We start from the raw sequence: 72,089 nt of genomic DNA, 5'->3' as shown, positions 1-72,089 counted from the left end.
AGATAGTATCAGTTTACATAATTCAATGGAGTCCCACAAAATACTCCCTAATCTTTACCAATGGTCTATTTTATTTTGTGGGGAGGAGACAAAGCCTATATCCTGCCCTAATTTTACAAGCCTCTGTAATGTTTCTTTGCTGTAATTTAATCCTCTGTCAGAGAGGATAAGCTGCAGGACGTCCATGGGAGACATTTCTTGTCTGCTTAAAGTCATTCCCATTTTTTCTCATCTCAGTCACCCACTTGCTTTTTCAGATGTTTCTGTCACAGTGATTCGAGCGTTTCTTCTGAAAGGTTTGATCTGACAGATTTGGCGTATCACATCAGGGTCACAACTTGTGATTAATGCAAGCAATGCTCATTCAAAGATGTAGAGAAGCTAGGAAATGTACATACAAAGACACACACATGTAACATAACACAATCAGCAAGGTCAACTCAAGACCACCCTTCATTTGCTAGCTACTTCCTTATATGCTGCTTCCACCCATGTAATCACCCAGGGCTCAATTGATTAACCTGTAGCACCTGTTTCTGATAATTGGAAGCAGCTTGCCAGCTGCATTAACTTGTCCTTACCATCTTTATTCAAACTGAGGAAGTATCTGGCTGGTCCAAGTCATATTTGTATCCACATCAAACCCATGTGCACACTGTGTTCACACACCGGTCCACTTCTTTCTCACATTGTATTGAGTCCTGCATCTTGGTTTCCACACTGGGGCATCCTTTTTTACTGTTGTATTTACTGACAGGACAAGGGGTAATGGAAAGAAGTTGGAACACAAAAGTTCCATTTAAACATAAGGAAAAACTATTTCATTGTTGAGGTGAGGGAGCACTGGCATAGGCGGTCCAGGGTGAGTATGGAGTCTCCTTCTGTGGAGGTTTTCAGAACCCACCTGGATGCCTTCCTGTTTGACCATTTTTTACCTTGACTCAGGAAATTCTCATTATATTTCTCACTCTTCTGTCCAGTTTAGGAGTGGGAGTAATAGAACGACTGGAGAACTGGTCAATCTTCAAGCACCACTTCTTCCAAGCCCAGAATCAGTGTGTCCAAAAATGCAAGAAAGGAGGAAAAGGAGGTAGGACGCCTCCATGGATGAGCAAGGATCTGCTGGGACAACTCAGGCAGAAAGCAGACATCTATGAGAGGTGGAAACAGGGCCGGACTTGGGAAGAGTATAGGAACATTGCCAGAGCATGCAGAGGTGCAACTAGGAAGGCTAGAGCCCTTCTAGAATTAAATTTAGCCAGGAAAGTTAAGGACAGTAATAAAGTGTTTTTCAAGTACATCAGCAGTAGAAGGAAGATGAGGGGGAATGTGGGTCTGCTGCTAAACACAGAGGGTGCCCTGGTGACTGAGGATGCAGAGAAGGCCGAAGTACTGAATGCCTTCTTTGCTTCAGTCTTTATGGCCAAGGCCAGCCCTTGGGAAGCCCAGTCCAGCAAGGATAACAGGATGGCCTGGACAGCAAAGGACTTGCCCTGGGTGGAAGAGGAAGAGGTTAAAGACTTGTTGGCCAAGCTTAAGGCTCATCCCGATGGGATGCATCCTAGAGTGCTGAGGGAGCTGGCTGATGTGATTGCTAAGCTTCTCTCCATCATTTTCGAACAATCATGGAGGATAGGCGAGATGCGTAAGGACTGCAGAAAGGCCAATGTTACTCCAGTCTTCAAAACAGGCAGGAAGGATGACCCAGGAAACTACAGGCCAGTCAGCCTCACCTCCATCCCTGAAAAGGTGATTGAACAAATCATCCTGAATGTCATCACTAAACATATGAAGGAAAAGATGGTTATCAGGGGAAGTCAACATGGATTCACCAAGGGGAAATACTGTTTGACCAACCTTATAGCCTTCTATGAGGGCATAACTAGCTGGCTAGATGAGGGAAGAGAAGCACATGTCATCTACCTTGACTTCAGCAAAGCTTTTGAAACTGTCTCCCATAATATCCTCCTCAGAAAGCTCAGGCAGTGTGGATTGGACCTGGCTGAATGACAGAGCCCAGAGGGTGGTGATCAATGGCACAGAATCGAGTTGGAGGTCTGTGGCCAGTGGAGTTTCACAAGGATCGGTACGGGGGCCAGTCTTGTTCAACATCTTCATCAGTAGTAGAAAATATGGACTTACAGCAGGGAGATCCACAGCGAGTCGTCACAGCGGATATGTTAGGAAAAGGACCATTCACTGACCCTCAGGTACAAGCCCGACTCCTTTTACTATTTTACAACAAACAGACACTGGCTCGTCAAGCGTTTAAGATCGTCCGTGACATGGGGGTGCCAGTTCCCTCATACACAACCATTATACAGAAACCCAATGAGCCTTTTACGACCTTTTTAGACTGTCTAAGAGCAGCTCTGGATCACATACCTAATATGTTGGCTGAAGTAAAAGCAGAAATAGGATTAAACTTAGCAGTTGCTAATGCTAACCATGATTGCAAAAAGATCCTGCAGGCTCTCCCGCAGACGGCAACTTTGGTTGACATGATAGAAAGCCTGCTCTCGGGTAGGATCATCGGCACATTTAGCTGAAGCAATGGCAACAGCACTGAAACCATTAGTTCAACAGCACAAAGGAAATCGCAGGTCAAAATGTTTTAACTGCGGAAAAATGGGATATGTGAAAAATCAGTGTCAGTCCAGACCATTGGTATGGATAAACAGCTTCGTCAGATCATCAGGGTCCAATGGCAGATTTAATGGCAATTGTTACAAATGTGGCAAGTTTGGACACAGAGCCACTGAGTGCCGTTCTTGAGTGGCCAGACACGTAATGTCTAAAGGAAACGGATTAACGAGCGCAAAAAGGGCGAGCGCAATGAAACACAAACGCCCTACAACACCAGTGGCTGCCTGGATGGCCTCAGATCAGCCACTGCACAAAGCACAGGAGTGGATGTGGAAACAGCAATAGATGTAGCCATCCACAATATGGATATAACAGTTATCTCATCCAATGCTCATGGACCCCTTGGCTATGGTTTAAGTGCTCTGCTTTTAAGACGATCATCGGCCTCTTGACAGGATATTTTTGTGCTCCCTGGTGTTATTGATGCAGATTATGACGGAAACATTGGAATAATGGTTAAAGTTTGGCAGCCACCAGTTTATATATCTAAAGGAACTAAAATTTGCAGGTAGTTATGAGTGTCAAGATGGTGATTTTGGATCCACTGGAGTACCTGAGGTAAGACTTGCACTTTCACAGGCAAAGCCCACTCAGATGGTTGTATTCCAACATTCAAATGGTGAAAGCATGGAACCATTGTTCCGTTATCCTTTTGGCCAAAAAGCTGGCCTTTAGAGAATTTAGAGACCCCTGTTGTCGGAGTAGGAGGCACTCAGATGACAAAAATTAGCAGAGACCTGATTTCGGTATGGATACAGGACGAAGAAAATAGATGTGTACAAATTAGACCCTATGTGATGAATACTTCAGTTTGGCTTTTAGGTAGAGATGTCTTAAATCAAATGGGCTTTTGTTTGTCAAATAAAAATTTTTAGTGGCGACCAATCCTGAAGTTAACCTGGATTACAGATAAAACAGTTTGGATTGATCAGTGGCTGTTGAATAAAGAAAAGCTCGCCCAGATTAATGAATTAGTAAATGAACAATTAGAAAAAGGTCATATTAAGCCATCCACTAGTTCATGGAACACACCAATTTTTACAATCCCTAAAAAATCAGGGAAATGTCAGCTATTACATGATTTAAGAGCTCTTAATGCAGTGATGCAGGATATGGGTACTTTACAGCCAGGATTACCCTCTCCTGCTATGATTCCGAAAGAATGGCCTCTATTGGTGATTGACAAAGGATTGTTTTTTCACAGTTCCTCTACATGAGGACGACAGTGAGAAGTTTGCTTTTACAGTATGTTTCCTTGGTGCTAGCACCTCTGTGCAAAAAATATCCTCGTGTTTTATTTTACCATTGTATGAAAACGTCTGCTGGAAATAGCAGGGATTGAGGCACACATCATGTTTGTTCTTTCACAGATGAATTCTTGAACTGGGCACTGCAACAATCTGATGAATTAAAGTGGGCCTTATTGTCATATCCAGGGACTATAAATAATCATTATCCCGCCAACAAATTGTTTTCCATTGAATTTCAAATGGAAGACCGGCCATTGATATCAACAGTACCCGTTAAAGGCCTGACTGTATTCACTGATGCAAGTAAGATCCAAGCCAAAGCAGGAGTGGTTTGGTGGGAGAGTGGACAGTGGCAAAACCTAACTGTTCACTCCCCAAGTAACTCCATCCAACTGCTGGAGTTAACAGCTGTAGTTACAACTTTCGAGAAATGGTCAGACCTCCCATTAAACATCATCTCTGATTCCCTATATGTGGTCGATGCTGTCACCCGATTAGAGAGAGTGTTGTTGAAAGAAATCTCTAATCAAAATCCGTATAACTTATTTCTACGGCTCTGGCATCAGATAAATGAATGTTAAACTGCCTATTATATTGGATATATTCGAAGCCATTCGGCCTTAAAAGACGGCCTATTAGTTGGCAATGAAATTGTTGACAAGATAGTGGCAGCTCCTTTATTGATACCTATGGGGCCAATAATTGACAAATTTTGTCAAGCCCGAAGATCGAACGACTCTTTTCACCAAGATGTGAAAATGCTGGCAAAGCATTTTGACCTGACCATATTGGACGCTCAGGGTATTGTTTCCATGTCCCCTGCATGCCAGAATCAAATCGGCCTAGATGTAGGAGTTAATCCCAGGGGTCTGGCACCATTAGGAATATGGCAATTGGATGTCACAGTCTATGCCTCCTTTGGATGCTTTAAACGAATACATGTCACTATTTATATCTATTCAGCCACGGTTTGAGCCACAGCCTTAACGAGCGACAGTGCTCGAGACGTTACAAGACATTGGAGGAGTTGCTTTGCAGTCCTTGGTGTTCCACAAGAGATAAAAACTGATAATGGCTCAGGATACATAGCGAGTAGAACATGTAAGTTTCTGAACTTATAGGGTGTCAAACATACTACTGGAATCCCAGGCAATTCTACCGGTCAAGCCATTATCAAACGTACTCATGAAACTTTAAAAGGACTGCTAGAAAAACAAAAAAATGGGGGAAGAGGGGGTGAGCCCTCAAGATAGACTTATGAAAGCCCTTTATACAATGAATCATCTCAGAAATGTGGCAAATCGGAATGAACCAGTGGCATTGACACACTTTGCCCAAATGAGTCGGGATTTGGATTTTACTGATAAACCTAAAGTTTGGTATAAGAATCCCACTACTGGAGAGTGGCAAGGACCTGCAGATCTGTTAACGTAGGGAAGAGGCTATGCTTGTGTCATTACAGATTAAGGTCCCCGGTGGATTCCAGCAAAATGGATCAAGCCACATCAACCAAAAGGACTTAATGACTGTAAGACCAATGGAAAAAACAATCTTGAGGAAAGAACCAAGTGATCCACCCTCAATCCATCACCTTATTAAAAGATAAACCCTGTCAAATGTGGCACCACATATGCTGCTGTAAATTCCTCCAGCAATCTATATCTCATTAAAGGATTTGAAGAACTTAACAAGATGGCCAAAGGAAACTTGAAAGCAAAAATGGTATGTTTTTTACAGATGCGGAGATATTTCCAACAGCTTAATAATGCTCACAGATAAGCATGCTAAATAAGTTGAAGAAAAGTCCAAAACTACATTCAGGAAACAGAAACGTCAGTTGAAGTACATACAGAGAGCTCATCCCTTCTCACCAGAATGCGTCCCTCCTAGCAACATATATCAGGTTATGTTTATTTTGAAGGTATGGATTTTTGTGTTATATTGTACAGCAATGTAGCTGTTATTGACCTTTTGTTGTAAACTCACGGCCATGGGTAAAAATACTTATGTTTTCTTGATATACCTTTAATTTTGAAATGTGTTGCTGAAGGCTGGCTGGTCCGAAAAGAAAAAGGATGGAATTGTAGGCACAAATGTGGCTTGGACCAGCCTGCTTGAATAAAGATGTTAGGGACAAGTTAATGTAGCTGGCAAGCTACTTCCAATTATCAGAAACAGGTGCTGTGAGTTAATCAATTGGGCCCTGGATGATCACATGGGCAGCAACAGCATATAAGGAAGTAGCTAGCAAACTAAAGGGTAGCTTTGTGTCAACTATGTTGGTTGCACTATATTGCCTGTGTATGTCTCTGTATGTGCATTACTTAGCTTCTCTACATCTTTGGATGAATATTACTTGCACCATTACAGCAGTAGAGAGTAACAGCTTTATTTGCTTTGCTTTGCTTCTCAAGTGCATGGCTTTTGTTATTTCTTTATTAAACTGCTTTTATCTCTGTAGTGGGTCTGGGACGGTAGTGATTTTCCACAGCAGCTCCTGCAGTGCTGTGCTTACTGTTGATATCAATATTATGACTACCGCTTGCACAACATCGGGGCTGTCCCTCCAGCATTCCTTCCCCCACCTTCACCAATAGCTGTGAGTGGGCATGATCTTGGGAGGGACTATGGCCAGGACAGCTGACCCAGGCTGACCAAGGAGATATTCCATACCATATGACGTCAGCTCAGTAATATAAACTGGGGGAAAGGAGCAGGAAGGGGAGGGGAGATTCATTTCTGGCCTTCCCAAAGCAACCGCTACGCGTCCTGAAGCTCTGCTTCTCGGGAGGTGGCCGGACATCGCTGCTGATGGGAAGTAGAGAGTAACAGCTTATCTGCTTCTGCTTTGCTTCCCGCACGCGCGGCTTTGCTGCTTATTTATTAAACTGCTTTTATCTCAACCCACGAGATTCCCATCTTATTTTCTCCCCTTCCCTGGCTTGCTGAGGAGGTGGGGGGTAAAGCGGTGTGGTGGGCACCTGGCATCCAGCCAGGCTCAAACTACCACAGCCCTTTTGGCGCCCAACGTGGGGCGAGATAATAGCAGATTTACATTAACTGCATTGCAATTACAGTAAACCAATGAGAGCAAAGTTCCTGTGCTGGTCACGGAGCCTTGCTGTTATGCAGCTTATCTTACACTTTCTAATGTTTGGGAACACGATGCTCCTAACATTGACTCTCGGCTGTGCTTTAACCTTAATAGCTTTGCTAAGCTGGCTATATAATTTTGTGAAGAGGATGAAAGGGCCTGGGAACATGATGGCCCAAATAATAATAGCAAGTCTCATTCTGTTACTGATGAATTTAGTGTGCTGTGGGAGCTATCTTGTGGAGGCCATGGGGCAAAGCACCTCTTTCTCCTCAGCTTGGACTGATCTAGACAATTCTGTTACACAGACTTCCCAGGTCCTTAGTCACCCTTATACGAGAGTTTTAATATTACTAATTAACATGGTTGGTATATTATATATCTTGTGGAATCTGGAGTCATCTGGGTATCAGAGAGTACAAATTTGTGATGGAAACATGTTAAAATGCCCCCTGAAGCGGCCAGTCCCTGGGTGGCAGGGTATGTGGATGAATTTAGGCAAATTCCTAGGACGGTTATCACCTCCTGTAACCTGGGATTTTACATCTGAACAGATAAAAAACCCTGCTTTACTGACACGCTACCTGATAGAAGGGTGTCTTACCTACCCTAATGAGGCCCATCAGGTTCAGGCACTATACTGGGGCCTAGCCTCTGCCTACCGAGCTGCATTCCAGTCCTCTCAGAGAACTGTGATTGAAATGGAAACTCAAACGGTACCTGAGACCAACATAGTTGAGTCAGTCGCAGTCCAGCCCTCTCAGAGAACTGTGATTGAAATGGAAACTCAAACGGTACCTGAGACCAACATAGTTGAGTCAGTCGCAGTCCAGCCCTCTCAGAGAACTATGGCCGAGGTGGAAATTCAAACTATACCTGAGACTACCATGGTTGAGTCAGGGAACCAAACAACAACCACAGTGGTTGCCCCAGTAGTGAAAAAGAAGCAGTGGATAAGGAGGTCAAGTCCATATCATCGATTAGTAAGGGCAGACGAGGAGGAAGAGGAAAGGCTAGAAGAAGAAACTGGTCCTTCGGTAAGGAGATCAGGAGAAGTGAAAGAAATCGAAAAGGAAATGGAAACTACTCGGTCCCTCACCTCAACAGAACTTAGAGATATGCGAAAAGATTACAGTCGCCAGCCAGGTGAGCGGATTGGTGCCTGGCTGCTCCGATGCTGGGATAACGGGGCTGACAGTCAACAATCGGAAGGCAGAGAAGCCCAACAGCTAGGATCTCTTGCTAGGGACCGGGGAATTGATAAAGGCATTGGAAAGAAAACCTCAGTTTGTAGTCTCTGGAAACGACTCCTCTCAAGTGTACGGGCAAGATACCCATTCAAGGAAGACCTTGTAAATGCCCGAGGAAAGTGGACTAGAGCTGATGAAGGGATCCAATATCTAAGGGAATTAGCTGTGTTGGAAGTCATCTATGGTGATCTGGATAATGTCGAGGCCTCCACAGATCCAGACGATGTCCAGTGTACACGGGCCATGTTGAGAAAAGTGATCCAGAGTGCCCCAGCTACATATTCTAATATCCTGGCAATGGTGTATCATCCAGACATGGACATACCAACAGTGGAGAGGGTATCTTCTTGGTTACAGAACTATGAAGAGAGCCTCTGCACCTCCTCATCAGTGTGGGATGATGGCCTGATTGTTAGATCTGCCTCAAGAACTCAGTCATCCACTGTCCCGACCAGGGGAAAGGGAAGTCCCAGACGCAGGAGTACACCGCGAAATGAACTCTGGCTCTTTTTGCGTGGCCAAGGAGAGGATATGAGGAAGTGGGATGGTGAACCCACTTTTAAGCTAGAAGCACGTGTACGTGAACTAAGGGGGAAGACAGCTGTTAGAAAAGGACCGCCCAGGAGAGCTGTCAGCAGAGTGGCTGCCAAAACAAAAGAGGACAATCAACAATCTCCAAGACATAGAAGAACTGCAACTACTTCCTTCGAAGCCAATGAGGAGACTTCAGATCTGCAATTTCAAGGGTCAGATAATGAATACTCTGATGAAGAACAGAAATAGAGGGTCCCTGCCTTCAGCCAGGAGGAGGAAAGGGATGACCGAATCTACTGGACTGTGTGGGTTTGATGGCCTGGTGCATCAGACCCACAAAAGTATAAGGCCTTAGTAGACATAGGAGCACAGTGTACATTGATGCCATCAAGGTATAGAGGCACAGAACCCGTCTGGATCTCTGGAGTGACGGGGGATGTCAAGAATTATCTGTATTAGAGGCTGAAGTGAGCTTAACGGGACAAATGGGAAAAACACCCCATTGTGACTGGTCCAGAGGCCCCTTGTATTCTTGGCATAGATTACCTCAGGAGAGGGTACTTCAAAGACCCCAAGGGGTATCGATGGGCTTTTGGTATAGCCACTGTAGATACAGAGAAAATCAAACAACTCTCCAGCTTACCTGGCCTCTCAGAAGACCCTTTTGTTGTGGGATTGCTGTGAACAACAGGTACCAATTGCTAACCAAGACGGTGCATCGGAGGCAATATTGCACAAATCGAGACTCCCTGGCTCCCATCCGTTAGTTGATTCATCAACTGGAGGCTCAAGTTCCCCATTTAATAGTCCCATATGACCTGTGAAAAAATCTGATGAAAGGTGGAGGTTAACAATAAACTATCATGGCCTGAACGAAGTGACACCACTGCTGTACCAGACATGTTAGAGCTCCAGTACTGGAGCATTAAGCTCTCCAGCAATGTGGCTAACCAGCCCTGCATTGACCATCCGCCTATACTTTGAAGAATTCAATTTAACCAATTATTTCTAACTGTATCCCTGATTTCTTTGCTCTCTTCTGCTACCCTTTTCATTTCATCAATTGTTTTTGTAAGTTTTCAGTTACGTTTGGGATGTGAATGCAACAGTGTTCCTGATCCAAGTTTAGGAAGCCACACACTCCCTGTTCTTTGACCAAGAGTAAATCTAAAGCTAGTCTATTCTGCAAAGTCATTTTTGTATTTGCTTGAACTTGTCTATTAATAATTTGGAAACCCTTTTCAGTAGCTTTTGAGAGAGACTCTACTTGCCAAGTCAGATTTTCTATTAATATTCTATTTTCCAAGGCCATTAGGCCTGGTAATAGGAAACTTTGAATTCCCGTCTGAATTCTACTGCTGGTGATGGTTCGGTCCAAAGATCTTCATTTGTATCTCTTTTAATCCTGTCCCAATATTTTGGTTTGATAGGACTCTTTCCATGTAGGACAAAGAGTCAAAAATCCTAAAGTTACCTGTTTGGTCTCTTAATTTAAATGCAGATGAGTAGTCCAATTCCCATCTGAGGTTACCCATACTGAATACTCTGGTGATGAAATCACTTGGTTGCAATTCAAGGCAGAATTAGGTTGTTTGCAACTATTTAAGAGGGACAATGTGGAATTCAAGGCTGATATAATACTGGTCTTAATTATAGCTGGACATTTTCAATTTGCTTTGCTGATATTGTGGAATGGTTTCATACCACAATTTATATACCACCCACTTTTCCCAATTGTGGTTTCGGCCCATCAGGGAACAAAAGACCATGATTAGCCTCAAGTACCAAAGACCTGAGAATTGCCAAAGGGCAGGAAGGGCTTAATTGCCACTTATGGTCCAGGAGAAAACAGACAAGGCTACTCAGCTTGGGGAAGAAAACAGAAAATAATTTAATCCAACACCAACTAAAGCATAACCATAAAACCCCAAAACATAATCAACACAAAACAACACAAAGTGGTACAACGATGAAGAGTACAACCAGCCCTTTAAGACCACCTTTCCCCTATCCCGCCCCTCTTCCTGGGCTAAGAGCCCTGATCCTGGTGTCTTTATCTCCTCCCCTCCCCCCCCCCCCCCGAATGGCTGAGGGGGGCAGGGAATGGGGGCAGTCAGTCTATTCCCAATAGCTTCTGCCATTTTTCTCTCTTCAGGGCAGGCGGGCTGTGGTAGTTTGAGCCTGGCTGGATGCCAGGTGCCCACCACACCGCTTTAGCCCCCACCTCCTCAGCAAGTCAGGGAAGGGGAGAAAATAAGATGGGAGTCTCGTGGGTTGAGATAAAAGCAGTTTAATAAATAAGCAGCAAAGCCGCGCGCGCGGGAAGCAAAGCAAAAGCAGATAAGCTGTTACTCTCTACTTCCCATCAGCAGCGATGTCCGGCCACCTCCCGAGAAGCAGGGCTTCAGGACGCGTAGCGGTTGCTTTGGGAAGGCCAGAAATGAATGCTGTGGAAAATCACTACCATCCCAGACCCACTACAGTCTCCACCCCTTATTCCATACCATTTATGTCATGCTCAGACAAACCATCTTAACAACCCATATACATTCTTATATACTCTCATTAACCAGTACCCCCACTCTTCAACAGACAAACATCATTCTTGTATTCCCTCTTGCATCTTGCATCAAACAAACAAACAACATTCTTATATCTTTCATCCTCTGTAGATGTTCACTGGAGCAGGCCATAACTTCTGTCTCATCCATCAAGATGGATATCCAGGCCAGGGGAAACAGTATGTTCAGTGTTGGGCACCAGCACCGGCTTGGTTTGTCCACTTGTCCGGTTTTTCTTGCAAAGTTCATCTACAACAGATAACTCACATAACAGGTTATTTTTCCCCCAAGGTTAAGTCTCCTTGAGGTACACATCGAGTTTCCCCATCCTTTCTCATCACCCACCAAGTACACCCAGGCCCTTGAGCAAAGACAATCCCACGAATGGGTTTGCCTTTTCCCATGGGAGGTGCAACCCATACTGCCTTCCCCAGCCATTTCCCTGGGTGCACTACAGGGACCTTATCTCCTCCCACAGTATGTAGTGGTTTTGTTTGGGCAGGACCAGGACGGTTAGTTGAACCTCTGCTATTGACCAGCCAAGTGGCTTCTGCTAAATTTTTATCCCACTGCTTCCATGCCCCATTGCCCAGTGCTCTCAACATGGTCTTTAGTAATCCATTATATCTCTCAATCTTTCCAGAGGCTTGTGGGTGATAGGGGATGTGGTATATCCACTCAATGCCATGTTTCTTTGCCCAGGAGTTTATGAGATTATTTCGAAAATGAGTTCCATTATCTGATTCAATTCTTTCTGGAGTGCCGTGTCGCCACAAAACTTGCCTTTCAAGGCCCAAGACGGTATTTCGGGCAGTGGCGTGGTTTACAGGGTATGTTTCCAACCAACCGGTAGTTGCTTCCACCATGGTGAGTATATACCGCTTGCCTTGATGTGTTCGTGGTAGTGGTCCAACATAGTCAATTTGCCAGGCCTCACCATATTGAAAACCCAGCCATCGGCCTCTGTTCCAGGGAGACTTGATTCGTGTGGCTCGCTTGATTGCGGCACACGTTTCACATTCATGGGTGACCTGTGTAATGGCTTCCATGGTCAAGTCCACCCCTCGATCACGAGCCCATCTATATGTTGCATCTCTTCCCAGATGTCCTGATGTTTCATGGGCCCATCGAGCTATAAATAGCTCACCTTTACGCTCCCAGTCTAGATCTACCTGAGCTAGTTCAATTTTGGCAGCTTTATCTACCTGTTGGTTGTTCCATTGTTCTTCATTGGCACGGCTTTTTGGCACGTGAGCATCTACATGGCGTACTTTCAGAGTCATATTTTCCACCTGAGCAGCAATGTCTTGCCATAATGCAGCAGCCCAGATGGGTTTACCCTTGCGCTGCCAGTTGGTCTTCTTCCATTGCTGTAGCCATCCCCATAGAGCATTAGCCACCATCCAGGAGTCAGTATAAAGATAGAGTACTGGCCACTTCTCTCGTTCTGCAATCTTTAGAGCTAGTTGGATAGCCTTCACTTCAGCAAACTGACTTGACTCACCTTCTCCTTCAGTGGCCTCAACAACTCGTCGTGTGGGACTCCACACAGCAGCTTTCCACTTACGATGATTTCCTACCACGCGGCAGGATCCATCAGTAAACAAAGCATAATGCCTCTCATCTTCTGAGAGTTCATTATATGGTGGTGCCTCTTGGGCGCGAGCTACTTCCTCAGGAAATGCTCCAAAATCTCTGCCTTCTGGCCAGTCCATGATTTCTTCCAGGATTCCTGGGCGATTAGATTTCCCCAGTCGAGATTGTTGTGTAATCAACGCCATCCGCTTACTCCATGTAGCGCTGGTTGCATGATGTATAGAAGGGGTTTTCCCTTTGAACATCCAGTGTAACACAGGCAGACGTGGTGCCAAGAGGAGATGAGCTTCTGTGCCAATGACTTCTGAAGCAGCTCGAAGTCCCTCATATGCTGCTAGTATTTCTTTTTCAGTTGGGGTGTAGTGGGCTTCCGATCCTCGATATCCTCGGCTCCAAAACCCTAATGGTCGACCTCGGGTTTCTCCAGATGTTTTCTGCCAGAGGCTCCAGGTGAGACCATGCTCTCCAGCAGCAGTGTAGAGGATATTCTGCACATCTGATCCTGTACGGATGGGCCCAAGGGCGACTGCACGAGCTATTTCCTGTTTAATTTGTTGAAAAGCTTGTTGTTGCTCAAGGCCCCACTCAAAACAGTTCTTCTTTCTGGTTACTCTAAAGAGAGGGCTCACAAGCTGACTATAACCTGGGATATGCATCCTCCAGAATCCCACAAGGCCCAGGAAAGCTTGTGTTTCTTTCTTATTAGTCGGTTGAGACATAGTCGCTATTTTATTCACAACATCCATAGGCACATGCTGACGCCCATCTTGCCATTTTATGCCCAAAAACTGTCTCTCTTGTGCAGGTCCCTTTACTTTGTTTCTTTTTATAGCAAAACCAGCTTTTAGGAGAATCTGTATTATTCTTTTCCCTTTCTCAAACACTTCTTCTGCCTTGTTGCCCCATACAATTATGTCATCAATGTACTGTAAATGTTCAGGGGCATCACCCATTTCCAGCACAGTTTGGATTAGACCATGTCAAATAGTAGGACTATGTTTCCACCCCTGGGGCAATCGATTCCAGGTATATTGGACACCTCTCCATGTGAAGGCAAATTGTGGCCTGCACTCTGCTGCCAATGGAATTGAGAAAAATGCATTAGCGATGTCAATCGTAGCATACCACTTGGCTGCTTTTGACTCCAGTTCATACTGGAGCTCCAACATGTCTGGTACAGCAGCACTCAGTGGTGGTGTCACTTCGTTCAGGCCACGATAGTCTACTGTTAACCTCCACCCTCCATCAGATTTTTTCACAGGCCATATGGGACTATTAAATGGGGAATGAGTTTTGCTAATTACTCCTTGAGCCTCCAGTTGATGAATCAACTCACGGATGGGAGTCAGGGAATCTTGGTTTGTGCGATATTGCCTCCGGTGCACCGTCCTGGTAGCAATTGGTACCTGTTGCTCTTGAACTTGCAGCAATCCCACAACAAAAGGGTCTTCTGAGAGGCCAGGTAAATTAGAGAGTTGTTTGATTTTCTCTGTATCTACAGTGGCTATACCAAAAGCCCATCGATACCCCTTGGGGTCTTTGAAGTACCCTCTCCTGAGGTAATCTATGCCAAGAATACAAGGGGCCTCTGGACCAGTCACAATGGGGTGTTTTTCCCATTTGTCCCCTGTTAAGCTCACTTCAGCCTCTAATACAGATAATTCTTCACATCCCCCTGTCACTCCAGAGATCCAGACAGAATCTGTGCCTCTACACCTTGATGGCATCAATGTACACTGTGCCCCTGTGTCTACTAAGGCTTTATACCTTTGTGGGTTTGATGTGCCAGGCCATCGAACCCACACAGTCCAGTAGATTCGGTCATCCCTTTCCTCCTCCTGGCTGGAGGCAGGGACCCTCTATTTCTGTTCTTCATCAGAGTATTCGCTATCTGATCCTTGCAATTTTAGACCTGAAGTCTCCTCATTGGCATCGAAGAAAGTAGTTGCAGTTCTTCTATGTCTTGGAGATTGCTGATTGTCCTCTTTTGTTTTGGCAGCCACTATGCTGACAGCCCTCTTGGGTGGTCCTTTTCTAACAGCTGTCTTCCCCCTTAGTTCACGTACACACGCTTCCAGCTTAAAAGTGGGTTCACCATCCCACTTCCTCATATCCTCTCCTTGGCCACGCAAAAAGAGCCAGAGTTCATTTCACGGTGTACTCCTGCGTCTGGGACTTCCTTTTCCCCTGGTCGGGACAGTGGATGACTGACTCAACTATGTTGGTCTCAGGTACCGTTTGAGTTTCCATTTCAATCATAGTTCTCTGAGAGGACTGGAATGCAGCTCGGTAGGCAGAGGCTAGGCCCCAGTATAGTGCCTGAACCTGATGGGCCTCATTAGGGTAGGTAAGACACCAGATGGGATCCTGCCACCTGCCCTCCTGAGGCTGCTGAGGAAAAACGTAAGAAATCTTCATTTAATGCTTTTGATCCAGGTGGGCAGTTTGGTCTTGACCCTTTACCAAACATTATTCTATTATCTCCTGGTCTCCACAGTGTAGCATCCTGCAAAACATAATTACCCTGCTGTTTACACTTATCCTGAGGGTCAAGATAGTATGAAATGTTTGCTCTTTTAAATGTTTCCATGATTTCATCCCACTTGCTAAGTATGGATATGCTGACCCATATGATGCCCCAGGGAATAGGCTGAACTGCAGAATTAGGAACTGGAATGCAAGCAGTTATACTAATCAAGTTACGCATTTTTCCAAACCCTTGTACCAGATTCAAGATCAAATTTTCATCATTTTCATTGCTCACTTCTATTTGGTCCTGTCCTACCAATACCAATGACACCAGAATCCAGATCATTAACATTCCTGCATTAGTTTTAGATGCAGTGGCCCGCTCGGTTGTATCTCCTAATCTGTTTCCCACATCTATAGCAGCATGTGCCAAATGATGAGCCCTACAGTGCATTACGGCCACTTCTTTAGGTCTCTGCACTGCTTCTAGTAGTTGCAGAATTTCTTTTTTATATTTGATAGAAGATCCTTGTGCTGATAGTAATTCTCTTTCTTTCCCCATGTTCATGTACCACCCTAAAAGCATATTTAGAGTTAGTCCATATATTTACCTTCTTTCCTTGAGCTATCTCCATTGCCCATCAAAGAGCAATCAATTCTGCCTTTTCGGTCGATGTACATACAGGTTTCAGCTTCAATCACTTCAGCAATGGTGGTAAATGACATAACCTACCATCCTTTTTCCAACCCAGACAAAACTGCTGCAATCTGTAAATAACTCTATATGTGGTTCAGTTACTGGCTCATCTTTAAAATCAGCAAACTGACTGGGTGCCAGATGACCACCAAGTCATAGAAGCACAGCTTGGTAGGGTTGGAATAGACCTTTAGAGATCATCTACTCCAACCCTTCTGCAGAAGTAGGTCCACCTATATCAGGTTGCATAGGAAAATGTCCAGGTGGGTCTTGAAGACCTCCAAGGAAGGAGACTCCACAACCCCTCTGGGCAGCCTGTTCCACTGCTTTGTCACCCTCACAGTGAAAGAGTTTTTCTTATGTTTAAATGGAACTTCCTATGTTCTAGCTTCATCTCATTACCCCTTATCCTGTTGCTAGATACAATAGAAAAAAGGGATGCCCCTACCTCCTGACACCTGCCATTTAGATATTTGTAAATATTATTAAGATCCCTGGTGTAGTGGTGCAAGCTATATTCATTCAAAGAAGTAAAGAAGCTAACTAATGCATGTGCAAAGATGTACATGTGCAACATAGTACAACCAACAGAGTCATTAAGTCCTTTCGGTTGATATGGCTTGATACACTTTGCCAAAATCCACCGGGGACCTTGATCTGTAATGACACAAGCATAGCCTCTTTCCCATGTTACCAGATCTGCAGGTCTGTTGTACACGTCTGGAAGATCTCGGGTTGTAATGCGAGAGGTGGAGGGTACAGAAGAGTCAGACACGGGGTGGAGAGAAATTAGGTGCTTGTGTTAGCAGATAAAAGCACATGGTGTAAACAATTAATTGGAATAAAGCATCATCCATTCTGTGTATGTAGTGATCTTGTCCCCTCAGCGGGCGTGGGCTGAGTGTTCCACGCAGATCCGACACAGGTCCTTGCCACTCTCCAGTAGTGGGATTCTTATACCAAACTTTAGGTTTATCAGTAAAATCCAAATCCCGACTCATTTGGGCAAAGTGTGTCAATGCCACTGGTTCATTCCGGTTTGCCACATTTCTGAGATGATTCATTGTATAAAGGGCTTTCATAAGTCTATCTTGAGGGCTCACCCCCTCTTCCCCCATTTTTTTGTTTTTCTAGCAGTCCTTTTAAAGTTTCATGAGTACGTTTGATAATGGCTTGACCGGTAGAATTGCCTGGGATTCCAGTAGTATGTTTGACACCCTATAAGTTCAGAAACTTACATGTTCTACTCGCTATGTATCCTGAGCCATTATCAGTTTTTATCTCTTGTGGAACACCAAGGACTGCAAAGCAACTCCTCCAATGTCTTGTAACGTCTCGAGCACTGTCGCTCGTTAAGGCTGTGGCTCAAACCGTGGCTGAATAGATATAAATAGTGACATGTATTCGTTTAAAGCATCCAAAGGAGGCATAGACTGTGACATCCAATTGCCATATTCCTAATGGTGCCAGACCCCTGGGATTAACTCCTACATCTAGGCCGATTTGATTCTGGCATGCAGGGGACATGGAAACAATACCCTGAGCGTCCAATATGGTCAGGTCAAAATGCTTTGCCAGCATTTTCACATCTTGGTGAAAAGAGTCGTTCGATCTTCGGGCTTGACAAAATTTGTCAATTATTGGCCCCATAGGTATCAATAAAGGAGCTGCCACTATCTTGTCAACAATTTCATTGCCAACTAATAGGCCGTCTTTTAAGGCCGAATGGCTTCGAATATATCCAATATAATAGGCAGTTTAACATTCATTTATCTGATGCCAGAGCCGTAGAAATAAGTTATACGGATTTTGATTAGAGATTTCTTTCAACAACACTCTCTCTAATCGGGTGACAGCATCGACCACATATAGGGAATCAGAGATGATGTTTAATGGGAGGTCTGACCATTTCTCGAAAGTTGTAACTACAGCTGTTAACTCCAGCAGTTGGATGGAGTTACTTGGGGAGTGAACAGTTAGGTTTTGCCACTGTCCACTCTCCCACCAAACCACTCCTGCTTTGGCTTGGATCTTACTTGTGTCAGTAAAAACAGTCAGGCCTTTAACAGGTACTGCTGATCTCAATGGCCGGTCTTCCATTTGAAATTCAATGGAAAACAATTTGTTGGCTGGATAATGTTTATTTATAGTCCCTGGATATGACAATAAGGCCCACTGTAATTCATCAGATTGTTGCAGTGCCCAGTTCAAGAACTCATCTGTGAGAGGAACGAAAATGATATCTGCCTCAATCCCTGCTATTTCCAGCAGATGTTTCCTGGCCTTAACTATTATTTTTGTAATTGCCTCTAGTCTTGTGTTAATTGTTTTTTGCAAATGATATAGCAAAAATATCCACTCCAGGATCCTTAATGGGTCTTTTGCTACTGAATCCCATTGCATCAAGACTGCCATTACATGATGGTTTTTGCTTATCACAGCAATGTTAATGGACAAGTCAGGATCATATGGGTGACTGTAGTTATTGACTCTCTTATTTCCTATCTTTTCTATTGCTTGTATTTGCTGCTGGGACAGTTTTCGTGCACTGTCAGCCTCTACTGAGCCTTTTAACAAAGGCATTAGTGGCACAAGATCCTCATTCGTGATACCACATATGGTTCGTACCCATTGGATATCACCTATTAGCTTTTGAACGTCTGTTAAAATAGCAATTTCTGTTTTAATTGCCACCTTCTGAGAATAAATGCACGCATCAGTGATAATATTACCTAAATATTTCCAAGAGGCATGCATTTGTACCTTCTCTGGTGCAATCACCAACCCGGAGATGCTCAACTGTTGCTTCACTTCTTCCAGTATTTGATGCTGATCCAGATCTTTTCCTGCAATCAAGATATCGTCCATATAATGGTAAAATAAAACATGAGGGTATTTTTTGCACAGAGGTACTAGCGCCCAGGCAACATGAGTTTGACAAATAGTTGGCGAGTTCTTCATTCCCTGAGGTAAAACAGTCCATTGATATCATTTTGCTGGCTCTTGTTTGTTAATAGATGGTACTGTAAAAGCAAACTTCTCACTGTCATCCTCATGTAGGGGAATTGCGAAAAAACAGTCCTTTAGGTCATTCACCAACAGGGGCCATTCTTTTGGAAGCATTGCAGGAGAGGGTAATCTTGGCTGTAAAGCACCCATATCCTGCATCACTGCATTAACAGCTGTTAGATCTTGTAACAGCCTCCATTTCCCTGATTTTTTAGGGATAGTAAAAATTGGTGTATTCCATGGACTAGTGGATGACCTTTCTCTAATTGTTCATTTACTAATTCATGAATCTTTGCTTAGTGGCTGTTGCAGATACATAATTATTTTAGTTAACAACTTATCATCACAATAAGTAGTCAAGCACTTGTTAAGCACTTGTTAATCACCTAGTAATAGTTGAATCAATTAGCTAAGCACTTGCAAATAACTCAAACACATAAGGATCAAACTGCAAGAGTTACATACCACACCTGATGGGGAACTGTTACCTTAGCTACAAGATCCTGGTGAATGTATTTGTTAGGTTACCTTAGCTGTTACCTTAACTACAAGACCCTGGTATATATATTCGTTAGGTTACCTTGGCTATTACCTTAGTTGTTACTAAAACAAAGGGACTGATATCATTTTTTGACCAATCACTGTGATTTTTGGAAATGTTGTGTTTGTTGGGAACCAATCAAGGTGAAGGGCTAAATTGATAGATGGACATTTTATGCATGCTTGTGTTGGCAAATGTGATTCTTTTGTTTGAGCTGTATAAAAACCCTGAAAATGGTAACTAACAAAGAAACAAATATGGAGGAGCTATCCCCCCCCCCCCCCCCCCCCCCCCCCCCCGTGTTTTTCCAGCGCTGCATAACAAAGAAGTGCCTGGCTTATCTGCATTAATGTGTAGATAAGTTTTTCTGGATTGCTCAATCCAAACTGGTTTATCTGTGAGCCAGGTGTTCTGGTTTAGCAAGGAGCAGCTTTTGGCTTAGTAACAGGGGGAGCGGGTTGCAGTGAAGACCCGGTAAAGAGTTTGCGGACTCTCCCCCGGCTCCTGGGTTCACACCCACCTCCGGCCCGGCTGGGCCAATCTGGCGCCTCTGCGATCACTATTTAGGGGACGGGAATTCGGAATGCGAGTCAGGAGGTGTAAGAGTGATACAAGATGGAGGCGACCACGCGGACCCTTCAGCCAGAGAAGGAGGAAGGAAGGAGAAGCAATAGACCAGAGATCCCTCTGCAAGTCGTGGCGAGAATACAAGCCGTGCCCCTGCAACCTATGGAGATCCATGGCAGGACCGAGAGTTACCAGCAGCTCCATGTGAGTGAGCCCGGATGGGCGAGGGACTGTGTGGGCCATGGCCCAGGCCGTGTTGGAGAGCCTGCACGTCGCAGAGCAGCCCCACACGAGAGGCAAAGAGGAGCTGCAGCCTTTGGAATAAGTGCACGTCGGAGCAGTCCGTGCAGGGCTGCCATGCGTGTGAGTTACCCCACGGACTTGCAGGGAGGATGGGTGCAGAGTCCACCCGTCCTGAGGAGGGACAAACGGCAGAAGCTATCGGGAACAGACTAACTGAAACCCCCCACTGCCTGCCCCCCGAACCGTTCAGGGAGGGGCAAGGTAAAAACTCTGGGATCAGGGCTCTGAGCCCGGGAAGAGGGGAGGTGTGGCAAGAAGGTGTTCTTAAAAAGGCTGGTTCGACTCTTCATTGATGAATTACTCTGTATTGTTTCATTTTGGTTATGTTTTGGGTTTTTGGGGGTATGTTTTAGTTGATGTTGCATTAAATTATTTTTCTGTTTTCTTCCCCAAACCGAGTGGCCTGGTCTGTTTTGTCCTGAACCTTAAGCGGCAATTAAGCTCTCCCTGCCCTTGAGCAATTCTCAACCTCTTCGGTACTCGGGGCTAATCGTGGTCTTTGTTCCCTGATGGGCCTAAACCACGACACCAGGTTAACTTCAGGATTGGTCGCCCATCAATGGCCGCCATTAAAAATTTTCATTTGACAAACGAAAGCCCATTTGGCTTAAGGCGTCTCTACCTAAAAGTCAAACTGAAGTGTTCATTACATAAGGTTTAATTTGTACACATCTATTCTCTTCGTTCTGTATCCATACCAAAATCAGGCCTCTGCTAATTTTTGTCATCTGTGTCCCTCCTATTCTGATAACAGGAGTGTCTAAATTCTTTAAAGGCCAGCTTTTTGGCCAATATGATAATGGAACAATGGTAACATCTGCTCCCGTATCCAGTAACGTATTGTATCCAACCATGTGTTCACCATTTGGATGTTGGAATACAACCATGTGAGTGGGCTTTGCCTGTGAAAGTGGCATTGCCAGTCTTACCTCAGGTACTCCGGTGGATCCAAAATCACCATCTCGAAACTCATGACTTCCTGGAAATGGAACTTTAGCCCTGAAAGGAACTAATTGAGCTATTTTAGTTCCTTTAGGTATATAAACTGGTGGCTGCCAAACTTTAACCATTATTCCAATGTTTTCTTCATAATCTGCATCAATAACACCAGGGAGCACAAAAATACCCTGTCGAGAGGCTGATAACTGTCCTAAAAGCAGAGCACTTAAACCATAGCCAAGGGGTCCAATAGCATTGGATGAGATAACCGTTACATCCGTGTTGTGGATGGTTACATCTACTGCTGTTTCCACATCCGCTCCTGCGCTTCGTGCAGTGGCTGATCTGAGGTCATCCACGCAGCCATTGGTGTTGAAGGGTGTTTTTGTGTCATTGCGCTCACCCTTTTTGCACTCGTTAACCCCTTAGGCATTACGTGTCTGGCCACTCAAGAACGGCACTCAGAGGCTTTATGTCCACACTTGCCACATTTGTAACAATTGCCATTAAATCTGCCATTGGACCCTGATGATCTGAAGAAGCTGTTTATCCATACCAATGGTCTGGACTGACATTGATTTTTCACATATCCCATTTTTCCGCAGTTAAAACATTTTGACCTGCAATTTCCTTTGTGCTGTCGAACTAATGGTTTCAATGTTGTTGCCATTGCTTCAGCTAAATGTGCCGATGATCCTACCCGAGAGCAGGCTTTCTATCATGTCAACCAAAGTTGCCGTCTGCGGGAGAGCCTGCAGGACCTTTTTGCAATCATGGTTAGCATTAGCAACTGCTAAGTTTAATCCTATTTCTGCTTTTACTTCAGCTGACATATTAGGTATGTGATCCAGAGCTGCTCTTAGACAGTCTAAAAAGGTCATAAAAGGCTCATTGGGTTTCTGTATAATGGTTGTGTATGAGGGAACTGGCACCCCCATGTCACGGACGATCTTAAACGCATGACGAGCCAGTGTCTGTGTTTGTTGCAAAATAGCTTCATGGAGTCGGGCTTGTACCTGATGGTCAGCAAATGGTCCTTTTCCTAACATCATATCCGCTGTGACGACTCGCTGTGGATCTCCCTGCTGTAAGTCCGTATTTTCTACTACTGCCACATCGACTCTTTTTTCCCATTCAGACTCCCATAGTAACACCTGAGTGGGCTTCAGGAAGGTTTCTGCTAGCTTCCGGCATTCAAATGGAGTCATCAATCCACTGGCAAAAATATGATCTAATAAGGTTTGAACATATGGGTTGGTCAAGCCATATTGCATCACAGCTTTCTGGCCTTCCCTTACCAACTTCCAATCCAAAGGTGCCCATTGTCATCGTGTAGGATTATTATGTGCTGTTATTACTGGAAAGGCTTGTGGAATAAATTCTCCTTCAATTACTGCGTCACGTATGAGGCCTCTCCATTTCTTAGCTGGATCATAGTCATCTGGCCAGGTGTCTCTGAGTACCTGTGGGGGTGAAACTTTATCTCTGGTTTAGTTAATTTGTTAATCCATTCCAACAGTTGATTAGCTGTTGCTTTTGGCTTTTCTATCAGTTCCTCCAAATGGGCCAAAGTCTATTTCATATCTTCTCCATGCCTTATTAATTCTTCCTTTAACAATTGTCTTTGTTGATCTTCCCCTTCACTAGATGTTGGGGGTGATGATGGAAGAGGAATACACTCAGGGGTTGATGAGCTCAGGGGCAATGGCAGATCCATAGTATTGTGGGCAAAGCATACCTTTCGTTCTCTGCCAGGTACTCCTTCAGGCATAGCAGCAGGATGGGACAAGGCAGGATAGTGAAGGGTGGGCGGGAGGGGAAGAGAAACTCTGTGCATTCGGCTCCTGAAATGATGCTCTAGGGGGTTCTGGGGGAGGTGGGCTCACATTCATACTCTCCTCCTCTAGAGGTGGAGCCAAGGGCATTATAACATTAACACCTCCAAATAATCTCTTAGTATTTTCTTGTAGATGTGGAGTCGATGGCACTATAAAGTCACCACCTCCAAAGAACCTTTTAGCATCTACTGGGAATGCAGATGGTATAGCATTTTCTGCTTTCATGGCAGCAGCTGTAGCATGCTCAGCTTCTAGCTGCTGTAGAATGGATGATACTAGTTTACACAGGCCAATAGTGTTATTCAACACATCTCCTAGATTTTGCCAATGCCCCATTTCATATACTTCCTGTGGGGAGACGAAGAAACCTACTTCCTGTCCTCATCTTACAAGTCTTAACAAATCCTCTCTTTCATAATTGAATCCTTTCTCAGCAAGGATATGCTGGAGGGTGTCAATAGGGTTTTCCTCTTTGCTCATCATCTTTCCCATTATACCGGTTTAATCAGTTCAGACAGCAATCCAGGGGATTTTCTGCTGAGGGTTCTTAATCCAACACGTCGGGGTCACCAAATGTTGTAGTGGTGCAAGCAATATTCACTCAAAGATGTAGAGAATCTAGGTAATGGATGTGCAGAGACATGCACAGGCACTGTAGTACAACCAAAAGTGTTGACTCAAAGCCACCCTTCCTTTGCTAGCTACTTCCTTATATGCTGCTTTGGCCCAGGGCCCAATTGATTAACTTGCAGCACCTATTTCTGATAATTGGAAGTAGCTTGTCAGCTGCATTAACTTCCCTTCCTAAGCTCTGACATTGGCTGTAAGGACTGAAGCAAAGAAGGCATTCAGTAGTTCAGTCTCCTCTGCATCTTCGGTCACCAGGGCATCTTTATTCAAGCTGGCTGGTCCAAGCCACATTTTTGCCTACAACCCAGATACCATAGCCTTTCCTTATGAGAAAGATGTTCCAGTCCCCTGATGATCTTGGCAGTCTCTGCTGGACTCTCTCCAGAAGTTCCCTGTTCCTCTTGAGTTGGGGAGCCCAAAACTGGACACAGTGCTCTGGATGAGGCCTCACCAGGTATAGTGGTTTTGCCTGGGCCAGGTTTTTTTTTTGGGGGGGAGGGGGGCTAAAGGGGTGCCTTCTTTAAACAAAAGATCTGCCAGAAGCTTCCCCGTCCTAGCGGCCAAGAATCACTTGTAGAGACAAGTTCAGTTCTTGGTGCAGCAGATACTTTATTGCCAAAGTTTCTCCCAATATATCCTTATCCCCTGATTATGCAGTTTATTCTATGTTAATCAGGGAATAGTCTCAAAGCACGCCCCTATGCTGACATGGTGATTGGTCACTATATTGTTCATGCACCGCTCTTGCTGCTTCTTTGGTATGCTCGCATCCTGCTTTAATGCTTTAGTTCTTCTGTCTTGTCACTTCTTTCTCAGAGCTGTTTATCTGTGTGCTTCAAGGGAAGAGCTGTATCTCAAGGTTACAGCTGCCTGCAGCCCAATACTCTCCCACAATTCCCCCTTTTTAATTTTATAGCTTTATTTTCATGGAGATCGTCACAATCGACTATGATTCAGCCTTTATTTCATAGAGAATTATGTTATTTAACCATGTCAAAGGGAGCGAGAGTGTCTCTCAGCTCTGGAGGGTACCCTTAAGGGGCATCCCTGCTAAAAAGGGGGAAAATTTTCAGACACACTCCAAAAGAGAATATACAGAAATCCTCTCACCCCACAGAACTGGGATTGGGCTTTTATAGAATAAAGTGACTGACTGTCAGTCATCTTGTCATTGGACTTACATCTCTGTAGGGCTAGCAGGAACATCTAGTCTCGTGCAAAAAATGTTATCACAGATGTCTGTTTCACTGCCCATTGGCTCAAGAATCTTCTCACTCTCTCAAGTTATCCTTGGAGGTGATTAAGTCAGGTTGATCTGTAACGGCCTTCACCATTAGAAAACAGCATGACCTTCAGCTTGTATCTTTTCACCGGGGGAGTGCCCTGCTACACTCCACCCTGAGACTGCAGTCAATCATCTTTACCTCATGAAATGGTAATGCAGGTACCTCTTGCCTCCATGCTATAAAATTGGCCCATATTTTATATGTTACCATCAAATGTGTTAAGAAACATCATTATGTTTAATGTGACAGGGCTAGGTGGTGTTAATCATGCTAAGTCTTGAATCATATACCACACTCTCAGATATATGATGATTATCAAGACTAGGCAAGAACACTATTTCAGGATGTAGTATTCTGTTAAAGATTCCAGTAACAGTCAGAGTTCATCCAAACAAAACCCCCCACCAGTGATATTCTCCATCCTTTTTCACTCGTTCCAGCACGTGAAGTATATGTCCCGTGTGTCATGGTGAACTGTAATCAGGAGTCTATGAGTTCTCTCCTTCAGTCTTTCTATTAAGTTGTGTAGACCAGGGTGCTCTAGCAGCTTCTTGACCAATGTGATGTTCATCTTTATAGGTGTTGGTAACAAAGCATTATATAATACATAGTTGCACTGTATATTGTGGTACACAGTCCTCAGTATTGAGTAGTTAAAGTCAAACCCTGAAATGCAAGTAAAATTGCAAATGCCGAGATTGGAGTAATTGTTAAGTGATGCTTCCAGGTTGTCTAGTAACAAATTATCACAAAGGGTTCTCAGACATGCACAACCTTTTTCAACACACTCTAGGACAGACTCTGGATCATTATTAGAATACATTTCAAAATGACAAATGTTCAGTATCTAAACAAACATCTTAAGTTCTTAAAGTATTGCTTTCCCATATATATCCTCATGTTCTCTTTCACAATGCAATGACAAATGAATAAACAAAATTTATTCAGTTAAAACAAAATGTTATTTCTAAGCAGCGAAAAGCATAAGCAAAGGAATGCACCTCATCATTACTACATGTGAGTAGCGATAGTGATTAAGATACATAACCCCTTGCCCAATACTTTACAGTCATCCAGACTCGCAATCACTGGGGAGCTCCTGTTACAGTGTGGATTCGAGGAACCTGTCCCAGAAATTGGGAGGCCCTATGCAGTCCGTACACTCGTAGGTGAGGTCTCCAAAGTCACTGTAAGAGGGTCCAGCCTTTTATACTGTTGAATAATCCCACTTAAATTTACCAGCGGAACATCTGGTTTAATTCTCCGTTGAGATGCCACCTGAAGCTTGGCCAGGGCCCCAGGAGGAACCAAGGGAGTTTCCTTATCTATTTAGTTCTTTTTCATGTACTACCAACCAAGAATAAACATCTGATTTCTCTGCCTCAAACACCAACCCTTGTACATACAGAAATAGACACATCAAATAATACATTCTTATGAACATTTTAGCTACATCTTTCACTAATAATTGGAAACTTTATCCTCATCAATAATTCATATTTTGTTAATGATGAGCTACTTATATAACATTTGATTGGGAGGTTCTTCTATAGGACAACTTTGGTTTGGGACCTGTTGCTCAGGCCTCAGCACTTCTGTCTGTGATGGTAATCTGAGAATGACCAACACTATTGCTTAATTGTGTTTGAGTTCTAGCCAACAAGATGTAAGGATGAGTTGCACAGATGATGACCTCGTAATTGATGTCGCTATCATTGCAAAGGCTATAAACTGTATGGTTCCGCATACAGTGTTATATTATGATATGACTGATTCTCTGCATCCCAAGGAAGAAGCCAAGCTCCTTCAGTCTATTGTGTATTATTACTGGCTACTGGTATATTAGGATCCCACTAACTTAGCAAGGCAAAAATGGTGGATTGATGACATGTGTCCAATACATGTGACCAGTCGTTCCTGGCCAAAATAAGAATAGCAAACTTATACTTACTGCTGAATTGGTTGAAATAAGGGCCAGATAGGTTAAAAAAAGGTATTTTCTGGTATTTTCATGCCATCCTATTTTCTCCATTCTGTTGTAGTTGTTTCAGACTTCCCCATGTGACAACCACAGTTGCCGAATTCCTAGGAATCTGTTACCTGCTTGTCGATTCCCTCATCATCAGTGAGGAGGTCTGGGGTATTGGGTTAAAAGATTGATTCTTCCAACTCATGACATGACTTAACTTGCTGGTATCCACCGAGGACCTGTGGGCAATAAAACACAAGCATACTGAGACTAGTATCAAAAGGACTATAATGGGATGACACATCTTATTTAGGATGCCAGTTGCAGTAGGGGACCATCCAAACAGCACATCCCACCAATTCTTGTTTGCGTCTTCTTTTACTAGCCTCAGTACCCTGTTTATTCCCCCGGCGTCATAGTGGACTGTTATCGGGGTCTTTTTCCCGTTTTCTTGGACCTTGTTTAAAATTTTGATCAAATCTCGATGTTTCTGTAATTGTTTCACCGATGTAAGATTCATTCCAATAGGTACAGGTGATAATTTGTGAAGCGTTGTATAATTGGATTTTATCAGTTGGTCAGATACGACTGGTGCCAAATAAGAAAAGTCACACCCAACAACTTTAACAAAGTTACAAATACAGAAATTAGAATGATTCTTACTATCCATGATTAACTTATCTATTACTATAGAGGTGCAAGCAGTCCTTAAACACACACAACCTTGGCCAATATATACAAGTACATCAAGTACAGTCTTCCGGTTAGCATCCGGATAGATCTCAAAGTGACAGATGCTTTGCTCGGTGCCAAGGCAATTGTCTTGGGCATCGAGTGTACTATTTTCACAAATGAGTCCTTGTTGCTTTCGAGTAATGCAAGGCTCCAAATTTACAGTTTGCCACTTCCCGTGCACCATTCGTGCCCATGTTCTGTGTTCAGAAGGATAGAGCACAGTTCTATTATGGTTTATTCCTAATGTAATAATGGGGTGGATGACGTATATTGAAGTGTTACGTACAGTCAACACAAAAGCTGTGGCTGTATCAGTGATGGGGTCATAGGTAAAATTTATCAGAGTCCACCAAGATTGAAGCTCCCTCTCTAACTCTGTGGCACTGTTCCAAACCGCCTTCCAGATTTCAGTGGGGAAACTACCTTCACCACCCTCTCGTATAATTAGGGCAGCAACCGACTGCATCCATAATTGTGCCTGTATGCAACTGAGGGCCAAAGAAACATTGTCCTGGACCATACCAAGTGTGTTCGCTACCCATTCATGGTATTGGTTTTCTACCTTTTCCCACCTTGGTAACCCTTTTGATAAAAGCCACTTGCTAGTTCCTAATGCTGATAGAGAATATTGCAAAGGTTATTGTAACCTTATCAGATCACTATTTGCAGTGGCCAATCTATTAATTAATATTTCTGAATCAACTCCATTTAGGACCTCCAATCCTGTCCCAAATACACCGGTTAGGTCTCTCTGCATTTGACCCCTAAAGGGCCCTTGTTTCTGCAGCCAAGTTGTCCAGCCTTCAAAAGATGTTTTCAGGAAGGGAGAGCATGCTGGCTGAATGCCAAAACCATTGATTCGCATTAGCATCTCAACACATTTAAGAGACCATTCTGGGTTAAACAACATTTGTTGTTGACCTATCTTCTTGATCACATATGGCCCAATCTCAAAGGTCTTTAGTTCTAACCTCAGGTCAATTTCGACTTTATAGTGCAGTACCTGTCCTTCCAATCCTTGCCATAGGCAGGTGACCAGGGCTGGTTTGGTTAGGTTAAAATTAAACCAGCACTCAGGTCTCTCTAGGCACACTTCTCCAAGTTCATTTGAAGATGTCATCATCCTTATATTAATCATAGTTTCCCCCAAAATCATGGTCTCATCATCCTCATGATATGCTTGACACTCCACTGTTATCTCATTCCCCGTTTTTGCCCATAATCGGGTAATCTCGTCCCCATTACCTCTGTGCCACTGACTTTCCTGGTATACCTCATTCCCATGAGAAACCACCGTAGCCAGCCTTGTTCTTGGATCCACCTTTCCCTTCATCACAATATGGCTCTTCTGAGCATTATTCCAAGGCCAGTCCTTAGGCTCTTGGTTGCAGGCGAGGGAGAAGATACTAAAACATATTAATAGCTTAAACTTTTCATTAATCGTTTTAAAGGTCTGCTCTTAAGATTGTGAGGACCTTTGCCGGAGTCAGAGTCTTAAGGGTCCAGTGTCTGTTACCTCCCAACACTGCTTATGAGCTTTCTTTACTTTGGTATGGTGTGTCCACAATCTCTGTTCCCGTATCTTAACAGCTGTGTGTGTCGTCAACAGAACCTGGAATGGTCCTTCCCATTTCAGCTCCAGGGGTGTGTCTGAAAGAGATCTGACATATACATAATCACCTGGTTCTACGTTATGTACTGGCCCATCCAGGCCACGAGCACGGGTCCCCAAAAACAGTTTTTCTACTTTTCTGAGTTGTTTTTGTAAGCTTATTACATAGTCAGTTAACACCTTGGCACCAACTTGTTTTGATGTTCCTGCTTGGACTGAATAGGGTCTTCCATACAGTATTTCAAAGGGACTTAATCCCTCCTTAGCCCTTGGTTTGGTTCTTATTCGCAGCAAGGCTAGAGGTAGTGACTAAGGCCAGGCTAGTCCAGCTTCTTGGCCCAATTTTATAATCTGTAATTTAAGAAGGTGGTTCATCTTCTCCACCTGGCCACTTGCTTGGGGTATGTAAGGAGTATGCAACTGCCAATCTATCCCCAGAACCCAACTAATTTGTTGGGTAACTTTGGCTACAAAATGAGGGCCTCTGTCTGAGGATATTACTGCTGGGACCCCAGATCTTGGTATTACTTCATGTAGTAAAGACTTAGTTACCTCTCTAGCCTTGTTTATTCAGCAAGGGAATGCTTCTGGCCATCTTGAAAAGGTATCAGTTAGTACAAGTAGATATCGGAAACCCCGTTTTCTTGGAACTTCTGAAAAGTCAATTTGCCACCACTGTCCAGGGAAATTAACCTTCCCTATCTGCCCCAGCTCCATTTTCTGGCTTACCAGTGGGTTATTCCATAAACAAATCTCACATTGTGATGTTACTTGTTTGATGGTTGTATACAAGTTATAGACAACAATGCGTTTGCTCAGATACTTATATAGGACTTCAACTCCCCAATGAGACTTTCTATGTTCAGCCATGATTATCATAGAATCATAGAATGGTACGGGTTGGAAGGGACCTTTAGAGATCATCTAGTCCAACCCCCCTGCAGAAGCAGGTTCACCTAGATCAGGTCGCATAGGAACATGTCCAGGCGGGTCTTGAAGACCTCCAGGGAAGGAGACACCACAACCCCTCTGGGCAGCCTGTTCCACTGCTCCCTCACGGTGAAATAGTTTTTTCTTATGTTTAAATGGAACTTTTTCTGTTCCAGCTTCCTCCCATTACCCCTTGTCCTGTTCCTAGCTACTATAGAAAAAAGGGATGTCCCAACCGCCTGACACCCACTCTTTAGATATTTATAAATGTTAATAAGATGACCCCTCAATCTCCTCTTCTCCGGACTAAACAGCCCCAGTTCCCGCAGCCTTTCCTCATATGAAAGATGTTCCATACCCCTGATCATCTTGGTGGCCCTGCGCTGGACTCTCCAGCACTTCCCTGTCCCTCTTGAGCTGAGGAGCCCAGAAATGGACACAGTACTCCAGATGAGGCCTCACCAGGGCAGAGTAGAGGGGGAGAAGAACCTCCCTCGACCTGCTGGCCACACTCTTCTTGATGCATCCCAGGATGCCATTGGCCTTCTTGTCCACGAGGGCACATTGCTGGCTCATATTTAGCTTATTATCAATCAGGACTCCCAGGTCTCTCTCTGCAGAGCTGCTCTTCAGCAGTTCGACCCCAAGCCTGTACTGGTGCAGGGGGTTGTTCCTTCCCAGGTGCAGGACTCTGCACTTGTCCTTGTTGCACCTCATGAGGTTCCTCTCTGCCCAACTCTCAAGCCAGTCGAGATCCTGCTGAATGGCAGCACAGCCTTCTGGGGAATCAGCCAGTCCTCCCAGTTTGGTGTCATCAGCAAACTTGCTGAGGGTACACTCTGTCCCGTTATCCAGGTTGTTGATGAAGATGTTGAACAAGACTGGCCCCAGAACCGATTCCTGTGGAACTCCACTGGCCACAGGCCTCCAACTCGATTCTGTGCCATTGATCACCGCTCTCTGGGCTCTGTCATTCAGTCAGTTCTCAATCCACCTCACAGTCCACTCATCCAAGCCACACTGCATGAGCTTTCTGATGAGGATGTTATGGGAGAAAGTGTCAAAAGCCTTGCTGAAGTCAAGGTAGATGACATCTGCTGCTCTTCCCTCATCTAGCCAGCCGGTTATGCCCTCGTAGAAGGCTATCAGGCTGGTCAAACAGGATTTTCCCTTGGTGAATCCATGTTGGCTCCCCTGATAACCATCTTATCCTTCATATATTTAGTGACAACATTCAGGATGAGTTGTTCCATCACCTTTCCAGAGATGGAGGTGAGGCTGACTGGCCTGTAGTTTCCTGGGTTGTCCTTTTTGCCCTTTTTGAAAACTGGAGTGATATTGGCCTTTCTCCAGTCCTCAGGCAGCTCTCCTGTCCTCCATGATTGTTCAAAAATGATAGAGAGAGGCTTAACAATCACATCAGCCAGCTCTCTCAGCACTCTAGGATGTATCCCATCAGGACCCATTGACTTATGAGCCTTAAGCTTGGCCAGCAAGTCTTTAACCTCTTCCACCCAGGGCAAGTCTTCTGCTGTCCTGGCCATCCTGTTATCCTTGCTGGACTGGGCTTCCCGAAGGTCAACCTTGGCCGTAAAGACTGAAGCAAGGAAGGCATTCAGTACTCTGCATCCTCAGACACCAGGGCACCCTCAGCGTTTAGCAGCGGGCCCACATTCCCCCTCGCCATCCTTCTGCTGCTGATGTACTTGAAAAATGCCTTATTACTGTCCTTAACATCCCTGGCTAAATTTAATTCTAGAAGGGCTCTAGCCTTCCTAGTTGCACCCCTGCATGCCCTGGCAATGTTCCTATACTCTTCCCAAGAAGCCAGCCCCTGTTTTCACCTCTCATAGATGTCTGCTTTCTTCCTGAGTTGTCCCAGCAGATCCTTGCTCATCCATGGAGGCCTCCTACCTCCTTTTACCCGCATCCGCACCCACATCTCCAGTTCCTCCTGCTTATTCCCCAGGCTGCGTGAATTGGTGTAGAGGCAGTGCAGGGGCTTACTCAAACACACAGGTTTCCCTGGGTGGGTGCAGGAGGTTCCTCCCAAAGTATAGCCCAAAGTAATGTGCTAGGTACCACTACTTTCCCTTGTGGTGTTGTAGCCCAACCATTTTCCTCTGTTTTCCCCCCTAAATCCTGAATCAATTTCTTGTCTTCTTTTGAATAGTTAGGAATTTGGTTGATTGGGATTTTTCCATCTGGAATCAGAGACTATCTCTGCTGTACCTTTTTCAGCTGCTCTCTTTGCTTCCCGGTCTTCCATGGAATTGCTTACCTCTTCTGCAGTTGTTCCCTTTTGGTGAGCTTTGCAATGCATAATCGTTACTTGCTTTGGTAACTGTACAACTTCTAACAGTTTGAGAATTTCCTCTGCATGTTTTATGTGCTTCCCTTGGGTGGATAAGAGTCCTCTTTCTCTCCAGTTCGGTCCATGGGCGTGAACCACTCCAAAGGCATATTTGGAATCTGTCCAAATATTAATCTTCCTGTCTTTAGCAAGCCCTAATGCTCGAGTTAAAGCTATTATTTCAGCCTTTTATGCAGAGATGCCTGAGGTGAGGGGCCCAGACTCTATTACCTTGTCTGTAGTGGCCACTGCGTACCCTGCTTTGCGCTGTCTATTTTTGATGAAGCTGCTGCCATCTGTATACCATGTGTCCTCAGCATCCTCCAGCGGTTGTTCCTTCAGGTCTGGTCGACTGGAGTAGACTGCCTCCATGGTTTCCAGGCAATCATGAGTCACTGGTTCCCCTGTAACTCCACTAAGGAAAGATGCCGGGTTGACAATGTTAGTTACTGTTATCTGGACATCATCCTGTTCTACCATAATAGCCTGATATTTGAGGAGTCTTTGTGGGGATAACCAGTGCCCCCCTTTTGCTTCCAGTACGGTATGAGACACCAACACTGTGATCTGCTGACTCATCATGAATTTACGAGCTTCCTGGATGTTAATTACTACTGCTGCCACCGCTCTTAGGCAGCTAGGCTATCCTCTGCTTACTTCATCCAATCGTTTGGAGAAGTATGCCACTGCCTTTTGGTCTGGGCCAAGCTCCTGAGCCAGTATTCCCAGTGCAATTCCTTACTTTTCATGAGAGAATAACCAAAAGGGTTTTGTAGGGTCTGGCAAGCCTAAGGCCGGTGCTTGCATTAGCTCTCACTTTAATTTGTGAAAAGCCCAAATGACTTCCCCAGTCCAGGCGAGATTCTTTGTGTCACTCTTTAAAAGTTCATAGAGTGGCTTCACCACCAGTGTCTCAATATGCTTCCTAAGGGACTTGCTTGGGGAAATTCCTTTCTCAGTTTGCTCCCATTATACCTCCAATTCTACCTTTCTCTAACTTCCACAGAAACCGTTTTTACCAACCTACAACTAGTGACAACAACAACAACTTCTGTCCAGGGATTATAAGCACTCAGGGCAATAAAGTGTTTTAGCTTAACCGAATAACACAACAAAGCCTTATAGTAATCCAAACACCAAAACCTGATCTGTTCCCGCAGTCTGCAGAATCCTGACCACCCTGTCTGCAGAGGAACACGGCGCCCCTCCCTTTTCAGAGTGATCAGCCTGTCCTGCCTAGTTCTATTCGCGTAGTGCTTGAAAGTACCTGGTGACGCGACGGGCCCGCGCACCCGGCCGGCAACCCGAAGGTCGGCAGCTCAAGTCCTTCCCCATCCGTGCACCTCCCTCCCCCATCTCCGCGCTCTCCCCGCCAGAATCCAAAGTTTTAGATTTCTACCAAACTCCAGCACTCTGCCATACACCAAACTACTCACAAAACACAGAACAAATTTCCAACATACAACAACGACCTCTCGGCTCCGTTTGTCTCCGGCTGCTTCCCTCTCGGGAGAACGGAAACGCGGATCAGAATTCCGCAGTCATGCTGCGAGTCTCACGCTACCACACACTCACACACAAGCACTCCGCAACACAAGTTAGGCTTAAAATGAGCTCTTAGCGATGTCAAAATATTCACGGTACCGGTATGGAAATTTTGCAGCAAATATATACGATGATAGCTACCACACACAGTGCTCCCGCTATCCCAGCGAGGAGCGCCCAAGTTACCATACCAGCGAATTCACTAATTCCCCAGGGGTGAGCAGTATCACTCCCTCACCAGGCGCAAGGGGTGCTTATACCCCCCTTACGACTTACAGGGTCTTGGTGAGCTCCCCTACTCCTCATCACAGAACTCAAGAATCCGATATCAGTAAAGGATGTAAATTAAGAGAAGTTGGTAATACCTGGGATGTTTATTGCTTTTGTTGTCAGGCAAAGGCAAACTGGTCTTGGCTTTCTGAAGCAATTATAGAAAAGACAGGATTAGCAAGATCTATCACAAGGCTGTACATTTTTGCTTGTTTTTTTTTTTAAGAGTTACTGTGTCCAGTACCATAACTGCAAAGGGGAGGGGGAAGTAACTCTATTCAATTTTGTATAACCTACAGTCATTCTCCAAGTGTCATCTGGTTTTTGAACAGGCCAAATGGGATGGTTAAAGGCAGTCACAGTTTCCCTAACAATTCCTGATTCTTGAGGTACCTGAATGGTTTGGGAAATTTCCTCCTCTGCCCCTGGAATACAATATTGATTTACAGTTACCACCCTGATAGGCACGGGCAGCACAACCAGATCCCACTTTGGGAATCCACACAGGACAGTTATAGATCAAATGACAAATGCTGCCTGGGAAGTCCTGAAGAAAAAAGAGGAAAACAAAAAGTGACCATTTAAAGTTTCAAACATGTGTCCTGTCAGCACACCAGTACTCCAAACACAGTCCTTAATTGGTGCAATTAACATCATAGCAGTAGATGGCATAGCATTTCCTATTGTTAAGGCAACCTAGTCCCTCCAATATACCTGCTGTAAATGGGCTCTGAGGCCCCTTCTCATTGATGCTTTTCTGCAGCTCTTTAAAAACCACATACAGCAGGGACTCATGTTGCAGCTGTTGGTAGGGTTTTAGAATCACTGGAAATGCCACAGGGTCCTCATTATTTGATGTTTCACTAAAACATGTCTGTAAAACAGACCCTTTTCCCTGGACGTCTACCAGGGATGCATCAGGACAGGGGGTTTCAGGGGTTGGGAGAGGGGCACGTGCCACAAAACTGTGCATGCGCAAGGAGGGGGGGGATAAATAATCCAGGGGCTTGGATTCTAAATCATCTTTACCTTTTGCACCCCAGCTTGTTTCTCTCAGGGGGACACTGGGTATTACTTCTTTCTTATCTTAAAGGATTCTATTACCTCTCCCGCCAGAGGTTGTAAAGCAATATAAATTAATCATCATATAAACACGACAGAGGTAGAAGCTGCAAGCCCCAGCTCCTTTTTATTTTTAAACTCATACCTCATCTTGTACCATAATGCTAAATCTATGCTCCCTTCTGCCGGGAACCATGTACAATATCTCCGAATACAACACAACAACTCATGCAATTAATCATCTGTTACCGAACAGCGAGCAGCCTGCAATAGCTGCTTTAAAACTTGCATATACAACTTTTGTTCCTTAGAAAGGCCGGATCTCATGCTGCATGCAAGTGGATTGCAGCTCTTTTATGAGATCCCATTGAAACGGCTCCCACTCTTGTGTTCCATCCGGATTAGTTATTACCAGATAAGCTCAAGCTCCCTCTAGCCCGATTGCATCAGCTAAATCTTATTCTCCTTAATTAAGAGCTTATTCGCGCAATCTTTTCCAAAATTGTGCAGGATTGGGGGTTCTTACTGCTTCAAATAGCTGGTTGCAATGCAAGAACTTTCTCCGAAATAGGAGAGATGGGGTCCTCTGAAAAGTCCATTAATAACGGCTGAGCCAAAGTGACTTGCGGAATCAAACTCTATAACTCAAAGAGTTATAAAGAAGGTATGTTTATTCGGCGCCGGGCGCACAGGGATCGCTCCACCACAAACGTGCGCACCCGACTCGGCAACTTGCTTGACTTATATTTGTTACAAAGTTACAAAATCATATGATGAGATTATCCGCCTAGACAAAGACACAACCTGTCCCCGATTTTCACATGTAAATTAGGTCTTTCCTTCCTTTCATTTTCATGATGTCTCCCGGTGATGGCCGGTGATGGTCTTTGGGGCCTTGGGAGATGAAGGCTGATAAGTCCTGAGGCTTTCTCACCCCTGATCTTCAGATATCGCTTGGCCCCTCGCAGAACCGGTTTCTGCCCTCAAGGAAGTTGGAGGACCCCGGAGGTACTGTGTGAGGAGATAAGCATGACCTTTTACAGCTTGTGTGAATTTTGTCCTGTCTGAAAAATAAGCTTTATACTATTGCGATAAGTTAGTATAAGGTTTATTAGCACATGTTAGTATAAAGCTCTACATCAATCCCCCCTTTTTTATAAAATTAGTAAATTCTTTTACTATTAATACAGTGATTCCTTATTAAGGATTTTACTAAAGTACTTATTCGAATCAAGCTTATCTTAGCTGGTGTTCTTTCCACTTAAGAGCATGCATCTCCGGTGCTCTGACAACAAAAGAAACATCTGATACAGATGACAAATAGCATGGTTTAGGAGTGTTCTTTGGATTAGTTTGGAGGCAAAGATCGCACTGGCAAGTTACTTGTTTTACAGTACTATATAAATTCCTGGCTATAATTTGCCTGATTAGATGTCTGTGCAGAGCCTCTGCCCCCCCCAGTGTTCCTTTTTGTTCTTCGCTCACTAAAGACCATAGTAAGTAAGTGGGAATGACTAATTTTCCTTGTGGGGTAACAGCCCACAATCCTTCCTCATTATATGTGCCCTCTAGATGTGTGATCAATTTCTGAGCGGACAACGACCATCTATCCCACGGACAAGATATGTGAAAGAGGGAAAGGGACCGCGGTCGGGGCGATCGGTAAGTCGCGCAGAGACGTCTGGCGCACGACAGAGTCCCCGTGTAGGTATAAGTTGGGAAGAATCTCGGCATTGGGGGGGGGGGTTACCTGGTTAGACAACATTATTTCACAGTTATTCTTTAATTCTATCTCTTCTTGATCTTCTTCCTGCTCCTTAAGGAGAAACATTTTCTCATGGTAGGGAGGCGGGTCTAAGGGCATTTGTTTGGATATCGCAGTTTCAATTAATCTTTGTATAAGCCCCCTAACACATGGGATTATACAGCATCCAACTGCCATTAATATCCCTGCAACTACTATTAGAGATGTAACCACAGATATTACCATTTCTTCCCATTTCCCGAACCATGATTCCAAGCATCCTGTAATAGAGTTATCTATCCCTGAATTCTCAGCCAATTCCTCTGCTAGTGTGGTAAGTCCCTGTAATGCTCTGGTTACGGTTCCATCTGGTGCTGTATTGTTTGGTATGAAAGTGCAACATTTGTCTCCTAACATTACACAGACCCCTCCTTTTTCTGCCAATATCATATTGATGTAGAGCTTTATACTAACATGTGCTAATAAACCTTATACTAACTTATCGCAATAGTATAAAGCTTATTTTTCAGACAGGACAAAATTCACACAAGCTGTAAAAGGTCACACTTATCTCCGCACACAATACCTCCGGGGTCCTCCAACTTCCTTGAGGGCAGAAACCGGTTCTGCGAGGGGCCAAGCGATATCTGAAGATCAGGGGTGAGAAAGCCTCAGGACTTATCAGCCTTCATCTCCCAAGGCCCCAAAGACCATCACCGGCCATCACCGGGAGACATCATGAAAATGAAAGGAAGGAAAGACCTAATTTACATGTGAAAATCGGGGACAGGTTGTGTCTTTGTCTAGGCGGATAATCTCATCATATGATTTTGTAACTTTGTAACAAATATAAGTCAAGCAAGTTGCCGAGTCGGGTGCGCACGTTTGTGGTGGAGCGATCCCCGTGCGCCCGGCGCCGAATAAACATACCTTCTTTATAACTCTTTGAGTTATAGAGTTTGATTCCGCAAGTCATTTTGGTGACCCAGATGGGACGCGCTCTGCTCGGCTGCAGGAGCGACTGAGGAACGGATGTCCTAGCCACGGCCCGAGTCTTTTTCTTCGGAGGAACTCCGCTCTCAGCCGCTCACTGCGGGAGCAGACAACGACCATCTATCCTGCGGACAAGGTATGTGAAAGAGGGAAAGGGACCGCGATCGGGGCGATCGGTAAGTCGCGCAGAGACGTCTGGCGCACGACAGAGTCCCCATGTACGCGTAAGTTGGGAAGAATCTCGGCATTGGGGGGGGGGTTACCTGGTTTTTGTAACTCAGAGGCCCCAGTCGGCATTGGGGGGGGGTTACCTGGTTTTCGTAACTCAGAGGCCCCAACTGGCATTGGGGGGGGGTTACTTGGTTTTCGTAACTCAGAGGCCCCAACTGGCATTGGGGGGGGGTTACTTGGTTTTCGTAACTCAGAGGCCCCAACTGGCATTGGGGGGGGGTTACTTGGTATTCGTAACTCAGAGGCCCCAGTCGGCATTGGGGGGGGGTTACCTGGTTTTTCGTAACTCAGAGGCCCCAACTGGCATTGGGGGGGGGTTACTTGGTATTCGTAACTCAGAGGCCCCAACTGGCATGGGGGGGGGTTACTTGGTATTCGTAACTCAGAGGCCCCAACTGGCATTGGGGGGGGGTTACTTGGTATTCGTAACTCAGAGGCCCCAACTGGCATTGGGGGGGGGTTACTTGGTATTTGTAACTCAGAGGCCCCAGCCGACATTGGGGGGGGGTTACTTGGTATTTGTAACTCAGAGGCCCCAACTGGCATTGGGGGGGGGGGGTTACTTGGTATTTGTAACTCAGAGGCCCCAGCCAACATTGGGGGGGGGTTACTTGGTATTTGTAACTCAGAGGCCCCAGCCGACATTGGGGGGGGGTACTTGGTATTCGTAACTCAGAGGCCCCAGCCAACATTGGAGGGAGGTTACTTGGTATTTGTAACTCAGAGGCCCCAGCCGACATTGGGGGGGGGTTACTTGGTATTTGTAACTCAGAGGCCCCAGTCGAGATTCATATGGTTACAGGGCGAATTCGCATGACATCTTGGTTTTAGTTTGCAGCTGCGGAAGGGATAACAACTGGTATAATAATAATAATAGTATTGTGGCTTTGGAAGTACCCGGGCTTATTTGTATTTAAGATAAACGGATATTGTAAAGTTGTGATGTGTGTGTGTATTGAGTGTTAAATGAATGAGACGCAGTCTGACTGCGAAGCGAGTGTGGAGTCCTTATCCGCGGTTCCGTATCTCCGCGAGGAGACCGGCCGGAGACGGACGAAGCATGTCAAGTAATTGTAGTGTTTGTTAACTTGTCTACATATGTTTTATGTGAACTAAGGGAGCCAAGAAATATTTTAATAGTACTGTTTTACACTATCAAGGTAGAAGATAAGGAACGTGAACGAGTTTGCTGGTGGCTTCAGCTCCCCGGTGTTAATGCATTAACGAAAACTTTATAGTGCCCTGGGCTGGGTGGGGAGAGGATCCCGCCCCAAACGGGAGGATCCGGAGTATATAAATATCAGGGAATATACTTAACTCTTGTGTGTAAGTTATACAGCGCAGAAGCAAGAACTCCATCCACTGCCCCCATTAGAAATTCCCTGTTTGAAACGCCCCGTTTGGAACATGCTGGGTGGGTAAAACTGAAGCGTACTTTTTGCTAGAATATATAACTGTAATAGCATTGGAAGGGGTGGTGACTACGATAAGCATTGGTGCTGGTGTCCAGAGTGTGAAGAACACATAGCTGAGATTACAACCGTGTTTTGTGGTTGGGGGTTGGAATTACCTATTTTGAGAAACATTTCGGAGAAACAGTTACAAAGGGTAATTTGAGAATATAGAAAAATAATGGGAAACTCTCAGAGTGTGAGAGCCGAGAAAAGTCCATTAGGATGCATATTGGCACATTGGAAAGATCTTGTGGGGACTAGGGGTACAGAAAGTAAAAAAACACTTATAAAATACTGCAACCAATGGTGGCCACTCTATAAACTAGATGGGGAGAAGTGGCCTCAAAATGGAACTCTGAATTATAATACCCTCCTACAGTTAATGTTGTTTTTAAGGAGGGAAGGAAAATGGGATGAGGCTTCTTATGTAGATATGTTTTTCACTCTGAGAAATTACCCAGAGTGGCAGCAGGCTTGTGGGCTAACTCCTCCCCAAGATCCCCTGGTACCGGCCCTAGAACAAGAAAACAGGGGAAGACTAAAAAGGTGCTGTTCGTCCTGTAGTGTTGGACAACGCTGCACCAATAGAGATAAGGTGTATCAGGCAAATGATTTAGAAAGCCTAGAAGGCTTTTCTCCATGCCCCCTCCTAATGAAAGGGGGACAGAAGTAATAAAAGAGAAAATGAGAATGGAATATATGGGTCCTCAGGGGACAGTGAATATGGGCGTGCCTACTGGCAGTCAGGGACCTCTCCCAACAATGAGTATAAATATGAATGACAGAGGAACTTTACCTGGCCCTGGGATGGGTCCTGGCCCTTCTCTAAATATGGGAACACCACCGATACCAGACAAAGGAACAGTGAAAAATGAGCCACAGGGCCCTGGATTCAGCCCCATTACATCAAGGACTCGGAGTAAAGTGGGTCCAATAATTCAAGCCCCGCTGAGACAGGAGATGAGCCCAATGGGGCCCGCAAAACTAAAGGTTCCTTTTACCATTAATGACTTAGATTCCTGGAAGGAAACAGTAAGAGATTACCGAGAGGACCCTATAGGCATTGCTAAAAGGTTTGATATGATTCTTAAAACTTTAGATCCAGACTGGGGAGACATAGATGCTATGTTGGATGCACTAACCAAAACAGAAAGGCTGTTGGTATTGAAAACACAAGTACAGGCCCAAATTACGGAAGGGACATTAGTGGGACGGACAGTTGATCAGCGTATACCTTTGACAGACCCAGGGTGGGATCCAAATGATCGTGACGATTATCAGCAGTTGCAACAATATCAACAGTGGATAAAATATGGGTTGGAAAATTGGTCAATGTCATATGCCACAAGACAAGGCCCTTCTGAAACTCCTTCAGAATTTCTAGATAGAATAAGACTTGCTATACGTAAATATACTCCTCTGGACCCGTCGGCCGAAGTAGGCCAGCAACAGCTAATATCCTTGTTCATAGGCCAGTCATGTGATGATATCCGAAGAAAACTGCAAAAATTAAGAGGGGCAGATGCGCGGGATATAGAAAGGTTAATCGAAGAAGCATGGAAGGTCTTTGGGAATAGGGAAAGTGACAAGGACAGGAGAATGGAACAAAGAATAATAGCAACTGTGGCAGCTCTGGAACAGAGACCACAAAGAAGAGAGCCACTGAGACTGGATAGGGATCAGTGTGCGTACTGTAAAAAAAGGGACACTGGAAAAAAGAATGCCCTAAGGGGTTCAAGGGGAGCTACGACGGACGAAGAGGGAGACCTGCGATAGCCCACTTAAAGGAGGATGATTGATGGGGACCTGGGGAGTCTACCCTAGCAAATCCACTGGTTACACTAAAGCTGGGGAAAAATGAAACACAAGTAGAATTTCTAATAGATACAGGGGCGACATTTTCGGTCTTAAATGTTTCGGTCTTAAATTGTTACCGCAAAGTAATGATTATGTTATGGTGATGGGAGCCACTGGTCAATGTGAAAAGTCATACTTTTGAGTCCTTAAAGTACAAATTGGGGAAAGCAAGTAAAAATCACAGGTTTTTTTTTATATGCCCAATGCCCCAAAAGCTCTTTTGAGAAGAGATTTGCTGGAGCAGTTGCAAGCCACGATTAAATTTGAAAATGGTCACATTAGCTTGGAGGTGAATGGTCAAAATGATATACAAATTATGAGCCTGTTACTAACTAATATCGATACAGAAGGAAACATTAACGAAGACATCATGAACCAAGTACATCCAGGAGTATGGGCCACAGATGTACCCAGAAGGGCAAAGAATGCCCTACCAGTGGAGGTAAAACTTAAAGGACAATAGCCGGCAAGGACTAAACAGTATCCCTTGAGGAGGGAGGACAGGGAGGGGATTAAACCAATAATAGAAAAATTCTTACAGTTAGGACTTTTAAGAGAGTGTGAGTCCAGCTTTAACACTCCCATATTACCAGTCCGAAAGCTGCATGGGTCTTATCAGATAGTCCAAGGTTTGCGGACAGTCAATAGAATAACTGAGGACCTCTACCCCGAGGTAGCAAACTTTTACACCCTGTTAACTATGCTAACACCTGACTTAACTTGGTTTACTGTTTTAGATTTAAAGGATGCCTTCTTTTGCCTCCCTCTCCATGAAGCCAGCGAGAAAGTATTTGCATTTGAATGGGAAAGTCCTAAAAGTGTACGTAAAACTCAGCTTAAACTCAGCTTACTTGGACGGTGCTGCCTCAAGGATTCAAAAATAGCCCCACCATATTTGACAACCAGCTAGCCAAAGATCTCGAACCATGGGAAGCCCCATCTGAAGAAGGAAAACTCCTGCAGTATGTGAACAAAAATAAAGGATGCCTGTCTCACCTGGATGCCCTTTATGTGATGATGAATCTACAATGGAATGAAGAAGCTGCATGGACCTTTGATCAGATAAAGAAGGCTCTGATGTCTGCCCCAGCCTTAGGACTTCCAGATGTGAGTAAACCATTTTTTTCTTCTCACACGAAAGCCCAGGATTTGGGCCCATATCGTTGGGCAGTTGATTATTTTTCCAAACAGCTGGATGCAACAGCAAAAGGCTGGCCTGAATGTTTGGGGCAGTTGCAGCCATTGTAATAAACATTCAAGAAGCCCAGAAATTTACTCTGGGCCGGAAGACGACAGTGCTGGTGTCTCACACAGTATCGTCAGTTTCAGAAGAGAAAAGGGGGACACTTGCTCTCTCTCTCCCTAAAGATTCCTAAAATATCAAGCCATAATAGTGGAACAGGATGATGTGGAAATTGTGGTCACTAACATTATCAGTCCAGCTTCATTTCTTAGCAGAAACTCAGGAGAACCAGTGCAGCATGATTGCTTAGAGACCACCGAAGCAGTATATTCAAGTCACCTGGACCTGAAGGAGACCCCTCTGGACAATATGGAAAGCTGGCTTACAGATGGACTTGATGCCATACAACTCCCTGAGAAAGTGGCTATTATGCATATGAGGGCGCACCAAAAAGTAAGCTCGGAGTTGGAAAGAGGAAATGAGCTGACGGACAGAGAGGCAAAACAGGCTACAAAAGGAGAGGTAAGGTTTGAGGGAGCCTTGATTCCAGATGGACAAATCCCCCTGGAAGGTAAGCCTAATTATACTAAAAAGGATAAGAAATTGATCACAGATCTAGAGGGCACGTATAATGAGGAAGGATTGTGGGCTGTTACCCCACAAGGAAAATTAGTATGGTCTTTAGTGAACGAAGAACAAAAAGGAACACTGGGGGGGCAGAGGCTCTGCACAGGCATCTAATCAGGCAAATTATAGCCAGGAATTTATATAGTACTGTAAAACAAGTAACTTGCCAATGCGATCTTTGCCTCCAAACTAATCCAAAGAACGCTCCTAAACCAGAGATGGGTCAAATTGGCAGAGAGAAGGGACCCGTTAGTGCTAACTGACACCTTTTCAGGTTGGCCAAAGGCATTTCCCACAAGAACAGCAAAAGCGTGAGAAGTGACAAGAGTTATGAAGTAAATTAACTTCATGGTTACCTAACTTTGCTGGGTTGAAAGAACTTTTGTGGTAATAAGTCTGATAATTGTTATCATTGTGCTATTTGTCATCTGTATCAGATGTTTCTTTTGTTGTCAGCACCGGAGATGCATGCTCTTAAGTGGAAAGAACACCAGCTAAGACAAGCCTGATTCAAATAAGTACTTTAGTAAAATCCTTAATAAGGAATCACTGTATCAAAAGTAAAAGAATTTACTAATTTTATAGAAAAAGGGGGGATTGATGTAGAGCTTTATACTAACATGTGCTAATAAACCTTATACTAACTTATCGCAATAGTATAAAGCTTATTTTTCAGACAGGACAAAATTCACACAAGCTGTAAAAGGTCATGCTTATCTCCGCACACAATACCCCCGGGGTCCTCCAACTTCCTTGAGGGCAGAAACCGGTTCTGCGAGGGGCCAAGCGATATCTGAAGATCAGGGGTGAGAAAGCCTCAGGACTTATCAGCCTTCATCTCCCAAGGCCCCAAAGACCATCACCGGCCATCACCAGGAGACATCATGAAAATGAAAGGAAGGAAAGACCTAATTTACATGTGAAAATCGGGGACAGGTTGTGTCTTTGTCTAGGCGGATAATCTCATCATATGATTTTGTAACTTTGTAACAAATATAAGTCAAGCAAGTTGCCGAGTCGGGTGCGCACGTTTGTGGTGGAGTGATCCCTGTGCGCCCGGCGCCGAATAAACATACCTTCTTTATAACTCTTTGAGTTATAGAGTTTGATTCCGCAAGTCAATATCTAGAACTATTCTATTCTCCCATGCCATTCTGCTAGTGGCATCTAGTTGTTCTGTGATTCCTCTGATTGCATCTCTGGTGTAATTTATAAACCACTGCTGATTGTAATAAATATAGTTTATCCAATCCACATTCTTATTTATTGTTACCCACCAAAACAGAGAGGATTCAAACCCTGCTGCTATTTGATTTCGTGCTTTATGTTCATCAGGTACCAATTGAATCAATATAGATCCTGTCATCGAATGACACCCCCAGATTTCTTTTCATTCTTTTCCCCGAAATACATGATTCTCTTTCAAATGCCAGGGTAAATGGAATAGCCAATTGAACAAGGGCATATGTGCCTTTCCAATCTGGAGGGAGCACAGGCCTCAGGATTTTTCCTCCACAATACCACTATAGATCTGCCCTGGGGATACTCACAGCCAGAGTAATTTCCTGCTTTATCCTCAGTCACGTTCAGTGACTCAGTGCACATTTCCAGGTCTCCGAGATACTCAGTAGCTCCTCCACCCTGTCGTGAGAGACAATCTGTGTGGTTACCGGCCACTGTAGAGAAAATAGGAGGTACTTTGATGTCTTTGCTCTGCAGAGCAGAGAATAACAGTGAGAGAGACTCGCAGCTCTCTTTTCCCCATGCAGTCTTTTCTTGGTATAGGGCAGTCATACATCTCGTTCCCTGTAGTTCTTTATCCTAAAGGAAAGGGAACCGCTTGTGCAGTAGGTCTTCCTGAGGCACATGCATAGCAATTACTATGATTCAGGCTTTACACTGTATATTTAAATCCATTCAATCCAGGCATTTGCATCTCCATATCTTGCTTCAGTCTCAAATGTTTACGTTAAATTATTTACTTCAGTTATAGTTACAATCTTTGTGTCATTTGGTGGGTCTCATGGTTTTATTTTAGGTAATTTAGTAGGAGTTGCTATCCTTTGGCTCAGTCCCCTCTTTGATTTCTACACTACAATCCTGAATCCCTTCCATTTACATCTGCTCCAAGTTCATAGGTTCTATCTGACAAGCATTAAACTGTGTAGTTTGTGGAGCCTCCCTGTTAGTTACATTTATCCATAGTTTGTCCCCATGATGCTGTCCCCTGGATTTCCAACAAACAATAGCCCATAATTACAATGATCTCCCTCATTTTCAACAGTTAATGACATTTCTCACAGTTTGCAATTAGAGTTTAAATCAGTGAGTAGAGTTACATCTCACAGATACAAACTGTGAGAAATATTGATGTTGCTTTTGCAGAAATCCGAAAGAAATTAAGACAAGGAATTTTGACGGCTGTCTGCCTCTGTGTAATGTAAATCAGTGGTCTAACCATGACTGTTATCTGCCTCTGTGTAGTGTAAATCAGTGGATTAACCATGAGACTGTTATCTGTTTGTTTGTAATTAGAGTTTAAATCTTAGGATTGTCATATAAGTCAAGCAAGGTGTGCACGTTTGTGGTGGAGCGATCCCCCCCCCCCCCCCCCCCCCCCCTCTCCCAACCCCTGAAACCCCCTGTCCTGATGCATCCCTGGTAGACGTCCAGGGAAAAGGGTCTGTTTTACAGACATGTTTTAGTGAAGCATTAAATAATGGGGACCCTGTGGCATTTCCAGTGATTCTAAAACCCTACCAACAGCTGCAACATGAGTCCCTGCTGTATGTGGTTTTTAAAGAGCTGCAGAAAAGCATCAATGAGAAGGGGCCTCAGAGCCCATTTACAGCAGGTATATTGGAGGGACTAGGTTGCCTTAACAATAGGAAATGCTATGCCATCTACTGCTATGATGTTAATTGCACCAATTAAGGACTGTATTTGGAGTACTGGTGTGCTGACAGGACACATGTTTGAAACTTTAAATGGTCACTTTTTGTTTTCCTCTTTTTTCTTCAGGACTTCCCAGGCAGCATTTGTCATTTGATCTATAACTGTCCTGTGTGGATTCCCAAAGTGGGATCTGGTTGTGCTGACCGTGCCTATCAGGGTGGTAACTGTAAATCAATATTGTATTCCAGGGGCAGAGGAGGAAATTTCCCAAACCATTCAGGTACCTCAAGAATCAGGAATTGTTAAAAGGTTTTACACTTTTACACTTTTATCAGGCAGGCCTTTTGCCCCAGGAATAGAAGGAGGCAAGGGCGACATGGGGGTTGTTAACGCGTCGCGGCAGTGGCTGCGAGTGTTCACTTTTAAGCCGTAGTATGGACTCCTTTATAAGTTGCCAAGTGATAATGACTCTGTAGGAATTTTACCACAGTCAGAGGGGTATCATCAGACTGAACCCTCTTTTTTTTTCCTTCTTATTTATTCTTTTTTTTTCTCTTTCTTCTTTTTTTTTTCTTCTAAAAGTTCTGACTTGCCAATATTCATGTCAGGGTCACCAGATGTTGTATCGACCAAGAATCACTCATAGAGATGAGTTCAGTTCATGGTGCAGCAAATACTTTATTGCCAAAGTTTCCCCTTAATATATCCTTATCCCCTGATCATGCACAGTTTATTTTATGTTAATTGGGGAACAATCTCAAAGCGCATGCCTATGCTGACATAGTGATTTGTAACTCTATATTGTTCACGCGCCACTCTTGCTGCTTCTTTGGTATGCTCACATCCTGGTTTTATGCTTTAGATCTTCTGTCTTATCACTTCTTTCTCAGAGCTGTTTGTGTGTTTCAAGGGAAGAGCTGTGTCTCAAGGTTAAAGCTGCCTGTAGCCCAATACTCTCCCACACTTCCCTGTAGCTGATAGGGCTAATGCAAGTCAATTCTAAGATGGATCCCACAACTGACCAAGGCCTCTCCAATTAGTGTCTGAGGTAACACCTCTGTGAATAATGTATTTGAGAAGGGGAAGAAGTTACTGCACAGTTGCTAAACTGCAGCAGCAACAGGGAGTGAGAATGTGAAAACATCTCTGCAGACACCAAGGTCAGTGGAGGAGGGGGAGGAAGGTGCTTAGGCCCTGAAAGAAAGACTCCCCTGTGACCTGTGGTGCAGTCCATGGTGAGGCAGCTGTGCCCCTGCAGTTCATGGAGGACACTGGGGAGCAGACATCCATTCGCAGCCCATGGAGGAAACACATCAGAGTGGTTGGATGCCTGAAGGAGGCTATGACTCTGTGGGAAGCCCATATTGGAGCAAGTTCCTGGCAGGACCTGGGAGCTTATGTGAAGAGAGGAGCCCATGCTAGAGAACAGGTTTGCTGTCAGGACTTGTGATCCTGTAAGGGACTCACACTGCAGCAGTCATTACCTGAAGGACTGTTCTCCTGGTGGATGACCCACATGGTGGCAGTGTGTGAAGAGGTGCCCCATGGGAGGCCCCATGTCAGAGTAGTTTGTGAAGAACTGTAGCCCATGGGAAGAACCCACATTTCAGAAGTTTGTGAGGGACTGTCTCCTGTGGGGAGGGACCCCACACTGTAGCAGTGTGTGGAGGCCTCCCTCTGAGAAGAAGCAACAGCAAAGTCCATCTGTAATGAACTGACTGTAACCCCCATCTCCTGCGCCGCTGGAGGGGGAAGGAAAGAGAGTCTTGGAGGAGGGAGGAGTGGGAAGAGGTGTTTTAAGATTTGCTTTTTAAGATTTTGCTTTTATTTCTCTTCTCCCTGTTCTTATAGTTTATTAATAAATCAAACCTTTATCTTCCCAAGTTGAGCCTGTTTTACCTGTGATGCTAATTGCTGAGTAATGTCCCTGTCCTTATCTCGACACACAAACCACTCATTATATTTTTTTTCCTCTCCCCTGTCCATTTTAGGAGGGGGACTTATATTATGACTTGGTGGGCACCTGGCACCCAGCCATGGCACCATACCAGGGCAGAGTAGAGGGGGAGGAGAACCTCCCTCCACAGTCTTCTTGATACATCCCAGAATACCATTGGCCTTCTTGTCCATGAGGGCACCTTGCTGGCTCATGGTTAGTTTATTATCAACCAGGACTCTCAGGTCCCTGAGAGTCTCCTCCACACATCATGTGACTGATGCCACATGAAGTAAGTGGGTTGTGTTGATTACATAACGAGCTCGTATAGGAAACCCCAGTTGGGCTGAGCATGGGGCTGTGGGCAATGAGCAGTTACACAGGGAATTGCTTGTTTTCTATGTCCCTTGGCTATCATTGTAATTGCTTACTCTTTAAGTTGTTCCATTAAATTGTAATAATCTCAACTCACAAAGTTCTAGAACTCTCTCCTGGTTCTCCTCCCCATCCTGCTAAGGTGGGGAGATGTGAGTACTGTGTGGATTGGTTATTGTCAGCCTCGGCTAAACCAAAACAAACCTCCCGAGGTTCCTCTTTGCCCAACTCTCGAGCTGATTGAGATCCCGCTGAATGGCAGCACAGCCTTCTGGGGAATCAGCCAGTCCTCCCAGTTTGGTGTTGTCATGGTTTGACATGATAGCCTTTTCTGGTAAGGGGGAAGGGGTTGTAAAGATGGCTCCTGTAAGAAGTTGCTCGCAACTCTCCCCAGCTCAGAGTCAGACCCACTTCTGGGGCTGAGCCAATTAGACGCCTCCACGATCACTTTTTTGAGAAGAAGCCGGAAGGGGAGGTTTCTTCCTCCATCTTTTTTCTTTCTTCTGCCCCTTCTTCCTTCTTCTGGCTGGTGGTGGTGCAAGGAGTAGGAACGGTGAGAGAAACAACCATGCGGACTCCAAGGTCAGTGATGAAAGAGAGGTGGAGGTGTGCTGGAACAGAGACTCCCCTGCATTCTATGGAGAGAACTGGTGAAGCTGAGATTTATTTTCATTTCTTTAAAGACCCCACATCAGGGGCAGAGACTTATTTTGCTAAAGCTGACCCCGGACCAGGGGCAGCGATTGACTTCATTAAAGGCCCCGAGCCAGGGACAGTGACTATGGCCGGAGGAGGCCGTGTCCCGAAGGAGGGGCCCTTTATCACTATGGCCGGAGCAGGCCTTGTCCCGAGAGAGGGACCCTGCAAATGCAGAAATTGCAACCGCGGTGAAGAATCCAAGCCAGAGATATTCACCAAGGACTGTGTCCCGTGTGAGGGACCCTGTATCGGCAGAAGCCGCAGCTGCTGGGAACAACCCACACCAGAGAAGTTTGTTAAGGACTGTGTTCCGGGGGAGGAACCCCGTGTTGGAGCAGGGGAAGAATGCCAGGAGTCATCCTCATCTGAGAAGACAGAAGCAGCAGAGCCCATCTGTGAGAGACTGACCACATTCCCCACTCCCTGCCCCCCTGAGCCGTTGTGGGGGGAGGAGGTAGAGATATCGGGAGCAGTGAGCTGGGCCCGGGAAGAAAGGAGGGATGGGGGAGGGAGATCTTAAAGTGCTGGTTGTAATTTTCTCATCATCCTACTCCCTTTTTTTTGCTTTTATTCTGTTCTGTTTCTTGTAGAATAAACTTTCCTACTTTCCTCTCTAAGTCGAGTACTAGAGTCTGTTTTGCCCAGAACCATAATTGGCAGTGAGCCCTCCCTGCCCTTGTCTCAATCCACAACAACCTTGCTTATCTTTTTTTTTACTCCCATTTCGCTGGGACCTCCGCCATCCTAACGAGGATGGGGGTGAATGGGGGCACCGAGCGAGAGACTGTCGTGGTGCTGCTGTGCTAGCTGGGCCAAACCACGACAGGTGTCATCAGCAAACTTGCTGAGGGTACACTCTGTCCCCTCATCCAGGTCGTTGATGAAGATGTTGAAGAAGACTGGCCCCAGAACCAATTCCTGTGGAACTCCACTGGCCACAGGCCTCCAACTCGATTCTGTGCCATTGATCACCACCCTCTGGGCTCTGTCATTCAGACAGCTCTCAATCCACCTCACTGTCCACTTATCCAAGCCACGCTGACTGAGCTTTCTGATGAGGATGTCATGGGAGACAGTTTCAAAAGCATTGTGTCAAGGTAGTTGATATCCACTGCTCTCCTCTCATCTAGCCAGCTGGTTATGCCCTTGTAGAAGGCTATCAGGAGAAATCTTGTTGACCAACCTTCGTGAATCCACATTGACTCCCCCTGATAACCATCTTTTCCTTCATGTGTTTAGTGACAACATTCAGCATGAGTTGTTCCATCACCCTTCCAGGGATGGAGGTGACTGTCCTGTAGTTTCCTGGGTCGTCCTTCTTGCTCTTTTTGAAGACTGGAGTGACATTGGCCCTTCTCCAGTCCTCCATGAGTGTTCAAACATGATGGAGAGTGGCTTAGTAACCACATCAGCCAGTTCCCTCAGCATTCTTGGTTGTATCCCATTGACTTAAGAGTGTTATGCTTGCCTGACAAGTCTTTAACCTCTTCCTCATCCACCAAGGGTAAGTTCTCTGTTGTTCAGACCATCCTAATATCCTTAGTGGCCTGGACTTCTCAAGGGTAGGCTTTGTCCATAAAGACTGAAGCAAAGAAGGCATTCAGTAGTTCAGCCTTCTCTACATCCTCTGGTTGCAGCCCTGAATGCTCTGACAACGTTCCTGTACTCTTCCCAAGAAACCAAGACCTGATTTCTTATGTTTGTTCCCTGGGAGGATAATAATCCTCACTCTTTCCACAGGGATCCATAGACATGGACTACTCCAAAAGTGTATTTCAAGTCTGTCCATATGTTCACTTTCTTTACTTAGTTCTAAAGTCCGTATCAAAGCAATAAGTTCTGCCTTTTGTGCTGATGTAACGTTGAGCAATGCATTTGCCTCTATTACCATATTTACAGTTATTACTGCATATCCAGTGGATTGGGTTCCTCTCTCTTTTTCTTATGTTTAAATGCATTTCTGCTTTGTCCCATTACCCCTTGTCTTGTTCCTAGATACAACAGAAAAAAGGGATGCCCCAACCTCCTGACCTCCACTATTTATATAATTGTAAATATTAATGAGATCCCCCTTCAGTCTCCTCTTCTCAAGACTAAATAGCTCCCATTCCCACAGCCTTTCCTCATAAGGAAGATGCTCCAGTCCCCTGATTATCTTGGTGGCCCTGTGCTAGACTCTCTCCAGTTCTCTGTCCTTGAGCTGGGGAGCCCAGAGCTGGACACATTATTCCAGATGAGGCCTCACCAGGGCAGAGTAGAGGAGGAGGAGAACCTACCTCAACCTGCTGCCCACACTCTTCTTGATGCATCCCAGAATTCCATTGGCCTTCTTGGCCACGAGGGCACATTGCTGGCTCATGGTTAGTTTATTGTCAACCAGGACTCCCAGGTCTCTCTCCGCAGAGCTGCTATCAGCAGGTCAATCCCCAGCCTATACTGGTGCATAGGGTGGTTCCTCCCAAGGTGCAGGACTCTGTACTCATCCTTGTTGAACCTCATGAGGTTCTTCTTTGCCCAGCAGTCAAGCCAGTTGAGATCCCAGTGAATGGCAGCACTGCCTTCTGGTGAATCAGCCAGTCCTTCCAGTTTGGTGTCATCAGCAAACTTGCTGAGGGTACACTCTGTCCCCTCATCCATATTGTTGATGAAGATGTTGAACAAGACTGGCAACAAAAGCAATCCCTGTGGAACTCCACAGGCCATGGCTGTAAAGACTGAAGCAAAGAATACATTCAGCAGTTCAGCCTTCTCTGCATCCTCTGTCACCAGGGAACCCTAGATGTTCAGCAGTGGGCCCACATTCCCCCTAATCTTCCTTTTCCTGCTGATGTACTTGAAAAAACTCCTCCTTGTTTTCCTTAACTTTCCTGGCTTGGTTTAATTCTAAAAGCCTTCCTGATTGCACCTCTGCATGGTCTGGCCAAGTTCCTATACTCTTCCCAAGAAATCAGACCCTTTCTCCACCTCTCATAGATGTCTGCTTTCTGCCTGAGTTGTCCCAGCAGAACCTTGCTCATCTGTGGATGCCTCCTAACTCCTTTTCCTCCTTTCTTGTGCATTGGGACACACTGATCCTGGGCTTGGAGGAAGTGGTGCTTGAAGATCAACCAGCTCTCTTGGGTACTTCTACCATCTAGGATCTTATGCAATTAGATCCCTCCAAGCAGTTCTTTGAAGAGGCCAAAAGTCAGCTCGCCTGAAGTCCAGGGTCACGGTCCTGCTTTGTGTCCTGCCTCTTCCACATAGGATCTTGAACTCTATCATCTCATGGTCACTGCAGCCAAGGTTGACTCCAACCTTCACACCCTCAACCAGACCTTCCTTATTTGTCAGTACCAGGTCCAGCAGCACACCCCTCCTCATTGGTTCCTCAGTCATGTGTGACTGGAAGTTGTTGTCAACAATCTGTAGGAACCTCCTGGACTGTGTGCATTTGGCTGTGTGGCTTTGCCAGCAAATATCAGGGAGGTTGAAGTCCCCCATGAGACCAGGGAATGTGATCGTGAGGCAGCTCTCAGCTGTTTGTAGAAGGCCTCATCCATTTCCTCCTCCTGATCAGGTGTTCTGTAGCAAACTCCTACGACAGTATCACCTGCCTTACCTTGCCCCTTAATTTTCACCCACAAGCACTTAACTTGCCCCTCATCCCCACCCAAGCACAGTTGGGTACACATTAATTGCTCCCTCACATAGAGAGCAACTCCACCTCCTCACCATGTTGGCCTGTCTTTCCTGAACAATCCATAGCCCTCTATGGCTGTGCTCCAATCATGTGAGCTGTCCCACCATGTCTCTGTGACTGCAATGAGGTCATAGCTCCGCATCTGCACCCACATCTCCAGTTCCTCCTGCTTATTCCTCAGGCATGGCATCTCAACATGGTATGCAGCTGAGGGGCACTTATCAATGCATACTCTGCCCTGCCGTTTCCCTGCTAGACAGGATGGCTTGTTCTATGTTACTTCTCCATTCACCCCTCAAGTCCTTTAGTTTGAAGCCCTCTTGATCAAGTTGGCTAGCCTATTCTCAAATATTCCAGTGCCCTTATGGGAGAGTTGAATTCTATCCTGTCCTATGAAGTTATAATCCCCAAAGAAGGTTCTGTTGTCTTTAAAAATCGAAACCTTCCCGCCAGCACCAACCTCTTAACCACGAGTGAACTTGTCCAATTTTTGCATTGGTGACTTCCCCTTTACCTCTGGTGGACAGGATGTAAGAGAAAATAACTTGTGCCCCCCTACCCTTCACTTGCTTCCCTGGTTTTAAAATCCTGTTTGATCTGGAGATATCATGTCTCATTACATCATTCATCCCCACATAGAAGAGGAGTAGGGGATAGTAGTCCACGTCCTTGAGGAGACATGGCATTCTGTCAGCCACATCATGGATCTTGGCTCCCAGCAAGCAGAACACCTCATGTGACTCCTTGTGTAGTCAGAGCCATTATTGGTTTTAGTTTCTTTCAGTACCCCCATGTTCACAAAACAGCTCAACCATTAACTTTGTATGTGCACAACCTTTTCCCCAGAAGCTGTAGTGGCATGTATCATCCCAGAAAACATATCAACTGTTACATGAACTCACCATAGGTGACCAAACAATGGTATATGCGTTACATCTGTTTGCCAAATTTCATTGGCTTCCAGGTCTCTTGGACTCATTGCATTGACAGGGGGGTACCCCTGGTCTTCTGGCAATCTGGGCAAGCTCGGGTGACATCCAAAACTTGTGATTTATTAAGATCAAATGTCTTCTGCAGGCTCCGTGCATTTGCATGAAAAAAATTGTGAGAAGCCTGAGCTTTTTGGAAGGCAAGAATGGCTGCTACAACTGCATCTGCCCGGGCAATTCCCTTCTATCAGTGGTCTAGGTAAATCAGTGTGTGATCGAATATGGGTGATAAACAAAGGGTGCTGACACTTGTTAATCAGTGCTTGTAATGCTAAAAACATAGACAACAGTTTCCTATCATCGATTTCTTTTACTAATGCCATCTTGAGTTGCTGAAGGACCTTAACCACATATGCTGAGTCAGTGATCATATTTAGTACCTGATTCAGAAATGTTTGCAGGACTAGGATTGCTAATACTCCCAATCAGGGTCTTGAGTTTTCACAATCAATTCAAATCCTTCAGCAACCTTTTTGGGATCATCCCGATAATTCCCTACAGTAGCTCACCAACCATCTAAATCTGCTAGAGTAAAAGGCACTTTAATTCTGACAGATCCGCCTGTTCTCATTGCTTGTCTCAGTGCAGCCTGTATGATAGGTCCCACCTTACTTCGCGTTCTATTAGTAATGAGAAAAAATCCAATATTATCTTCTCCTCCTTCCCTTACTCCAAATTCTTCACCCCCAACAGCCCCAGAATCTCCTTCACTTTCTGATTGTAGTGGTTTTGTCTAGTCCAGGTTTTGGTAGCCAGGGGGGCTACAGGAGTGGCTTCTTTAAACAAAGATCTGCCAGAAGCTTCCCCTGTAGCTGATAGGGCTAATCCCAGTCAGTTCTAAGATGGAGCCACAGCTGACCAAGGGTTGGCCAATTAGTGATTGAGGTAACGCCTCTGTGAATAACGTATATGAGAAGGGGATGATGCTGTGAAGATGCCAGTCAGGACTCAATAGCCAATGTGACTATTTAACAGTTATTCTTTATTGCAGCACTGGGGAACATGGGGGATTTCTCCACCAAACGTGTCCACCCCAGCCTTTGGATTTTCATCTTATATTTACAACAAACATGAATATTCTGCCCATAGTCCTGTCTTGGTCTGTCCAAGTTACACCTCCTTCACACCTCCTTAGGTGGTCACTGGGCCTCACTGTGTACTTTTCACCTTTGGGTGTTTGATGTTTGTCCAAACCCCAGAACAGGATGGAAACTGGCCTAACGGTTAGCAGTGCTAAGCAGTAGCTTTGTCATCCCTAGATAGTAGTTCTGTTTACAAGTTTCATAAGGCTTTGTGGGTTTACAAGGTTAGCAATTTCAAAAAACTATACTTGCGATTTCCTAACTAATGTTGCAAGCCTTTCCTAACTAAGGTTGCAAACCTTGGATAGGTTGGGGCATTCCTTTTTTCTATTGTATCTAGCAACATGACAAGGGGTAATGGGATGAAGCTGGAACACAAAAAGTTCCATTTAAACACAAGAAAAAACTATTTCACCGTGAGAGTGACGGAGCAGTGGAACAGACTGCCCAGGGGGGTTGTGGAGTCTCTTTCCTTGGAGATCTTCAAGACCAGCCTGGACACATTCCTTTGCGACCTGATCTAGGTGGACCTGCTTCTGCAGAGGGGGTGGACTATATGATCTCTAAAGGTCCCTTCCAACCCTACCATTCTATGAGTCTTAGCAAGCAAGCTTTCGCAAATTAAGCTTATATATCTATTTTATTCACCTATTAATCAGGGAAGAAGTTACTGTGCAGTGGCCTTATTGTCTACAAAATTGCAGTCACAGCTTTAGTGGTGACCATGGCCCAGAAACACAGCAAGAGGACCTCTCATTGTTAAAGATGAAGACTTTGTTATGAAACTTAATAGAACAGAAAGATTTAAAATTAAGAAGTGGGGAAGGATTTAACCCAGCTTCATATTTAGCTAGTCCTGAGGAAGGGGCTGTGAAAGAAATTAATAACTGTATTCAGGTAATAAATCTTCAAACCTGAGTTAGGGAAGAACTATGAGATACTCCTAGGCCAAGTAGAGAAAATGTATTTATTGACAGATCCTCAAGGGTTATTGAAGAAAGGCAAGTTATAGGTTATGCTGTAGTAAAGGGAAAAGAATTACAAGAAGGGGGCAAGTTACCTTCCACATGGTGAGCACAAACTGCAAAATTGTATGCCTTAGTTAGAGCCTGTGAACAATATTAAGGGGAAATGGTAAATATATTCACAGACTCAAAATATGCACATGGAGTTGATGTGCGGAAACTTCCGGAGTCAGAGACGTATCCTCATAGAGGTAGTCAATGCTCATTTATTAGCAATACACACTGATATTTATACAATAGTACAGAATTCAGGTGATAGTAACATAACATTAATTGGTTACATCTGCAAAGCAATATTGTACTTGGCACAAGCTAATTGGTTAATTGCTAAAGCTCACACTCTTAGTTTAAGCAAAATCTCAGTACAGCTGTGGTTAAAAATATCCTGCTTTTACTTCTTCTCAGCTGCTCACTGTTTTCAGGCAGCCTCTTCCTGGCATGCACACAAGGTAAAGCTGACCTGGCTATCTGTATGAAAGCTTGGACTGTGCAAACATGCTTCTAACAAAACCCCATGTCCCGTATCAGCAAGAAACTTCTCTACAATTCCCCTTTTTTCTTTTTGCACAATCCATGCTTCATTGGTTATTCGCAAAATTAGTTTCTTTACACAAGAGAGCACACAGCAAAATACACATAACCCTACAATTATTAGGATCAATATAAGCAATCCAGTTTTCAACAAACTTTGTATACATCCTTCAAGACCCATCCAGGACATTAAACCATCTAGGCTGAAAAATCCCACATCTTGCTTGATATTAGAAGTGTGGTCCATAAGTTGCTGTATTTGTTTCTAAATTGCTTTTGAATGATCATTTAGATCCATACAACACATGCCTTCAAAATCTTCACAACCATGGCCATGAGCTAAAAGCAAAAAATCTATAGCAGGTCTATTTTGCAAGGTTGCATGTCTAATACTACCTACAACACTAATGAAGCCCTCTAATGTTATTGAGATTTGATTACTTTGTTTGCTAAGCCAGCATCCTAATTTGCATAGCTGAGTTCATAAAGCAGATACTCCTACACCTGGAGCAAAGATACTAGTTGCTATTGTGAAATGTGTTCCCTTGATTCATGTCAATGTGGATCAACGAATATGGATGGTAATTTTTGGTAGCTTTATTTGTTCTTGTGTAACTTGTTCTTGCTTTTCGTAACAGCAGCTTGACAGGTGTCTTGGAAGACTAGCTTGAACCAGATTTTGATAAGGAGGGTGTTTCTGCTTCTTGTAAGGGCAGCTTGGCAGATGTTTTGGGGAGATTAGTTTGAACCAGTTTTGCAGAGATATACACACGGAGGTCGCCTGGGGGACACCATGAGGAAGACTACTGACTTCCTCCAATGACCACCTAAAGAGGGTGAAAAAGACCCCCAAGATGGAACAAAGCATGCGCGAGAAGGAGAGGACCCCTTCCCAGAAATGATTAACATTTTTCAGCCCCTTCGAGGAAAAGTCATGAATACGTATAAGGCCTATCCTACTTAATGCGAACTCGGGATGTGACGGGTGTGCGTCCTGATAGAGCAGAGGCTCTCAGTGCACCCAGCGCTGTTTGCTTGCTCTTATTCATCCAATAAATTCCAAAATTCAACCGGAATCCTGTTCGGGGATACTTCATTTATCACACTATTATTGCTGAGGGAGACCAAAGGTTAACATGGTCATCACATTCACTAGTAAATGCATGCACAAATCATTTTGGACAACGATGTTTCCAAATCATTGTGTGATTAGGCATCAAGATTGTCAGTCGTCCCAAACTGCACTGTCCCCCTTGTGATCTCGAGGGTATTCCAGGACATGCCTGGTCCCCACAAATCAGAAAAATTCCCTTTGGTAACTGTATAGGTACAAGACTAGACCTGGATCTTTTTGGTGAAGTATAATTGCACCAAGATGTCGTGTTCTTATACACACCCAGGATGGGATCCACATTCTGTCTAAATTTTTTTTTTTTGGTATTGCTGGTAAAATTAAACATAACACAAAAATCCATCTTTGTAGATCCCAATAATTCTGACTCCTGTGGCTCTGTTGTCATTGTTGGTAACCGTGAAATGATCAAATCCCAGGTTTTTTTGTTTGTTTGTTTGTTTTCACTGACTTCTCAATGCCAAAATGTTCTGTTCTTCCAAGTTCCATTCCTGACACCTAAAACACCTTAGAAAGTTTCCACTGTCAGAAAGCCACTATTCATCATCACATTTATAGCAAAATGCATGACATCACGGCCAACAGTTTTTACAGTCGTTGAGGCAACGGATTGAGGATGGAAAGGATGAGTCCAGCGGTCCATGAGGGCTGTGAGGGCTGGTGATGTCGGCGCGCGCGAGGTGGGGGGGGGGCACTCCGGAGAAACTGAACGGGCGCGGGAAGCGGCTGCGGATGGAAGGGGCGGGGGTAGTCTGGCTCACTCCGTTCCGTCCCCGGCGGCGCAGTCGGTATTACTCTCTCCTGCGTTTTCTTTTTCTTTGTCTCCCCCCGCGTGCCCGATTGTGCCCGGTCTAACACGGGGTCGCTCCCCCCCACTCTCTCCTGATCATCCTGCGCTGCACCCCCACCCGCTCGGCATTCCCTATCCGCATCCTCTGCAACTGGTCCCAGGGGTAACTCGGCGGGCGGGGCCCGACTGGGAAGCAGCTCTGCTCCGGAGCCCCTTCGCCTCTCTGACTTTGTAAAAACTCTTGTGTAGAGGAGAACTTTTTTCCTTTTTTTTTTTCTTTTTTTTTTTCCTTGTGTTTTTTTTTTTTTTTTTTTTTCCTCGTAGCACACCACGCTCGGCGACGGGCTGCGCACCGGGCTGTGTTTCAGCAGCGACGGGCTGTGTCTCGATGGTTTCTAGTCGCTCCAATTTCTTTAATACTTCCTGCAGGAGCTTGTCCGTTCCCCTATCTGTCTCTTTCGGCTTCGGTGTAGCGGCTAACGCCTGGGCTGCAGCCATGGCCACACGCTGTTCTTGCATTTCTTTTAAAGTATTTATCACGTCTCTCCAAACGAGACCTAGATCTTTACTGATCTTACTATTGTCCTTATCACCACTAATAGTGGCTTCCCAGAGAAGGTTTCCCACCTCTCTCCATTCTTCTGGGCTAAAGAGCAAGGGTATATCTTGCATATGACCTCTCTCTCTTGCCCATTTAATCAACTCATGGAGTTTCTTCATGCTGGCTGCCCGAACTCTCTTAGAGAGTATGCTAGCCAACAACTTTCGTGCCACTAAATACTCATCTTCCATTTTTCCACAACATAGACAGGGGGAAGGTAGCAACCCTTCTTACCTCGGTCAGACATCCCTGGTACCGAGCTCCTCTGTCCAGCTCCCCTTCAGCCTTCCTCCGTGGTGCAGCCACGGAATCAACAGGTTGTTCGCATCCATCCACGTTTAGGCGATCTGCGTTCAGGCAATCTGGGTCTCAGTTTGGGCACCAATTGTTGCACAGGAGCTTTCCAGAGTCAAAGACATATCCTCATAGAGGTAGAGTCAGTGCTTATTTATTAGTAATACACACTGATATTTATACAATAGTACAGAATTCAGGTGATAGTAACATAACATTAATTGGTTACATCTGCAAAGCAATATTGTACTTGGCACAAGCTAATTGGTTAATTGCTAAAGCTCACACTCTTAGTTTAAGCAAAATCTCAGTACAGCTGTGGTTAAAAATATCCTGCTTTTACTTCTTCTCAGCTGCTTACTGTTTTCAGGCAGCCTCTTCCTGGCATGCACACAAGGTAAAGCTGACCTGGCTATCTGTATGAAAGCTTGAATTGTGCAAACATGCTTCTAACAAAACCCCATGTCCCGTATCAGCAAGAAACTTCTCTACATGGAGTAGCTCATGCATTTGGAAAACTGTAGGAGGAAAGAGGTGTAAAAAGCAAAGAAACTTTCTCATGAAAGACTCAGGTCAGACTCTGCAGTGAAGCACATTTATTAAGCATTCTTGCAAGAGCAAGTGTCCTAGCTAGCAGGCACACCTGATGGATACAAAGTTTTGCTTTTTATTCCCTATTCTCATCTGCCAGGTCCCTCCCTTGTTTCCCCATTGGTTAGGTACTCTAAGGTGTACAACTTACCCAGGATACCTAAAATTCTTATGATCTATTTTAAACCTCACGCACCCCTCCTGGATTTATTAGTTCTATCCAATGATAAGATTTTCAATAGTACATCCTGATCATTGGCACATGATTGGTTTCCACTATTGTTAATGTTAAGGTCCTTTTGTTCTAATCCCTGTCACATCTGCTTTGTACTGCAAAGCAGCTATATCCTACGCAAACAAGGTATATCCTACAAAAATAGCTACATCCTTCAGACACAGCTATATCCTACAGATATAGCTATATATTGCAAAAGTAAGCTATTCTACATCTCACAAACACAGTTATATCTCACGGATGCAGCCATATCCTGAAAGCTATATCCTGTCCCACAAACACAGCTACATCCTACAGACACAGCTACATCCTGCAAAAACAACATTGGCGTTTTCCACAATTCCTCCCTTTCTTTTATTATACAATTGTTGCTTTTTGCATTTTAAGGTATTGTTCCATATGAAGCTTCTAAGTTAGACGACATTATATTACACTAATTTTCTGATGATAAATCCTCTTGATTCTCTTCCTGTTCTCTGAGAAGGAGCATTTTATCATGATATGATGCTGGCTTCAAAGGCATTTATTTAGACAATGCAGTTTCTACCAATTGTTGTACAAGCCCCCTAACACATGGGATTATACAGCAGCCAACAGCCATTAATATTCCTGCAACTACTATCAGAGATGTACAAATGGATACTACCATTTCTTTCCATCTCCTAAACCATAATTCTAACCATCCTGTAAGAGCGATCTATTCCTGAATTCTCTGCCAATTCTTCTGCTAATGTTGTAAGACCTTGTAATGCTTTGGTTACAGTTCCGTGTGGTGCTGTGTTGTTTGGGATAAAGGTACAACATTTACCACCTGACATCACACAACCTCCCCCCTTTTCTGCTAACATCATATCTAGAGCTATTCTGTTCTCCCATGCCGTTCTACTAGTGGCATCTAATTGTTCTGCAATTCCTTTGATTGCATCCCTTGTGTAATTTATAAATTGCTGCTGATTATAATAAATATAATTTATTCAATCCACATTTTTGTTTATTGTCACTCATCAAAAGAAAAAACATTCAAAACACTCAGGCTTTGCACTGTGTATTTAACCCACTCAACCCAGGCATTTTTATCTCCATGTCCCGTTTCAATTTCAAATGGCTATGTTATTTACTTCAGTTACCATTACTATCTTTGGATCATTTGATGGGTCTCATTGTTTTATTTTGGGTAATTTAGTGAGGAGGTGCTATCTTTTTACTTTGGCTTTTCTTTGGTTTCCACATTCTGAATCTATTTTGCTTATATCTGCTCCAAGTCCATAGATTCTGCTAACTAGCCAATCAGCTTCTTTAACAGTAAGCATTATGCGATTACATTCTAAATGTTTACAATTGGGCTTCACTGTGCCTTTAATCATACTAAGTCTATTTTTCAGGGATTTCCCTGTAGTATTGGAGGCAGGCCAGCTGAGGGCGGAGCTGCAGCTACAGTGGGGTATTTAAATGCCTCCAAGCAGACTGCAATGATCACTTATTGGGATCAGCCTTCGGAGCCAGAGCGGACTGTCCCCGGGCAGTCAGCAGAATGACAAATCTGGCACTGAGGGGTTCGTTTTTCTCAGGCCGGGCAACACGGGAGAGTGGTGCCAGCCTCTCCGTGTCCCTTGCGAGGGAGGTGGGACCAGTTGAGGGCGCAGCTGCAGTGGGAGATTTAAACACCTCAAGAGAGCCTCAAAATGTACTGAGCAAAGTCGAGCACAGGGGTGTCATGGTGAGTCAACCAGGAGGGAGGAGTCACTGTGAGCTGTTGGCTCTTCAGGCAGCTATGGGAGCAACCTAGGCAAAACCTGTTTTTCAAAGAAATGTGGCAATGCAGATAGAGGTCCCATGTAAACATGTAGGTGTCCAGGTCTCTGGCTGCGGGGAGTGCCAGAGTCTGGCACTCCTAACGGATGACATGAGACACCTGTGTTGGATGTGACCAGGTGAATGACCTGGTGGTTGAACTGAAGGAGGAGGTGGAAAGAGTCAGGAGTGTCAGGGAGTGCGAGAGAGAAATAGATTGGTGGTCTGAGCATCTACGATCCCTGAGGTGTAAGCAACAAGTTGAGGCTTCACAAGAAGGTACAGGATCCCCTACTGTCTTCTATCTGGGTTAACAGAGAGGACCAAAGACATGGAGGGGAATGGATACAGGTCCCTTCTCAGGGAGGCAGGCGAATCCCTTCCTGGCCTCCCATGCCTCCCCAGTTGCCATTGCACAACAGGTATGGGGCTTTGGAAGTTGAGGGCCAGGTAATGGAAGATGAAGATGTAGAGCCACTGGAGGAGTTGCCATGGGTGAGTCAGTCTTAAGACTTAACAACTGTGGGAGATTTAAACATTCCTCAGGGAGCGTGAGTGACTAGGAGTGTGGCGAACAGGATGGGCAAACAGGGTGTGGTGTGGCAGTTTGCACAGGCAGGGTGAGCAGGGAGGATGGGCAGGGAACGATCCCACAGCCCACATAGAGAGATGGAAGTCAGAGAAGTGCTCCTGCTTCAAGCTAGCAAGATGGTGGACACTCATCTGAGGGCTACAGCTAAGGCTCAGGTGGACAACACACTGGTGAAGGTCAATGCATCCACCCAGACAGAATCGGTTAGCACGGACACTTCAGTCCAGGTGGAGTGCAGGGAGTGTTTAGGATGTTTAGGGACCTATGCTGCTGAGGTAACTATGTGTCATAGGTGCCCTCAAGTTCAAGAACTGCAGAGTCTGGTGAAAGAGCTGCAGGAAACATGAGCCGGCAATGTGCCCTCGTGGCCAAGAAGGCCAATGGCATTCTGGGATGCATCAAGAAGAGTGTGGCCAGCAGGTTGAGGGAGGTTCTTCTCGCCCTCTACTCTGCCCTGGTGAGGCCTCATCTGGAGTACTGTGTCCAGTTCTGGGCTTCTCAGCTCAAGAGGGACAGGGAAGTGCTGGAGAGAGTCCAGCGCAGGGCCACCAAGATGATCAAGGGTATAGAACATCTTTCATACGAGAAAAGACTGCGGGAACTGGGGCTGTTTAGTCTGGAGAAGAGGAGATTGAGGGGTGATGTTATTAACGTTTATAAATATCTAAAGGGTGAGTGTCAGAATGTTGGGACATCCCTCTTTTCTATAGTAGCTAGTAACAGGATGTGGTAGTTTGAGCCTGGCTGGATGCCAGATGCCCACCACACCGCTCTATCCCCCACCTCCTCAGCAAGCCAGGGAAGGGGAGAAAATAAGATGGGAGTCTCATGGGTTGAGATAAAAGCAGTTTAATAAAGAAACAGCAAAGCTGCACGCACGGGAAGCAAAGCAAAAGCAGATAAAGCTGTTACTCTCTACTTCCCATCAGCAGCGATGTCCGGCCACCTCCCGAGAAGCAGGGCTTTGGTACGCGTAGCGGTTGCTTTTGGAAGGCCAGAAATGAATCTTGCCTCCCCTTCCTGCTCCTCTCCCCCAGTTTATATTACTGAGCTGACATCATATGGTATGGAATATCTCCTTGGTCAGCCTGGCTCAGCTGTTCTGGCCGTGGTCCCTCCCAAGATTGTGCCCACCCACAGCTATTGGTGAAGGTGGGGGAAGGAATGCTGGAGGGACAGCCCTGATGCTGTGTGAGCAGTAGTCATAATATTGATATCAACAGTAAGCACAGCACTGCAAGAGGTGCTGTGGAAAATCACTACCATCCCAGACCCACTACACAGGACAAGGGGTAATGGGATGAAGCTGGAACACAAAAAGTTCCACTTAAACATAAGAAAAAACTATTTCACCGTGAGAGTGACGGAGCAGTGGAACAGACTGCCCAGGGGGGTTGTGGAGTCTCCTTCCTTGGAGGTCTTCAAGACCCACCTGGACATATTCCTATGTGACCTGATCTAGGTGAACCTGCTTCTGCAGGGGGGTTGGACTAGATGATCTCTAAAGGTCCCTTCCAACCCCTACCATTCTATGATTCTATGATTCTATGAAACTCTGTAGTATTAGAGGGACAGAGATGGAGATAGACAGAGGCTTCCACAATCAGGTACAAGCCTCCAGTGAATCTGATATGCCTTGGACCATGATAACAGAAAAAAAAAAAAAGGCAAGGGTTCATCTTCAAAACCCTCCTTCAAGAGTGCCAACTATAAATAAGTATGAGGCACTGGCAACAAGGGACTTCGATGAGTAAGCTCCAGTAGAGGAAATCATAGCAAAAAATTCACCATCAGATGCTCCACCTGCAAAAGATAATGGGCACCATAGAAAGAAGCAATGGATGCTTGTCGTGGGTGACTCATTTCTAAGAGTAGGGGAGCTGTCGTGGATTGGCCCTGCTAGCAAAGAAGCACCATGACAGTCTCTCGCTCGGTAGCCCCCATTCACCCCCACCCTCCTTAGGATGGCAGAGGCCCCAGCAAAATGGGAGTAAAAAGATAAGCAAGGTTGTTGTGGATTAAGACAAGGGAAGGGAGGGCTCGCTTCCAATTATGGTTCCAGGCAAAACAGACTCCAGTACTCGACTTAGAGAGGAAAGTTGGAAAGTTTATTCTACTACCTACAAGAAACAGAACAAAACAAAAAGCAAAAAAGGAGAAGGATGATGAGAAAATTACATACAACCAGCACTTTAAGATCTCCCTCCCCCATCCCTCCTTTCTTCCCAGGCCCAGCTCACTGCTCCCAATATCTCTACCTCCTCCCCTCTCAGTGGCTGAGGAGGGCAGGGAATGGGGGATGTGGTCAGTCTCTCACAGATGGGCTCTGCCGCTTCACTCTTCTCAGATGAGGATGACTCCTGGCATTCTTCCCTTGCTCCAACACGGAGTCATTCCCCCGGGACACAGTCCTTTACAAACTTCTCTGGTGTGGGTTGTTCTCAGCAGCTGCGGCTTCTGCCGATACAGGGTCCCTCACACGGGACGCAGTCCTTAGTGAATATCTCTGGTGTGCAGACACGGTCGTAGTGTCTGCAGATACAGGGTCTCTCCCTCGGGACGTGGCCTCTTCTGGGCATAAGTTTCATGAGTTGCTTTGTCGTGGGTTCCTCCCCACAGTTACAGCTTCTGTGAATATTGGATCCCTCCCACAGGACACAGCCTCCTCTGGCCATAGTTTTAATGAAGAAAATCGCTGCAAAATGAGTCTCTGCCCCTCATTCGGGGTTTCTAGCAAAATGAGTCTCTACCCCTGATATGGGCTCATTATCAAAATGAGTCTCTACCGCTGATGCGGGGTCTTTAAAGAAATGCAAACGAATCTCAGCTTCACCAGTCCTTTCCATAGAATGCAGGGGAGTCTCTGCTCTAGCACACCTCCTCCTCTCTTTCCTCACTGACCTTGGAGTCTGCATGGTTGCTTCTATCACTTTTCCCACTCCTTGCACCACCACCAGCCGGAGAAAAAGGGACAGAAGAAGGAAGAAACAGGAAGAAGCCTCCTCTTCTGGCTTCTCCCTAAAAAGTGATCGGGGAGGCATCTAATTGGCTCAGCCCTAGAAGTGGGTCTGGCTCAGAGCTGGGGAGAGTTGTGAGCAACTACTTACAGAAGCCATCTTTACAGCCCCTTCTCCCTTACCAGAAATGGCTGTCATGTCAAGCCATGACATGATGACACCAAACTGAGAGGACTGGTTGATTCCCCAGAAGGCTGTGTTGCCATTCAGCAGGATCTCAACCAGCTTGAGAGTTGGGCAGAGAGGAACCTCATGAGGTTCAACAAGGATGTTGCCGCTACCGGCAACATCACCAGGCCACCTGCACGGATCACTCAGCCCACCAACCGCTGAGGGGACAAGATCACTGCATACTCAGTATGGATGATGGTTTATTCCACCTTATTACTTATGCCATGCGCTTATATCTGCTAACACAAGCAGCTCCTTTCACTCCACCCCATGCCCACCTCTTCTGTACCTTCCACCTCTCGTGTTACAGCCTCGAGATCTTCCAGACGCCTACAACACCCCTCCCCCACCCCCAATGAACATGACTGGTAAATTGGTAACAGGTGAGGAGAAGACTGAGGTACTCAACAACATTTTTCCCTCAGTCTTCACTGGCACTCTCTCTTCCCACACCTCTCAAATGGATGGACCACAAGACAGGACTGGGGAAGCATGAACATACATAAGTCGATGGGACCTGAGTCCTGAGGGAATTGGCTGTAGTTGCCAAGCCACTCTCCGTGATATTTGAAAACTCATGGCAGTCAGACGAAGTCCCCGTTTACTGGAAAAAGGGAAACATTGCACCTATTTTTAAAAAGGGTAGAAAGGAGGACCCTGGGAACTACCAACCAGTCAGCCTCACCTCTGTATCTGGGAAGATCATGGAACAGATCCTTCTAGAAGCTATGCTAAGGCACATGGATAACGGAGGTGATTCGAGAGGCTGAATGGCTTCACCAAGGACAAATTGTGCCTGACTAATCTAGTGACCTTTTACGATGGAGGATGGTTTTGATCCATCGACCTCTGAGTTATGTGCCCAGCACATTTCCACTGTGTGTTACCTCAGTCGCTAATTACCCAGGCCTTGATCAGCTGTGGATCCATCTTAGAATTGATTTGCATTAGCCCTATCAGCTACAGGGGAAGTTTCTGGGAAATCTTTGCTTAAAGAAACCATTCCCTGTAGCCCTCCCGCTACCAAAAACCTAGCCCAGGCAAAACCACTACAGGGCTACTTCATAGAAACATAAAATTATCATAAATCTAACAGGGAGTTTGTGGTAAGATAATTTTTTCTCCATTTCTCTAGAGTTTAAGTGAGTCTCCTAAAAAAAAGTGGCTGAAAAAAAAAGAGGAGCTGGAAGCCGTTGTGCAGAAGGAAAACTATGACAAAGTTGACCGTGGAAACATGGTGGGATGACTCATACAGCTGGAGGTCTGCAATGGATGGCTATAAACTCTTCAGAAGGGATAGGCAAGGAAGATGAGATTGTGGGGTAGCCCTGTATATAGGGAGTGTTTTGCTTGCCTAGACCTTTATGATGGTGATGATAGGGGGTGATCAAGGGTAAGAATCAGGGGAAAGGCCAACAAGGCAGATATTATGGTGAGAGTCTGTTCTGGACCATCTGTTGTGGTTTGGCTCACCTAGCAAAGAAGCACCACGACAGTATCTCGCTCAGTGCTCCCCATTCACCCTCATCCTCGTTATGATGGCGGAGGCCCCAGCAAGATGGGAGGAAAAAAGATAACTGAAGTTGATATGGATTGAGACAAGGGCAGGAAGGACTCACTGCCAATTACGATTCCAGGCAAAACAGACTCCAGTACTCAACTTAGAGAGGAAAGTTGGAAAGTTTATTCTAATACCTAAAAGAAACAGAAAAAAAACAAAAAGGAAAAAAAAGGAGGAGGAGGATTGAAAAAAAAATTACAGCCAGCACAAAAAGATCTCCCTCCCCCATCCCTCCTTTCTTCCCAGGCTCAACTCCCAGCTCCCAATATCTCTACCTCCTCCAAACTCAATGGCGCAAGGGGGTTGGGAATGGGGGATGTGGTCAGTCTCTCACAAATGAGCTCTGCCGCTTCTCTCTTCTCAGATGAGGACAACTCCGTGCGTTATTCCCCTGCTCCAATACAGGGTCCCTCATAAAATCATAAAATGGTAGGGTGAGAAGGGACCTTTAGAGATCATCTAGTCCCCCCTGCAAAAGCAGGTCCACCTAGATCAGTTTGCATAGGAAGGTGTCCAGGCAGGTCTTGAAGATCTCCAAGGAAGGAGACTCCACAAACCCTCTGGGCAGCCTGTTCCAGTGCTCCGTCACCCTCACAGTAAAATAGATTTTTCTTATATTTAAATGGAACTCTTTGTGTTCCAGCTTCATCCCATTAACCCTTGTCCTGTTGCTAGATACAACAGAAAAAAAGGGATGTCCCAACTTCCTGACACCTACCATTTAGATATTTGTAAATGTTAATAAGATCCTCCCTCAGTCTCCTCTTCTCTAGACTAAACAGCCCCAGTTCCTGCAGCCTTTCCTCATATGAAAGATGTTCCAGTCCCCTGATCATCTTGGTGGCCCTGTGCTGGACTCTCTCCAGAAGTTCTCTGTCCCTCTTGAGCTGAGGAGCCCAGAACTGGACACAGTACTCCAGATGAGGCCTCACCAGGGCAGAGTAGAGAGGAAGAAGAACCTCCCTTGACCTGCTGCCCACACTCTTCTTGATGCATCCCAAGATGCCATGAAGGCACATTTCTGGCTCATGTTTAATTTATTGTCAACCAAGACTCTGCAGTTCTCTGTCTGCAGAGCTGCTCTCCAGCAGGTCAATCCCCAGCCTGTACTGGTGCATGGGGTTGGTCAAACAGGATTTCCCCTTGGTGAATCTATGTTGAGTCCCCCGAATAACCATCCTTTCCTTCATATGTTCAGTGATAACATTCAGGATGAGTTGTTCCATCACCTTTCCAGGGATGGAGGTGAGGCTGACCGGCCTGTAGTTTCCTGGGTCGTCCTTCCTGCCCTTTTTGCATACTGGAGTGACATTGGCCTTTCTCCAGTCCACTTCACATCCACTTCAACTGTCCTCCATGATTGTTCAAAAATGATAGAGAGAAGCTTAACAATCACAGCAGCCAGCTTCCTCAGCACTCTAGAATGCATCCCATCAGGACACACAGACTTATGAGCATTAAGCTTGGCCAACAAGTCTTTAACCTCTTCCTCTTCCACCCAGGGCAAGTCCTCTCCTGTCCTGGCCATCCTATTATTCTTGCTGGACTGGGCTTCCTGAGGGCCAGCCTTGGTCGTAAAGACTGAAGCAAAGCAGGTATTCAGTAGTTCTGCCTTCTCTGCATCCTCGGTCACCAGGGCACCCTCTGTGTTTAGCAGCAGACCCGCATTCCCCCTTGTCATCCTTCTGCTTCTGATGTACTTGAAAAATGCCTTATTACTGTCCTTAAAATCCCTGGCTAAATTTAATTCTAGAAGGGCTCTAGCCTTCCTAGTTGCACTCCTGCATGCCTTGGCAATGTTCCTATACTCTTCCCAAGAAGCCAGCCGTTTCCACCTCTCATAGATGGCTACTTTCTGCCTGTGTTGTCCCAGCAGATCCTTGCTCACCCATGGAGGCCTCCTACCTCCTTTTCCTACTTTCTTGCGTGTTGGGACACACTGATTCTGGGCTTGAAGGAAGTGGTGCTTGAAAATTGACTGATTCTCATATCCCTTGAGATTCGTCCAAGTAGATCTTTCAAGAGGCCAAAGTCGGACCTCCTGAAATCCAGGTGCACAATCCTGTTTTGTGTCCTGCCTCTTCCACACAGGATCTTGAACTCTATCATCCCATGGTTGCTGCAGCCGAGGTTGCCTCCAACCTTCACATCCCCAACCAGACCCTCTCTATTTGTCAGTACCATGTCCAGCAGCACACCCTTCCTCCTTGGTTCCTCGATCACCTCTGACAGGAAGTTGTCGTCAATCTGTAGGAACCTCCTGGACTGTGTGTGCTTGGCTGTGTGGCTATCCCAGCAAATATCAGGGAGGTTGAAGTCCCCCATGAGGACCAGGGAATGTGATCGTGAGGCAGCTCTCAGCTGTTTGTAGAAGGCCTCATCCATTTCCTCCTCCTGATCAGGTGGCCTGTAGCAAACTCCTACAACAATATCACCTGCCTTGCCCTGGTCATTAATTTTTACCCATAAGCTCTTCATCCCCACCCAGGCACAGTTCAGTACACATTAATTGCTTCCTCACATAGAGAGCAACTCCGCCTCCACGCCTTGTCAGTCTGTCTTTCCTGAACAATACATAGCCCTCTATGGCTGTTCTCCAGTCATGGCAGCTGTCCCACCACGTCTCTGTGACTGCAATGAAGTCATAGCCCCGCATCTGCACCCACATCTCCAGTTCCTCCTGCTTATTCCCCAGGCAGTGCAGGGACTTACTCAAACACACAGGTTTCCCTGGACAGGTGCAGGAGGTTCCTCTCCATTCTGGCTCTCCAGTGTTATTGGAAGGAAGCACTGACAATGTCTTCAAGAGAAATAGTAGAGAAAGATCAACTAGGTCTCAAAACTGCAAATATCCCAATGATCATTTCCTAACTATAAATTCTACAATCAGATAAAACTCTAGTATTAACACAAGTCACCACTACTATCTGCAATATCAGGTCCAGAGGAGAAAATTAAATTACATAGAGAGAATTCTCTCAATATCTCTTCAAGCTAGTATTTCTTCATATCACTCTAACTTACTCACTCAGTGACCATGAGATGACAGAGTTCAAGATCCCGTGTGGAAGAACCAGGACACCAAGCAGGATTGTGACCCTGGACTTCAGGCGAAATGACTTTGGCCTCTTTATAGATCTGCTGGGAGGGATCTCATGGGATAAGATTCTAGATGGTAGAAGTACACAAGAGAACTGGTTACTCTTCAAGTACCACTTCCTCTAAGCCCAGGATCAGTGTGTCCCCAAATGTAGAAAAGTGGGAAAAGGAGGCAGGAGGGCTCCATGGATGAGCAAAGATCTTCTGGGAGAACTCAGGCAGAAAGCAGCCATCTATGAGAGGTGGAAACAGGGCCTGATTTCTTGGGAAGAGTACAGGAACATTGCCAGAGCATGCAGGGGTGCAACCAGGAAGGCTAAAGCCCTTTTAGAATAAAACGTGGACAGGAAAGTAAAGGAAAACAAGAAGGGGCTTTTCAGGTACATCAGCAGCAAAAGGAAGATTGGGGGGAATGTGGGTCCACTGCTGAACACAGAGGATGCCCTGGTGACAGAGGATACAGAGAAGGCTGAATTACTGAATGCTTTCTTTGCTTTGGTATTTACGGCCAATGCCAGTCCTCGGGAAGCCCAGACCGGAATAGATAGTAAGATGGTCTGGACAAAAGAGGACTTGCCCTTGGTGGATGAGGGAGAGGTTAAAGACTTGCTGAATAAGCTTAACACTCATAAATCAATGGGACCTGATGGGATGCATCCAAGAGTGCTGAGGGAGCTGGCTGATGTGGTTGCTGAGCCACTCTGCATCAATTTTGAAAAATCATGGAGGACAGGCGAGGGCTCCCCAGCTCAAGAGGGACAAAGAACTTCTGGAGAGTCCAGTGCAGGGCAACCAAGATGATCAGGAGACTGGAAAATCTTCCTTATGAGGAAAGGCTGTGGGAACGGGGGCTGTTTAGATAAGATGAGACTGAGGGGGGACCTCAATATTTACAAATATCTAAATGGTGTATGTCAGGAGGTTGGGGCATCCCTTTTTTCTATTGTATCTAGTGACAGGACATGGGGTAATGAGATGAAGCTGGAATACAAAACGTTCCATTTAAAGATAGGAAAAAACTATTTTACTGTGAGGGTGACAGAGCACTGGAACAGACTGCCCAGGGAGAGTATGGAGTCTCCTTCCTTGGAGGTCTTCAAAACGTGTCTAGACATGTTCCTCTGTGACCTGATCTAGGTGGACCTGCTTCTGCAGGGGAGTTGGACTAGATGATCTCTAAAGGTCCCTTCCAACCCCTACCATTCTATGATTCTATGATTCTATGA

Source organism: Colius striatus, chromosome W (assembly GCF_028858725.1).
Source record: "Colius striatus isolate bColStr4 chromosome W, bColStr4.1.hap1, whole genome shotgun sequence".
Taxonomy (NCBI): domain Eukaryota; kingdom Metazoa; phylum Chordata; class Aves; order Coliiformes; family Coliidae; genus Colius; species Colius striatus.
Note: the sequence above shows the minus strand (reverse complement) of the source record.